The 70,275-nt window shown below is 54.9% G+C and overlaps 1 protein-coding gene across 2 annotated transcripts; it reads left to right on the top strand.

The window, feature by feature from the left end:
• The first annotated feature begins 35,118 nt into the window (after positions 1–35,118).
• On the top strand, positions 35,119–50,418 carry ATP6V1G3 (ATPase H+ transporting V1 subunit G3). 2 transcript variants are annotated; one of them, XM_028531421.2, is made up of 4 exons: positions 35,119–35,250; positions 44,811–44,911; positions 49,301–49,476; positions 50,206–50,418. In XM_028531421.2, exons 1-3 carry the CDS (start codon positions 35,169–35,171, stop codon positions 49,472–49,474), a joined length of 357 nt encoding a protein of 118 aa, XP_028387222.1. In that variant the 5' UTR covers positions 35,119–35,168; the 3' UTR covers positions 49,475–49,476; positions 50,206–50,418. The 2 variants fall into 2 exon arrangements, with proteins under 2 accessions (XP_028387222.1, XP_035871987.1); XM_036016094.1 differs by having other exon boundaries at positions 44,811–44,915; positions 49,305–49,476; positions 50,206–50,417.
• The last annotated feature ends 19,857 nt before the right edge of the window (positions 50,419–70,275 follow it).

The raw sequence follows: 70,275 nt of genomic DNA, 5'->3' as shown, positions 1-70,275 counted from the left end.
GGACGAGGGGCCTGCTGCTGGCAACTGTCACTGCCTCACCGGTGCGAGGGGTGGTACCTCATCTTCTAGAAGGTGCCACGTCTGTCGGCAAGAAAGAGAATGATCACGTACACGAACAAGTAGATGAGTAAATAAATAAATACATTAAGAAGTAAAGTTCTTTCTCCCATGTGATGGCATTTTATCACAAAAATAGTTTTGTTATTGTAGACAGAGGAACAGCATAATCTATACACACTTTTTTTCATCAGCATTCCTTCCTAAATGCTTGACTGCTGCCACGACGTTTTGAGACCTTGTAAAAAGTCACTTTGTTATCTACATACAGTAGCACCAGTTTTTGGCAGGTTTTACCAACATAAAGTGGTGGATACGACGGTACAGAATTAGGATCTGAACTAAGTGAAATGATGCATCAAGCATCTGGCGTAACGTCTGGCACAGGGAAAGGACTCAAGAAGTGTGAGCTCCTCAGAGAACACAGCCTGTGGCCCAGACGGTGGCCCAGACGGTGACCCCAGGACCAGGAGACCTTCTCCCACTTCCCGCTGCCCTGCTCTGTGACCACCTGGCCAAACCCCTTTTTTTTTTCCGAATTGAAAAAAATCCTCCGCCTTTTCTGGCCTACAGAATTGCCTCACACATTAACTTCCTCAGAGAATGACAGCACCATCCATCATTGTCGCCACTGGAAAAAGTTGTAGATCACTTCTTACCGAACCTTAGTAGCGGCAGAGGGGAAAGCATCAAAATGCTGTTTCCAAAGAAGATTCTAGTCCAATTTCCAGCACCGTTCAACCTGTCCTGTGCAGCCGCCTTTAAGCACGAGGCTTGAGGATCCACAAGCCCATCTTCCTTGACCTCCTGTGTGACCACCTAAGGACCGCGGGCAGGTCCTGGAGCATCACTGGGCTGGAGGGACCCGCATCATCCCTGTACAAGGCACCTGCGATTCGAGTCAATGAACTTGGCTTTTACCTGTGATCGGTTGGTTCAGACAGGCTATTAGGGGCTTTGGACCTTTGTTACTTTTGAAGGAGGCATGGCGTTTTGGGGAAGTGGTCCGAAGAGGCCACCCACACACACACTTCCCAGTGGGCACACGGGCCCAGCATGGCACCGAAACCTCATCCTCCAGTCTGAGCACCTGGAAGGGTCCCAAGCTGATGAAATTCCATTTCATTGTGATTTCTCGAAAACTAGGAAATCAAGGGGACTGCTGTTCAATCCCCAAAACCTCTTCATTAAAAAGGAGTCAATTCTCTTAGCTTGGAAACACCTGGATGGATAATAAATACGCTGTATGGTAGGATCAGAAACAAAAGCTTTTCAGGTTTTTTTTTTTTATCAACACTGTTTCTTTTTTTTTTTTAAAGATTTTATTTCTTTATGTTTAGAGAGGGAAGGGAGGGAGAAAGAGAGAGAGAGAGAAACATCAATGTGCGGTTGCTGGGGGTTATGGCCTGCAACCCAGGCATGTACCCTGGCTGGGAATCGAACCTGGGATACTTTGGTTCGCAGCCCGCACTCAATCCACTGAGCTACGCCAGCCAGGGCTTGCTTTCCAGGTTGTATTAGAGTGGGGTCAGTGCCCTAAGAGCTATTCCAATTCTAACTCCCCCTCCCCCCTCCCCCCACCGGTTCTACACGTGATCCTTGTTTCCCAACGAAAGGAGAAAGTTAAAACTGGCTTCTTCCTTTTCAAGTTTTACACCCAGGTGAAGAGATCGCCTTGGCAACTGTGAAACCGCTCACTGGCCTGGGGGGAACCACTCACCGAGGACCCCCTGCCCTCCCAACGCCCCCTCGTTGGGAACGGGGCTGCAGGCCACTTTTGAGAGGAGATCACAGACCCACACTTCCTCCGCCAGGACGGGGTCGGCAGACAGGTCTTCAGGGGACGGCCTCCAGCCCGGCTGGCGTGGTTCCGTGGATTGCCCACCTGCGAACCAAAAGGGCACCGGGTGGATCCCCACTCAGGGCACAGGCCTGGGCGGTGGGCCAGGTCCCCACTGAGGGGGCGTGCGGCTGATTGTTGTGTCTCTCACACACGGATGTTTCTCTCCCTCTCTTTCTCCCTCCCTTCCCCTCTGTCTAAAAATAAATAAATAAACTCTGAAAGAAAGAAAGAAAGAAAGAAAGAAAGAAAGAAAGAAAGAAAGAAAGAAAGGAATGACCTCTTGAACACTCACTCCTGGTGCCCAGAGCTACATGTCAAAGCCATTTGAAGGAGCGGCTGGCTCATTTTTTCTGAAAAGGGCGAGAGACTAAATATGCTAGGTTTTGCGGGATATTCAGAGCAGACAGTGTTTAATCAACTATGTGAGCCAATGTTCCCATAAAGCTTTGTGTATGGCTGCAACTTTGAACTTCACTGGAGTTTCAGACCGCACGGGGCATCACGCTTCTTTAGGTGCTTTTTAACCGTTAACAAGTTTGCAAAACTGTCTGAGCTCACGCTGTACGACGGGAGGCCAAGGGCTGGATTCGGCAGACAGGTAGTCCGGCCCTCCATCGTTCAAGCTCTCAGACGAGTTACCTGCCGAGGCCCCAGGGCAGGGTGCGCCACGTGACTGGGTCCGACCCAAGTTCTTGGTCCCCGGCATGTGAAATATGATAATAATATAAGTTTTAAGCCCTGGTGTGGGGGCACAGTTTGTCAGGCAGCAATAGGCGACTGAAATAATGTAATGAACACGACAGGGAAAAGCTACATTTAATTTTTTTGAAAACTCGGGCACTGTCTCACAAACGCCCTCTCCCCGTGGGCCCCCTGAGTCAACCAACAACTGTGGCTGTCCTGATCAAAACACCTACTTTTCTTGGTCCCATTATGAACGTGAGCGACGTTCCCACTTCCGAGGCATGGGGAGGGCACGAGCGACACCGAAATGGGACGGGAGGGGAGGTTTCTGGTTTCGTCTTCAGACACCAGGCAGCGGCTGAAGCCCCCGACCCCCCAAGTCCAGGTGCGCAGGGAGAGCGGGTGTCGTTGCTGCGCCCGCCACTGACCCGTGGTTTCTGCCACCTCCTTCCGTCCTTCCTCCCCCTGGGGACTCCTCCTGAGCCCGCGGCCCCCCTCCTCCCCGCTCGGCCCTGGGCTCTGGGAGGCTGCCTGCCCGGGTGGGGGGGGGGGCACGTGGCCCCGGCCTACGTCCATCCGGGCAGAGCCCTCCCTGCCCCCCAGGCCAGAGAAATGGGTTCCACGGTGGGTGCTCGACCCGGTCCGAGTCAGCTGGGCCAGGCAGCTTTAGCTGGCATTTCTGGGGAAGATTCTCTCTCTCTCTCTCTCTCCTTTTTCTCCTGCAGGACTGAAATTAAAGCAACAAACACGGCTGGAGTTTGAGCCGCTCTTGCCGCCAAAGCGATTCTACATCTAAAGCCCGAACCACTGGAATGCAGCCATGGGGTGCTGGGTGGGGGATGGATAGGGGGGCGCTGAGCGATGTGGGAACAGGCTGCTGTCGGCGCTCAGTCTGGCGGCAGCCCACCCAGTGCCCCCCTGCCCGGCCACGGTCTCGCTCCCGCCAGCCAACGACGTGTGACCTCTTTGCTGGCATCACGTGAAGTCGAGCCCTGAGTCACACCCACCATGCGGGGGGCTGCGGTGGAGTGAGCACCCGGCAGCGTACGCTTCAACGCGTGTTTTCGGGGTGGTGTCCAGCGCGGGCGCGGGTGACAAGACAGGGGACACCCACAGCGGTGGGGGCGAAGCCCACCCCGCCGGCAGCTCGCCACGCAGCAGCGTGACGCAGATGTGCGGACCAGGGGCCGAGACGCAGTACGAAGGGCGTCGCGTCCCGGGGGCCCAGAGGAAGAGGTGATCGGCTACGCCTGAGTGGCCCCCAGAGGGGCCGCCGGGCCGGGTGGCGGCGGGGTGGCAGGTAGGTCCCCCGGAGGTTCTCCCCAAACCACCTTGTCGGACGGAGGCGGGCAGGCGCTTCCGTTTTGCAGCCCCGCAGCGCGGAGGGGGCATTTGGGGAGAGAGATGGGCAGGCACCCTCGGGCCCGTGTGGCCTTGCACGGCACCCAGCCGGGGCGGAGTCCGGCCTGCGGGCCGAGTCCTGGGAGCACTGCGCCCCCGGGAGGGGGCTGCGACTTCAGCATCTTCTGCTTCCAGTCCCCCCGCCCCCCACCCCCCTCCCGTGAGAGCCATTCTGGGCGGGCCGTTCCGTGCGCAGCGTGGGGAGGGCTTGCGGAGTGGGGGGACGGCAGGCAGTCGTGACCCCACCGTGGAGGCCAGGACCGGAGGGAGGGGGGGCCGGGAGCAGAAGATGCTCAGGTCGCAGCCCCCTTGGGACAGTTGGGACTCCCGGTAGGAGGGGGTGACACGAACACCCCGGGGCTTGTCGCTGGGGAGCATTCTCACTCTGTTCCTGCTGCTCCTGCTCCCTGTCTTAGGACGCTCCCCTTTCCCCCTTCCCTGCCGCCCCCTCGTTTGCATTTTCCCTCAGAAACAATGAGCATGGAGACAAATGAGCACGCTGATGGGAACGGACCAGCAGAGGCAGAGAACTGCTGATGGTTGCCCGAGGGAAGGCGGTGGGAGGGTGGTGAAAAAAACAAGGTAATACATTTAGAAGAAGAGTAATAAAGAGAACACACAACTTGGTGACACCTCATTTTTTTACTGTCCTCTCCCCTCTGCCGTGCCCACTGAGGCAGCTCGGGGCTGATCTGTTCTCGTTCTCTCCCTCTGCCCCCCCCGCCCCCCCCCCCTGCCTCCCCCCTCCCGCGCCTCCAGGCACTCAGTAGGTGCTTAGCAGCTAAACTCCCGGGGGAGGGGCGTGGCTTTGTGCTGAAGCCCGGAGAGGAGAGCCAGGGTGCAGAAGGGCCGGGTCCCCTGCAGCCTGCCCACGTGGCCCCCCACCGCAGCCTGTAGGAAGTGGCACCTCGGCGGAGAGGCAGGCGAACAGCGCGAGGGGGAGGGCCCGAGGCGGTGCTTCACAGCTCCCGCGCTGCCTCTGATGTGGGCGGAGAGGGGCTCGGCCCCCAACGCTCCGCTGGTTCCCCTCCCCGCCGGGCCGCAGCTGCAGAGCCTGAGCTCTGGGCCCGGGCCCTGGGGAGCCACGGGGGTGGGGGGTGGCGAGGGCTGTGGCTGCCAGCCCGGAGCCCGTGACCCCGAGCGTGGGGTGCCCGTAACAAGGAGAGTGGCGCCCCATGTCACTGTGGAATGCCTTCCTGACCCACAGCTCGGGGCGGCTGGGAGCGGGTGCCCCTCCTTTCTGATGAAGAAAGACCTTCCACTCGGCGGAGCAAGGTGACACGGGAAGGCGCTCACAGGAAGTCCGTGGTTCCCCTTTGAACAAGCCCAGCTTGCAGCCCAGCCTCCCTGGCCGCCGTGCCTGAGTGCATGCGTGTCCACAGACGTGTGTACACAGAGGTGTGCACACACGGATGCCCAGGAGCTTGTCTCCCAGGAGGAAAACAGTGACCGTCTCCGAGGGTTAGAGGGGCAGGCCACACGCACTTCTTCGTGCATGCTCCTCTCCCTTGGTGCTTATAAGGAGGGCTGTATCACTTTAAAACCCAGAAGTCTGACACAGCGAATGCACGACACACGGACTCCCGCCCTGCCCTGGAAGACATGCGTGAACTCGGTGGCCAGAAACGTGCTGTGTGTGCACCGTCTACGAGGCTGATAAGAACGTTCTCAGGAAAAATGCGCAGCTATAAGCTCTTTTTACCCTGTCCTTACACCCTTCTCTCTTTCCCGCTTAGAATCGTCCTGGAGTGTGTGGTTTTTATTTTAAAGAATTTGAAATTCTAGGTAACTGCCCCCCGCACTGTCTTTTCCTCTGCGTCTAGGGAAAGAATTATTCACAGACCAGAGGAGGCAGGCCCACCCGTAAGAGACGTCGGGCTGTTCCAGTTTCAAAGAAAACCGCTCGCTGCTCCTGTAAAGTGTGGAGAGCAAGGAAGCCTGCTGTTGTTACCTGAGAGCTGTCTTTGGCCTTGTCCCGCACCTCGAGGGAGAGCGGATGGGTGGCCTGCTCGTGTGTCACTTCCACTCGGGTGTGCACGATTGGGAAGTGGGGTAGACTCAGCATCCCCTGTTACGACCTGCGTGTCCTGCTCCGTGGCCTTTCCCATGGTGGCCCCACGTCTTCCTCTCTCCCGACACCCCCCGCCAGGTTTGTGCAACGCCCACCGTGGCTGGACTGGGACCCCGCTCACAGAGTAGAGCAGTTGCGTGAACTTGTTCACAGGAGAAGGGAAGAGCGGGGTCGTGAGAGGACAGCAGTGACATCACCTGCCTCCTTCCTCGGGGATGGGGACGTGCCCCATGCCAACGCACGCGACCGTGTGCAGGGTCGCTCACACGCAGGACGGTGAAATGACACATTGACCAGTGCCCGTCTTCCCAGTGGGTCTCACCCCCTTTCTGAGCAAGCGGCTCTCGGGAGAGCATCGGAAGGACCCCTTCATGGTGACACTAGGGGCCGGGGGAGTCCTCAGCGCATACCCAGAGATCTGGAATCCGGTGTTACCGCTGCTGTGGGTTAGCCAGGCGGTTCCCACAGACCCTTTCACGTGCCTGGGCGTCGATTTCCCGACTGCCTACATGTCAGGGAAGAGATGGAGGCAGATGTTAGCACCTTGGCTTCCGAGTTCAGAAACGCAGGCGAACTTAGGCTGACAAGGATGCCTCGGGGCCCCTGGCTGCCTCCAGCCGCACCCCCCAGGCCCCAGGAAGGGTCTGCCAGGTCTTACGCTTTCGTGAGATGGACAAACGGGGAGGGGTGTCTCTGGGGTCCTCTGGATAGAGAGGATGCACCAGCCCGTAAAGCTTTTGTGTCCTGCAGTGAAAGCAAAGGGAGAGCAGGGGGCAAGGAGAGGCGGGAGACGAGGGGAATTTACTGGGGGGGGGGGAGGTGTACCAGGTAAGGCTTTCGTGAGCAAGAAGGCGTTTTTCAACAATAGCTACTATAATTTCTTTTCTTCTTTTCTTCTTTTTAAATGAGTTAAGTATTTTTTAAGATTTTATTTATTTATTTTTAGAGAGGGAAGGGAGGGAGAAAGAGAGAGAGACAGAAACATCAATGTGTGGTTGCTGGGGGTCATGGCCTGCAACCCAGGCATGTGCCCTGACTGGGAATCGAACCTGCGACGCTTTGGTTCGCAGCCCACGAGCTACTATAATTTCGTGGGGGAAAAATATATTTAAAAAAAATGTCTGCCCAGTAGTAGACAATGGCGTCACCCAGGAGACCCGAATCCCCGGCACCCGACTGACAAGGCTTCCAGAAAACAGGTCCCAGGCGGCGGCTTTCTGCCACACAGTGTGTCTTACACGTGTCAGTGCCGCCAGCTGGACAGTCACAGCGCGACCGTCAGAACAGCGCAATCCGCTGAAAACAGCGAGTTTTTGAAAGTGGCCTGTTTTAGGAGATTAAATGAGGAAAGCCCAGGTGATTATTCTTGCTGTTTTTAAACACTAAGAGAATTTTGGCAAAAATGCACTGATCACCCCATACGGGCGATTTGTTCGTGTTATCACAACTAAATTCGCCTATGTGGCAGAAGATAGTGACAGCCCTTCCCCAAACTTCCTCATTTCTGAGAGACTCTGAATTGTAACCGCAACAACACCCACCGGGCACAGCCCCTGTGGGCTGGGGGTGGGGACGCAGAAGGAGCCACCCGCCCACCGGTAAGGGCAGACTCAGGTGGTCTGGTCCTGCGCACACAGCTCCGGCACGAGCAGGAACCCCCCTCCAGGCTGCAGGAGTGGTGAAGGGTCTCAAGGCGGAGTGGTCCTCCCTCGTGGGGGCTCAGGTTTCCCTGAGAACAGAAGAGAGAGCAGGAGTCAGACACAGGGGCCCAGAGAGGGCCACTGAGACTCGGGAGCGCGTCTGGACAGGGTCCTGGGCTGGCTGTCTGCGGCCCCACTCACCCCCTCCCCAGGCCTCCAGCTCTTCGTTCCCAGAGACCCGTGGGGGTGTCGAGGTCGGCTAGAACTTTGCCCTTGGTCTTTCCTTCGCCGGAAAGACATTGAGTAAAAATACAACGTGTTACAGACAAAACCACAGGCCCAACATGGAGTCACTTGTGCTAAAGCCCCAAACACCAACCCCGTATGTGACACCTGACCTGGTTCTGGTTTCCAGCGCTCCCAGAAAGGTCACCTTGGTCCGCCCGTCTGGAGCGTCCTGTTTGATACCTGCTGAGGTCACGGGTCCACAGGTGGAACCTCTCCATTCCCCGTAGAGACAAGAAGCACTTTGCAGGATGGGGCTCCTTGTCAAGGAGGTGTCCTCGTCTTAAAACAGTCTTTTCTGGAGCTGGACCCGGCCAGAAACGGAGGGAGAGGACGAGGCAGAGGGAGCCACCAGGCCGGCAGCGGGAGCGGACCGGTGCAGCTGGAGAGAGGCCAAGGAAGAGGGGTGGCCAGAGAGGAAGTCAGGGAGGCCAAGGCCAAGTCTGGGGGCCTCCTGTGCTGGGCCAGGGACCTTGGCTTTGAACCGGTGTTCAGACTGGTAGCAAACGCCATCGGAGAGTGACCTGGGAGGGGTGGGGAGGGACCAGGCGGATGGGCAGCAAAGGGCTCGGGCTCCTGTCCCAGAGAGGGACCAGCTTCCAGCCCTCTGGCCTTCCGGCCCCTGAGATTGACTTGGGCAAATTGGCCTTCGGAGAGTCGGTCAAGGAATGGCCGAGAAAGTGGAATACTGCTCTGATCAGAGGAGGTAAGAGCATCGTTAGTCTCTCAGTTCCAAAACCTTACTGAGTTACATTTTAGTATGGCGTATTAAAAAAAATAAAAATTTTAAAAATGTAAAAACTAAAACTAATCTTGTTCTTCTTGTGGGTCAGTAGCTCCCTCCCCACCCTTCTGCCTGTAAAACCCTCCGGTCTGCACCCCCCCCCCCCGGACCCCTTCCGGCTGCCGGGCGGGCTGCTGCTGGACCTATGAGCCACTTAATAAAGCCAATTAGATCTTCACATTTAATCAGCTGAGTTTTGGTCTTTAACAAATGCACCTTAAAAGGCTTTCATAGCCAAGTCCATCAGTAAAGGCAATATTAAAAATAGCACTTCAAAACAAAAACACAAATCCCCACTCTTTTCTATGTAAAGGAAAATATGCATTGAACGAAATTTTTCTTTTCCCGAAACTGGGCCTCCTGGGCCATTGCTGAGGTGTGGTGGTCCACGTTTCATGTTCTTCACATCCTCTCCTGCTCATCAGACACACTTCTGCAGCATGGGTCACGCAGACGGGTGGCATTAAAGGAGCCTTCCGTGTTCACGGAAAGGGCTGTCACGTGTTTCGTGTGGCACGTGTGTTGGTTTGACAGACACGAGGATTTCAGACACCATCTCAGGTACCACGCTTCTACCTGCAAGAGTCTGAAGTTGCTCAGACAGAGCCTCTCCCGTGAGCACGGAGACTGTGTTTATAGGGTATAGCAGGAGCTGTTTTGGGGAGCTTGCTCGATTTGACAGGGGAAAACACGGCCCTTGCTTATTGTAGCATGTCCAAAGGTAAAAGAAAATGTAACCCCCTACAGGTAAGAAAAGGCGGACAGCTCAATGAGTCACGTAACACGAGGGTTCTGAACGCCGTGCCCTCGGAGCGGGCGGACCAGCTCAGCAGTGGCGGCAGAGCCACTTACCTAACTCCCGGGAATGCAGCCACGGAGGCCGGGCTCCGGGTTTTATGGGCTCACGACCTTCCCGTCGGCCCAAGAAAGCAGTGCGCGAACCTGAACTCGCAATGATTTACGGCGTACATTTTCCAAAGTGGTTTTCAAACCTTTCATTTTTCTACACTTCATCTCGAGATGTGAAAAAACAGGCGGACGAGCCAAAAGACAACAGCAGCAGGAACTCGGGATGCTCCGTTGTCTGTTTAAATTAGCTTCTATTCTTTTCGGTTTCGATCTAACGCTCCTGAACCGATACACGTCTAGTCACTTGGAAGCACGTGCGATGTCTAAACTTCACGCAATAACATGACGTGAAAGGGACTGAAACTCAACGGCGCAGACGTGACTGTCACCGCCGCCTCATCTGGGTCGCCAGCCTGACTCACTGGTTCAGGGGCTCCTGTGGTCGCTGGGTTTGCGTGCTGCCGTGGCTGGTACGCCAGGGGTTCCTTCGTTACTCACACCTTCACTATCCTTACACCGACTTTCCATTTTGGACAGAGAAGTGCCCTTGAAAGGCTGTGCCTGCGGAGGCGGAAGGTGGAGACAGTGCTGAACTCATTGCATGTTCACGATCTGGAACAGAATGACCTTGGAAAGGTCCGGAACTTTGGAAGCAAAGTCTTCTGACTCCCAGTGTTACTACGAAGCCTCGTTCAGTAGCTGGGCCACCGGCGGGGCAGACTCCTATCCCGTAGGCGGCAAACGCTGAGCTCCACCAAGTTCTGACATCGGGTGAGCCCGGGGTGGGGGGGCGTCTGGGGCCCAGCCCTGTGGACCTCCGTGAGGGGCGGATCATTCACCCTTTGTGCGGGGTCTGTCCTGAGCACGGCGGCGTCCCGGCCCCTTCGCAGACGGTGCCCCGCCTCTGGTGTGATGCGGACAGAGAAGGTAACATCTCCCCCATTAAAACCCCTGGGTTGGGCGTCAGGACCTTTTCCATCAGCAGATCACGGCAGGGACAGTGCCGTGCCCACCTAGCATGGGTTTAGAGCCATCTTGAACTCGGTCCACGACGGCATCGCTCCCTTCTCCGCCCCGTTGTCCCCAGAAGAGGGATGTCACGTGATCGGGGCAGGGGCGGAGCGGCTGAGCCTCACCACCTGGATGAACCGTGCGGGGAGGGCGCAGGCAGGGACTGGCGTGGGGTCCTGCGGCCCCTGGAAAACCTCCACCTCGTGCACACACACACACACGCACACACACACACGCACACACACACACACACAACGCACGCAGCCACGGGTAGCTTCTCGGAGGAAGACGATCAGTGATCCAAAGTGACTGGCAACAACACGGAGCATTGACTCTGGTCCCTGCCACTCTCCTGGGTGCGTCAGGACTGAGCCTTCCCTGCGTGGGGGTGGGGGGCCCCCACCCAGGCCCCATCCCCCCCGGCTGGCCGCCACTTGTCATCCAGACGCGGGCTGGCCAAGCCCGGCTGTCCGGGAGAGACGTCGCCCTGGGCAGCTCCTTCCAGAAACTTTAACGAGCGCAGGCTGCTCTGAGGCCCCAGCCGCTCCCTGCTGAGACGCTGACCCGGGGCTGCTGATTTGGAAGCGGCTTTATAGCTCCACCGCCTGCTTTCAATTTAGTCACCTGGAGACCCGCGTTCCTCGGACTTGCCCAAGGCCCACCGGCTCCCGTCCCCGGGCGCCCCGCCCCCAGCCCCAGAGGAAGTTTCTCTTGTAAAGAGTGGAGTCCGGCGGGCGGACTAATGAGCTCCACGCTGCTTGGCGGGCAGGTTTGGGGCTTTTCTCCTCCCAACGGCGCTTGGTGGTGTGCACGCCGCCCAAGTGACCACCACATCCCTTCCTCGGCCACCGCCACCAAATTCTCTCCTGTTCATCACAGGGGGTCGCTCTGAGTGGTGTGGAATCTGGATTTGACTGCCGAAACTTTAGACACACCACCCCCAAAGAAAAGACCAACTCTTAGAATTAGCTTTTTCTATAGAAATTTCACCTCCCGATGGCTGCAGAGAGGAGATTTTGTTCGATTTGAGACAGGTTTTCTCAGTATTGATGTGCTGGTTGGCTGATTGTTTGCTGTGGGTCTGTCCCGGGCACCGGGACGTTCAGCGAGACCCCGGGCCTCGGCCCACCAGGCGAGGGGGCGGGGAGAGCAACCCTGTCCCCCACCCCCAGTGCGACAGCAAAAATGCCCCCAGACGCTGCCGGCTCCCTGCATCTCGATGGGGGGGGGCACTGTTGTCCCTCGGGGCCAGCACTGGCTCCGACTACGGTGCTTGTCCTTGGCCACGTGCTGCACCTCTGGGTGGTCAGACAGTTATGGCCAGCCACAGTCAGAGCCACAGCATCACACGGCCTTTCTTCTTCCCGGAAGGAAAATGCTTATAGACTTTATTTCTACATGTTTCCAAATATATTGGTATGAAATGGAGAGACACCCGTTCGGCAGGAAGTCATGGTTTCTCATTTTTGTGTGTGGGTAGTAGTTTCAGTGATAAGATAAGCGGTGGCGTTTTTTCATAGTCAACGGGAACGTGCCTGTTCTCTCTGGTGGGTACGCACTCCCTGCACGTAACCCCCCATTTTTCCTGGTCGAGTCCGGGGCCTCCTCGCTGCACGGTGGTCACGGGGAGGCGGGGCCAGGAGATAGGGTGACTTCCTGTCAATCGTCACCTGTGGTCAAATAACAGAGACCCGAGTGACTTCAGATTTTAGTGATGAAATATTGTCCAGGCAACAACTGACAAATGCTACTGCCTAGAATTCTCCGAAGTTATATGAATGAATGTGGCCTTCACACCATTAGGACATAGGGCGCATCTTAAAAATATTTTAAATTGCATTTTAATTTTACAAAATGGTATAGATGTCAGTGCAACAATTTCTGATTTAATGCAAGTAGGAAAATTTAAAATAGAACTTACCTGTTACACTTTGTGAGTGTCATCCTTGACGCACGAACTTGAAACAAGGGCCGTTTCCGGTGGTCCGTAAGAGAAACTGTGGTGGAGAGAACGGGGTTGATAGGCAGGAACAAATGGAATCATCAGCAAAAAGGAAGAATAAAGAACCAAAGGAAAGAGGGACAGGTTCCTTGTGACAAGTTCGAGTACGCCCATCACACATCCAGCAGAGAGGGCGTGGTCCGTCAGCGTGCATCGCTCCGTCTCCAGGGCGGTAACCATGGCAAACTCACCATGGGGATGCTAAGGGACGCGGAGGGAGGGCGTCTGCACAGGTGACCACAGGTGGCCGTGAAAGCGCATAGTTGGGTGAAATGTCTGTTTTTACGGTATGGTCGAATAACTTGAAAAGCATCAGAATACACTCAGTTGGAAGTTTTGGGAGGTCAGGAATTGAGCCTAGTGAGGGGTCATGACAAACTAGACATTCTTGCACAGGAATTAACATTCGAATGAGTATCAGGTGGGAAAGGAGACCCCTGGCAAGGGTCTAGATACCCATTCGGCGGGTCCAGCAAGGCTCCACCCTCTGCCTCGCCATCCATTCTGCTGCAGCTGGGAGGCTTGAACTTGGCCCAGCGAAGTCACACGTGGGGTTTGCCCTCATTAGCGAACCTCCCAGACCTGGGCTCCTGGCTTTGGATCATTAACCCTGGAGCTGGTCGCGTCCCAGGCACTGGCGGCTGTGTCTCTAACCACGGCCCGGTAACCCGGCTGTGAACCCCGAGAACCCCCCTCTGGCTTAACGATGCGGTTTTGTGTGCTACGTGGGCCCCCACCGTTCCACCCTTACTCGCGGGGCCCGATCAAACGTGAGCGACGTGTGACTTCTGGGTGGCATTCCCGAGCAGCCGGCGTAGGATTCGTGGGGCTGCCTTTTGCCGCCCCGTGGCCCGGGAGGCAGACCCGGAGCTGATCCGTGCGTCGCTGCAGCCGCGGGGGCGAGAGAGCGCCCCCCTGCGGCCCCCGGAGCAGGAGCCCGACACAGAGCCGCGCGCTGCCAAGTCTCTGCCGAGCTGAGGCTGCTGGCTTATGCTGCGCGCTCTGCGCGTCCCAGACAAATCCGCGCTCGCGGACGCTCTTCGCTAATTAAAGAGCTCGGAAATCCAGGCCAGGGCCGGCCATCCCGGGCGTGATCAGCGGGGAGCCCTCCGGGAACTCAGGGTGTCCAGTAATGCAGGGTGTCTGCCAGGGCCAGCCGAAGGGGCCGTGAACCAAAGGAGCCTCATTCTGGGAGTATTTGAATGCGAGGACCCGGTGAAACGGATGTTCCCAGGCTCCGCCAGAGAACGAACCAATAGGGTGCGGGGCGCAGACCAGAGCCGGCTTCCAGCTGTCTTTTGCTTCGAAATCAAGTGGAATGTGGCTAACTTTTCATCTTTTCCTGTAATACGTTATGCAACATTGCTATTTAACATCAATTTCATCATTTTTTCTATCGACTAAACCTATTTCCTCTTATCGCCACTCGGAAACAGTGACCCACAACTCTGAACACGAGCATGGTCGCTCGGTCATTTCTCCAGACAATAGCTTTGCTCTTTTTAACTCGGTGAAAGAGAATGTATTCCATCCACTCTTTCTCTCTCTGATTAATCGGCCTACGTCTTAAAAATAAGTAATGCATTTGTAAAGTAGCTGAATTTTTAAAAAACCAACCATTTTACTTTACCTTTGGGGATAAAGAGTAAACCAACAAATTCAAAAATATTAGCTGGAGGAAGGAATGGATGACGTAGGGCTCCTTCAAGGAGCTCGGAAGCCTCGGAGAGCTGGAGACGAGAGTGGTCTGGGCGCCACTGGGTGTGGACAGAGGGTGGCGCCCTGTGCGGGCCCTCCCCGTGGGGCAGCGCGGCGTCGGCCACCTCCAGTTACAGGTTTCCTTTACCTGAGGGAAGATAGAGGTGAACAATTTTAAGACAAATAAAAACCATTTTTAGCAGTTTCATGAGGCCATATTTTATAAGCAAACTAAGGATACTTAAGAAAATACTTCAGGAGCCTAAATTGACTCCTGGATGCCATCGTTCTGTGGAAGAGGCGTGGGGGAGAAACCATGTATCTACACTCAGAACAACGCATACACTGGTTTTTTAGGTCTGGCTGAAGGCCCTGAGTTTTCCAAATTAATTACTCATTGATGCTTTGGTGACTGGGGTGTCGAGAGACACCCCAGATGCTGAAGAAAGGGGGAGACAGTGGACACAGCTCCGGAGTCACTCCTCCTGGACCGCAGTCCTCTGAGCAAAGGGCCTGGATGCCCTCAGGCCCTGCAGGCGACCTCCTGGGTCACCAGGGCTTCCCTGGACGACGGACCTGTGCACTCCGCTTGCAACGTGAGTCACTGGTAAGTTTCCACCAGCTCGGTGGTGACCAAAACCACCCAGAGAAAATGAAAAGAAAGAAAAAAGAAGGGAAAAGAAAGCAAAGACCCAAACAAACAATGAACATAACAAACCTCCTATTGTTTGTTCTCTTTCTGAGACCATGAACCCCTCTCCCAGGTTCATCCCCCCTCTCTCCCTCGGCCCAGTCCTGTTCAGTCCTAAGGGACGAAATGGCAATGCCAATGCCAATTATGCTGGCCTTGTCATTGACAGTCTAGTCCCAGCACCCCGTCCACCTACAACACTCATCTTCGAAGTCTCGGCTTCTTTGTTGCTTCTTCTGTGAAAGCATCCATTACGACCTAGAATATTTTATGCAACACTCTCTCGTCGGTCATCACCACGATGTTTCAAACACTGTCTTTGCAGCTAGAATATGAGCGCTACAAGGCAAGACACACACCTTACTTATTTCCAAGGGCCCAGTGTGTCGAACGGGCCAGCTCAACACTGATAAATGTCTAACAAATTCAGGGAGGGAAGGCAGGCAGGAAGGAAAGAAGGAAGAAAGGAAGGACAGGAAGAAGGGAGGAAGGAATGAAGGAGGGAAGAAAGACAGGCAGGAAGGAAGGGGAGAGAAAAGGGTTAATTAAGTTAATGAGTAAATGAACACACAGATATTCAGAGGTGACATGGGATGTGTCACAAATCCTCATCAGTCGCAGAAAGAATCGGACACATTTCTCGTTTAATGTCCCCTGTTAGGTGAGCAGCCGACCCCGCCCGGAGCCTGCGCGGAGGGAAAGCTCAGGAGTGTGGCATCGGAGCCAGAGTGTAGGCGGCAATAAAAAGTCTGCTCTAAATCAAAGCGAGGCAGATCATTAAAATAGAGCTGTCAATTCAAAGAGCCCGAGCGAAAAGTCAGAGCCCTGGAATGGCAACGAGGAACGGGAGATGAAAGAGGAGAAGCAGGATGAGAGAAATCCCGAAGGCAGAGAGAGTCATTACTGGCAGCCCTGCGAGCGCCGGTAATGGCCTTGGCCTTGCACGCCGGCTGCGCGGCGGGTTCCGGAATAGGCAGCCTGAATTCCAGGGTGGGCCCCAGGGCTTACCGGACCCCTCGCTTTTAGGGCAACATTTCCTGGGGTGAGACCCAGGGATGGTGATATTGCCTGCCTCGCAGGGTCGGGGTGAGGAGGAGAGAAAACGTGTCTGCAAAGAATTTAGCTCGGCTCCTGACACATCGCTCTCATGATTGGGAGGTCCGCTCTCAGTCTGGGCAGAGGAGATGAAGTAAAGATTTTAAACAGAGGGTGGGGCCTGAGTGGGGTGGCGGTATTTGTTAGTTTGTTTAGGCCCGTCCTGGTTTATGCTCGTCGTCTTGGTATCTTAATTCATTCGTGCGTTCTTTCACTGTTGTAGACACTTGAAAAGAACAAAATGTGTTAGAATGTCTTTAGGGTGTCAGGAGAGGGCATTTCAATGAAATATGAAATAGAAGCTACAAATGATAGAGAGAAAAGATGGTATACTGGACTTTGTCAGGATTAAAAAATTCTGAACAAAAGACAAACATCCCCCCCAAATGGAACATTGCACTGGGAATCGAGAAAATGTGGATAAAATGTAATGATGATTTTGCTACCCTAATAGCACAGAGGTGGTTTGCAGGAAAAACCCCCAGGGACCAATCAGGAAGGCAGAGGACTTAAATTAGGCAGCATGGTCTTTGGTTACCGTGACAAAATAGAAATCAACAGCAAAAAAACAAAAACAAAAAAACCAAACTAGAGAATACCCCAATTTTTAGGAGTTAGATAATATATTTCTAACTAGAGAGGGTGGGGCAAAAGGAGGTTTACAGTTGCTCATCTGGAAAATAATACAATAATTAATAAATAATAATACAAAAATAAAGTCTGTATTTCCCACCCTCACAACTATAAACTTACTTTTGCCTCACCCTGTATATATTCAAATAATTAAATAAAATATAGATGATATCAATGAGAATTAAAGTATGGTATATCAAAACATTGGGAAATATCTAAAGCTATGCTTGAAGGAAAATTTATAACATTAATGAATATGTTAGGAAAGAAGAAAGCCTAAAAAGCAATGAATAATTTTCATTGATGTAAGAATCCACTTTAAGAGACTTGAAAAAGAACAGCGAATTAAACCCAAAATTTAAAAAGGGAACTAATAAATATAACAGCAGAAAGAAATGAAATAAAAATGCATTGGAGAACAAATTAACACATCCAAATGTGGTTTCTTTAAAAAAGGCTTATAAAAGTGATAAACCTGTGTTGACTGACAAATTTTTCAAAAGGTAAAAATAACTAAAACCTGGAACGAAACGGACATATCACTACACATGTTCATCCCAGGCATTTACACTCCGAGACAAAGCAATTCGCCATATTAGTGCCACAAATGACAAATACGTGCCATTATTTCAATAGATACAGACAAGCATTGAGTAAAAGTCAACATCTATTCAATACCACTCTTACTGAACTGGGAATAAAAAGGAGTTTCATTAATGTGATTTTAAAAACACAGAGCAAGGCCTATATTTCACGGTGAGGCCTTAAAACCTTCCCTCCTTGGATCCCCAAAGAGACAAGGATGCTATAGTATTTTCCCCAAACCAGAGTAAGAAAATCAGAATCTCATTTAGGTTGAAAAAAAAAAAAAGGCAAGAATCTGAACGTGCTGTCTGTCTGGGGCTGGAGGGTTGCAGAGAGAGAGAGAGAGGAAAAGGCAGGAGGTGATTAAATCTCTCTCACCCTTTTTTATTTTTCCTTTTTGAAAAAAAAAAAAAAAACTATGAAAAGACATTTAAAAGACAGAAGCACGGAAGCCGGCGCAAAGGCAGGGGCTGCTGGGGCAAGCAGAGGGCGGACTGGGCGGAAAGCCGGAAAGCCGGCCGGCGCCCTCGACCTCCGGGGACGCAGGGGGACGAAGCACTTCTGGGCGAAGGAGTAGGTCTGGGCCACACCCTTGTGCTTTGGGCGTTGCTTCCATTTCAATGTCTGTGGTGGTGCAAAGAGTGCTCCTACATCCCGGTGCAAATTAGGCCATGTGCTGTTCCCTGAGTCGGAAGGAGCCGTTGTCTCTTTTGATGAGGGTGGAGAGTGATCCAAGGGAAGAAACCAAATGGCTTAAGATGATTCTAAGTTCTTTCAGAACCTCCCCAAATGAAAACCAGCTGCTCTGTGCCTCGCCACCCTAACAGACAGACAGTCAGCTGCACTCTCAATTTCATACAAATACTAAATCTCTATGGAAATAAATGGCAAAAGCTAAAGAAGTAGAAAAAGCCTAACACTCAGTGAAAACACAAAAATTGATCTTTTCCACGATCATCACCCAGGTACCACAATAACAGTTAACAAATCTGCTCACACCACCTGAATTTAACGTCTGGATTTTAAGTAAGCGAGGTGAATGCTACTGTTCATTGTAGATCATACACGTTGACATGGTAAGCAATTTCCCCCCGCGTCGCTGTGGAAAAAGAACCACACACAGGGACCCCCGCTGCAGAATTCCACGTGGACCTCATGTCTGTCTGTGCTCCCTCCCTACTGGTGTTCAACTGGTTAAAAATAACATCAGAATTGTCACATGGCCCAAACAGCCAGCACATGGCATTTTTCATCTGGTGATGCTGGTGTCGTGTGGACGCAGTCAGAAATCCTTAGCGAAACCGAGGGCTCCTAGCTGCCACAGGTGTTAGTGGTACACACCATGCAGCTCTGGACGCAATCACAGATGGGCCTGTAACCTCAAACTGTGTAAAAAGTAAAACAAATCACCGAAGCCACCCACCTGGTGGCTGAGTTAAAACAGGGCATCGAGAACTGAACCCCGCCCACCCGTCCGCTCCACTCACGACTGGAAACGGCTGGTTGTTAAAGTGTTTTTCCTGGGGGAAGCCAACAAAGGTACACTGACATCATGCAGGTGACAGCCCGAACCGCCTGTTCATTCCCCGGACTTTCTGGAGCCAAATTTTGCGTGGCCAATCAACACAGAGCCACACAGCTGTTTGCAAACGTCCTGCCCCAGGGACGGGCTCTCGGCCACCGAACAGGGTGGCACCAAAGAAGCTGACAGTGGAGAAAGGGGGGAGTACTTTTGGCCCCCCCCAGAGTCTGTGTATTTGTATATGTCACTATACAACCAGTATTTTCAAGGAAAGCTATACACCAAGATTTCCCAAATCAGAACTCTTAGAAAATGGCTTTAGTGTAGAGGGGAAAATTTCTGCACAAAACTCTCCCTTCAAATCTTCAGTCCCTCCCGTGTCCACCCAACCCTTAAACAACCAGAGACCCAGATAGTGACTGATTAAATGTTAAACATTTCCTGTGCTGGTTTACATGTTTATTGTATTCTGTAATTTTGGGATTCTGTGCAGCCTCGTAAAGTAGCGGCAGGTGTGGTATCTCCAGCAGAAGGGGATGCAGTTTTGGGGCATGAACATCCAAGGAAACCAAAAGTGATTAAAAGGAAGATGAGTTCCAAAGAACTCAAGTACGTGATTCCCGAGCTCAGCCTCTGCAGCTCACCACCTTGCCACGTGTCCTGCCCGCTCACGCCCTCCCCGTGATGCAGTAGTCTTGCCATTGCACAACGATTTTTTCAGGAAATTAATCAGAACAGGTTGTTCAGACTTTTTGGTGACAGAAGAAAAAAAATTACCATAAAGTCCATTCTGAGAAGCAATAGGAAGTGGAGTGCTCGTGTATGGGTATTGTGTTTGGAGATGATTTCATAAAGCAGAAAGCCAGCATGTTGAGAATTCTGTCCCTTATAAATAATCTTCCATTAATAATAGGAAAATTTCCTGTCTTTTTCTGCTCTGTAGAATGAAATTCATCGGGAATGCAATAAAAATCTGCACCGATGTTTCTCATATTGCCATTTTGATCCTTGGACTGCGGCGCAGGTCTCTGGAGGGTTGAGCAGGTGCGTCGAGGGGTCAAATGACACGCAACTTTCTCTTCCCTCGTTGCCTGTGTTCATTCGGACACGCACACGTTGATTAACGCCTTCTCTCTGGGGAACAGTGTATGCCCCCAGCACGGGTCACCAGCGCCACCGTTTTCCACAGGAGGCCCATTGGTCATTGGGACGGGGCAGCGCGGCATGGGGTGAGATATCCAGGAGCGTCAGGGAGAGCTTCCTTCGATGTAGCTGGTGAAACACCCTGGAACCTGTGCAGACATCTCAGATGACCTTGGAGCTGGGACCCTGCTCGGCGAACTTGGCTGGAGACAGGAGTCGGTGCTCCTCGTCCCACCTGCAGACGGGCAGGGGACGGCTCCAGGTAGCCCTGGCTTCCGCCGACAGTGCGACCCCACCTGTTGCTTCTGCGGTTGGGTGAGTGCAGCCCCTCCCAGACGCTGGGGGCGCAACAAGGCTGCGGGCGTCTCAAGGTGAACAGCAGGCATTTTCTGGGGTGCCGGCTTCCCTTGAGAGAAGGGGACATGGTGGAGAGTCAGATAATTTATAGAATATTGACCGGCACGCTGTTGAGAAAGGTAATAGAGAAGCAGACAGGTAATGGAGCAAAGCGCTCAATCTGCACAGGGTTTGAGATGGTTTCGTGATCAATTTTGGAGACTTGATAGGAATGCCGTGTTTCCACGGGACATGTTCGGCCACAGACTCCCAGGGCATCTGGGGTGACAGCGCCTTCTGCTCTTAGAACTGTGTTGGTGGCCAGTATGAGACACACACGGGCCAGGGGGGTCACACTGAGCCTCAGTTTCCCCTGCCCCAGGGTTGCTGAAAGCATACATAAAATGGCCGAAATACTGTCACCAACCACCATCGCAGGGACGCTCTAAAAGAATCAAATATGACAATGTGGGTGGAAGACCTCTGTGAGCTGGAGAAGAGGGGAAAGTAGAGTTTTTTCATTTATGTATTCTTTCATTGGGAAGGTATTTACTGAGCACTTACTATGTGACGAAACCCTACGGGCTGAAAGAAAAGAGAGGCGAATGTGTCTATCACTCCTGCGTGGGGCATGCAGGCCAATGAGAGACGTTTTCACTGAGTTCTGACGGAGGAGCTGACAGTCAAGGGCAGGAGACAGCTCAGGACACAGATTTTGGGGCAGTGGGTCACCAAGAGGCCCAGGGTAGGGGCCCCTCCCACTTGTCCTGGGATGCTCTGTTGGAGGAGCCGGCTCTGCGGCCAGTTGTCCCCCAGCAAGGTTTCTGTTGGGATGGGAAGGCAGTGTCACTGTTTGGGGTTTCAGCCCTTCCCGGGCAGTTACTACAAGGGCTCCGGATTGGATGAGCAAAGGGGGTGGCTTTATGCGAGGTTCGGGGGTGTCTGAAGAGGACGCAGGGGCTGGCTGGGAGACAGCACGTGATGCACCGAGTTGGCCCGGGAGGACGGAGACCAGGCCCGAGGAGGTCCGAGAGCAACACGGGGCTGGCGGACGGGGCCGTCCTGTGAGAATGTGAGCTGAGCGGTGCCCGGGAGAGCAGGTGCCCCACCAGGGAAGCGCATTGCCCAGGCCTGTCCAACTGTCTGCTCGGAAGGGCTCGCGACAGGGTGCTGATCGCAGTCATGGTAGGCGACAGAACCCTAGGCTGGTTTTTGTTTTATTTTCCAATTTTCTCTCATGGGGCCCTGCGGTGCTTTCCTGATGGAGAGAAAACTGAAGACAGAAATATGGGGGTGAAACCAAACAGGCAATTAACATCCATCACCCCCAGGCCCGAGGGACGGTGACAGAGTGACAGAGGCACCGTGGAGGAGGAGTCACAGGCTGGTTCCCCGAGGACCGGCGGGCACCCGCCCTCCCCTCTCGCAGCCGGAAACACGGCCCAGAACTCACACACACTCAGTGGGGAACTCACACGCGCACACTCACTCGGCTCTTCCTTTTTCTGAACGAGACAGGAAGCCCGGGCCGCGCCGGCCCAGCAGACCACGCCCAGGGCGGCCCTGCACGCTCCTGCGGGGCGGGGGGTGGCAGGTCCCGCCTGTGCCCTCTGGTGTCACAGGGAAGGCTCCGGCACAAGTCACCGCGTCAGGAAGACTAACTTCAGCCAAGAAACTTCCCTGTTGAGTCACCCGAGTCCACCCTCCCGCCTCCACCCCTCCACTCCCATCTCCACTTGCAGTGAAACACAGCGACACAGAGAAATGCTGTGGGTCCCGCCCTGGAGCTGTGGGTGGGGACAGACGGTGGCCCTCTAACCAGCAGCATCCCTGGGGTCTCTGCGGAAGTTATCCAGGCCGCTGCCCCGGCCAGGGGAAGGTCGTCTCCCCCAGCCCAGCCTCCTGCAGCTCAGACTATTACTCCCCACACGCCCGGTTCGGTGTCCACCCCACACGGCACCACGAGACCGGCGGAAACAAGTCTTAACTTAAACTCCCCTCAAAGAGGCAGTGAGAGGTGCCCACCAGGCCCCTCCCAACTCGGTCATGCGTATGGACTGCGATTCAGCCCTAACCCTGGTCGGACCTGGCTCCGCGGAGTCCCGCCCCGCGGTGGCTGGTGAGTCCACAGTTGTTCCCTCTCAGCTGCGGGTCCCAAGGTCACTGTCAGGTCGGGCGGGGGCGGATCCCACTCTGGAAGGGAGTGGGATCGCCTGGCTTCCTGCCTCAGACGTTCTTCTCACGTGGCTTCGGAGCCGCTTTGCGAACTCCTCCCGCTTTAATTCCAGGTGGCTGGACACGGTGCATTTCTGGGAAACGCAGTGCACTCGGCTCAAACGCACCTCACCCCTAGAGGGGGACCGAGGCTGTGTGTGCGGGGGTCCGACGGGCCGGAGGGGGGTGTCGGCGTGAACCGGGCGCCAGTCCCCACCCGAGTTCGGGCAGCGAGGCGCTGTGTTCACATTCCTCGAGGGCCAGCGTGTAGCTGGATCAGGTTTAGGAGACGACTCATTTGAGCCCTGATCCCTTAATGAAGAAGGGGTCACAGTCGCCGAGGGCGGTGGGTTTGGAGTCCTCACGGGCGCACGGCCCCCCCCAGCACGGGGGCGGGTGGTGCGGGCGGTACTTCCGTCGGTCCCTCTGTGAGCGCGGTCTCACCTGTGAGATGCCAGCCGGAGTGTTAGTGCACCCCCACCCCAGGTTAGAAGGGGCAACCTCAAGGCTGAGGGTGTTTGGGAGAGAGACACTGTCCTAGGGGTTCAGATGACAGAGGTCGAGGGTGCTCCAGCATCCCGGTCCCCCCAGAATCCTTGGGAGTAAGCGGAGGCCAACTGAGGGCAGATTTAAATACCCAACGTGTCCTGGAATTCAACCTGACTTTCTTGGATGAAAAGGTCCTTTGTGGGCCCGGCCTGGAGCTGAACTTCAGGGGGAAAGCTTACAATAGGAAGACAAGGAAAAGAAAGAGAGAGAGAGAAGAGAAGAGAGGAGGTGATTGGAGAGAGAGAACTAGTTGAATTCCTTGAAAGAGAGAAAAACCTCATGTGTTAATGTTCACCTTACAACACTGCATTAACCTCTAGAGACACAAATCTCTCCAACACAGTTAATTAATTCGCTGCTTAATTTAGACTTTAATATCTTTCAAGGTTTATCACAACTGAAAACTTGCTAATTGAGCCCAGACGCCCGCCCCTGCCTTTGATCCTAGTTTTTTCATGGAACATGCTCTGCGATCATTTCTTTCTTCCGCTTTTCTTTTCCTGAAACGGAGGACCGACACTTCCACGGATGAAAACCGGCCCACAGAGCTGGCCCCGGGGCTGACTCCCGTGCACACAGAAGCCGGGAGGACACGGGAGACCAACTGAGGGAGGGCGGCCGCGCCTCCTGGGGATGCGCTGCTTCCCCTGCCTTGCTGCTTCGGGCACGCCTCGCGCCTCCCGGAACTGGCTCTGAGTCCGGGCGCGCTGAGTTTTCCACATCGGGTGCTGGGGGCTGTCACAGGCCCCCGTGTGGCCTCCTTGTCACCACCGAGGTGACAGTAAGAGAGGAGAGGCACAAAAGGGACAAAGAACGCAGGTCATTCTGCCACCCAGCCCAGACGTTGCGAAGGACCCAGGGTCGTGAAAGTGAGACCCCCACGAGTGGACAACCAGCAGGAAGCACTGGAGCAGAGGTCAGCCTTTATGACACGGGCCGCCTCCCTTCACGCACCCGGGGTCTGGGAGCAGCGGCAGCCCAAGGAAGGGCGAGAGGAGGTCCCCGGAGTGTTCTGTGTGCCAGATCTATGCTTGTCATTTCAGGAGGAGGCATCGGAACTGTTCGGGTTCGGGCTGGATTCTGGTGAGAATCCGTGGAAGCCCAGGGCCAACGAGAGAATTCTGAAGCCAGGGATTGAACCCCGAGTTGGCCCGGAGCCCACGCTGCTCTCGGAATACCCCTCAGACTCCAGGTTGGGGGACAGCTCACCTACACCCCAGCCTTCTACCTAGACGGGTGCTGACTCACCCATAAGAGCAGCCCCAGCCATTGGCCTCCGGGGAAGGAAAGAAAGGGCACGTGGACAGTACTTTACCTGAAGCCTCCAGAACTCTCAGTAACCAACAGCGACCTACTCACTGGTGCGTCCCTAGCCCCCAGAACAGAGCCCCCACGCAATGCTAGGTACCTGTGAATGAGTGAAGCGCGTACTTTGTGAGATACACTTCACTACCTTGTATACATCGCTGTGCTTCATTTACAGGCTTACAGGCGCCCTGGAGGGCACCTGTCTGTTACCCTCCCCCATTTTAAATATAAGGAGATAAGCACCAGGAAGGCTCCCCAACCTGCCCGAGCTAGAGACGGGAGCTGTTGGTTCTGAAACTCCTTCAGCCACGCCGGGTTCTGGGATGGTGGAGATGGAGACTTGGGCTCCCGTCCCTCGAGGTCTGGAGAGGCCCAACGGGCGAGTGGGAACCAACGCAGAGGGCAGACAACATCTGAGAGAGAGGTGAGCGCAGGGAGCTGCGGGCATGCCAAAGAGGGCAGCATAGCCCCCTTCCTCCAAAAGCGCCCAGCAGGGGATGTGAAACCAAGACAGCCCCAGGCTGGCGGCGGTCTGCCGGGGACTCAGACGGAGGCTCAGTGGAGACAGTACCCTGCTGCTGTCCGCCTTCAGGGCCACTGCCACCGTCCCATCCCTTGTGGCCAGTTTGTGGCCAATGCCCACTCACCCCCTTTCCAGCTTAAACACTCTGGGGGGGGGTGTTTCTTAAGGGGTAAAAACGGTGTTAAAATTCCCTGTCCTCGGATATTTCACTTTCTGATCTTTTGAGCATTTTTGCTGTTCTTTCCTGGGAGATCATGCAGACAAAGGTGCGAATCAGTCCCCTAATGAGGCCCTGGGACAGCAGCACAGGTCACCCCCAGGAGGACTTCTCCGGCGGTGCCACGGCTTGCAACCCACCCTGGTCACGTGGCCCGATGCCGGCTTGCGCAAGCCTCTCTTGAAGGACACATCACGCCCTGATGTCCCTTAGATTACGCCGGGGGCGTCCTTCTCCTCCCCTTTCCTTTTTCTCGCGCCAGCTTCTGGGACTTCCCCCGCCTTCGAAACTGGGTACTCGGTCGGTCTTTTAGCCTCACGCATGAGCAGTTTAAAACACACGTGCAGAGGGGAGTGGAGAGGCCAACACACACACACACACACACACGCTGCAGATTCTCCTTGAACAAGTCACTGGTGCACTGGTGTTTCTCGTGTACAGTCAACACTCGTCTGGTACACCAAAACGCCTCCCCCTCTTCCGGCTTGTCACTACACAAGGGTGCTTCAGGGGAGTTTGCGTTTTTAAAGGATTGTGAGGCTCTTTTGAAAAATAACTGAATTGTTATGATTCCGACTACCAGCAAAATACTTTAGCTGCTTTTGTGGCGATGACTGTTGGCTGGAAATTCAGAAACGCATCCCCGTTTAACTCTTCTCTGAGGGTTTAACTCTGATGTGTAACTGTACCTCACTGGAACTCTCCAACTGAGAAAGACAGAAAGAAGGGAGAAAGAGAGAAAGAGAGAAAGAGAGAAAGAAAGAAAGAAAGAAAGAAAGAAAAAGAAGAAAGAAAAGAAGAAAGAAAGAAAGAAAGGAGGAAAGAAGGGAGGGAGAGGGGAGGGAGGAAGGAAGGAAGGAAGAAAGGAAGGAGGAAGGAAGGAAGGAGGAAGGAAGGAGGAAGGCTACGATAAAAGCACTCTGTAACTGTCAGCACCTTGGTATGTAATTGGGTGCTGCTCACACAACAACAGGGATTGGTACAGCTGGCAGATGAGGGTGAAGACGGACAGACGGGCAGATAGGATAGATGCACAGATGATCATGGCTAAAGTTTCTATATCCAAGATATTCTCTGAGTGCTTTCCATGTATTGTTTCATCTTCACACCTGGGTTCATTTGAAGTTGGGGAGTCAGAGACGGAAAGAGGTCATTTAACTCCCCCAAGGATGCACAGCACACCAGTGGCAGAATTAGACTCGAGAGCAGCGCTGTCCGAGCAACTGTATCAGCAGCCACGCATCCTCTGAACTTCTCCTCCCCTCTCGCTGTCCCAATGGTCACCACACTCTTCATTTTCTCTCCAACAGCAGGAACCCTGGTAGCGTTGAGCTTCCTAACAGTCACCTTCAAAACAGTAAGGAGGAGGATTACATGAATTCCCACACATTTTATTTCACCCACTATATCCAAAATACGATTTCAACATGCAATCAATACAAAATAATGCACATGCTATGTTTACGTTTCTTGCGCACACCACATTTCCAAAATCTGGTGTGGGCACGCGTGTGCAGCCCGTCCCACCGTGGACCAGGCAGCCACGGGTCACAACCTCAGCCGACAGCCGGGGCAAGTGGCCACCACCTGGCACAAGGCGGCTCTCCAGTCCGGGCACTCTTCTTTGATGGCCGACATCACTCAGTGTCGGGCTTTAAGATGACGCCCCTCTCCGACGGGGTCAGTGGGTCTAACCTACACACGTGTCTCGGTTCTAAATAATGACGCAGGCGTGCCGTCTGGGCTGACGTCAGAAGGACCTGAGAGCCCAAGCTGAGACGCTCTGCCTGCGTCAGAGGACCCTGTGTCACGCCGGAAAGCTCAGCCCCCTGGCCTCTCCCCTCTGCCCCGCCCCATATCCACTTTCTCTGGGCCGCTCTGCAACAGCAGCCCCTCGTGCCCCACTCCTGAGCACTCCCTCCACTTGGGGGTCTAGCCCCTGCTGCCCGGGACCATCTTCCCACCGACTCGTCTGATGGGGAGACCTTCTTGAGCTTTGGGTGGTTCTCGCAGGCTCTGCAGTATCTCCGGTCACTCTGTTGTACCAATGCTCAACTACGTCCCCTGCGGGTGGCTGCTTCTCTGATCGGGGGAAGATGGTGCCTTTGCAGCCGAAGTGCGGGGCCAAGCATGTCCCAGCACCCAGAAAGGGGGCCTGGGGACAGGACCGGCCCCCCCGCCCCCCGGGGCAGAGGCTGTGCGAGGCAGCGCTTCCTCTAGGTCTGGTTCCCAGTGCTGCCCCTGGCACCTCGCCTCCCTTTCGCTGAGGTTCCCGGGGTCACCGGTGGGTGGCTATTCCTTTTCTCCCTCTCCCATATACCCACAAAGGAGGAACTAGGTCAAAGGAGCACTTGGGGCAGTCTAGAAGGTTTTAGAAATCTCATCAAGGAGCAGCCTGGGGGAAGGGTGACGGAAAAGAGGAACAGGGACCCCGCCTTGCTCCCCAGCCCGAGCCTCTAGTGAAAGAGGCTATGGGCGTGTGGCGTGCAGAGCACTCTCGGTTCTCTATAAGACGGGCTGGGAAACACCCTCTGTTCCCCGGTCTGGTGATGGCCTGAGTCCCCCAGGGGCAAGCCCTGCCCCGGCCGGGCACACGGGGCCCCAGGGACAGCCTCCCCAAGGTGGTGCCAGCCCTTGGGCACCCCGACCCCATTGGCCTGAAGGGGTCACCACAGAGGCCCCCCCACGCATGCTCCGTGTCTCAGGCTCCCGCCCTGCTCTCTCTGGCGGGGTGCTGGTGGGCAGGAGAGGGGCGCCCCAGTGGCTGCCGAGGGTGCCAGCGGCGGCTGCAGGAAGGTTCGGACACGCTGACCTTCTCCAACCACCCGCTGCCGAGTGCAAGAACCCAGCTCACCTGCAGGGTGCTCAGCCTCCCCCTGCCAGTCCCGGAATGATCTCCTCCTACACCCCCTAACAGGGGCTGGAATGTGACTCAGACGGATGTCGAGAGTTAGAGGACGTGTTCAGGCCCGGTCCCAGCCCGGCCTTTCGGGAGCCACTCGGCCTGCACTTTCCGCAGCCCAGTGCCCTCCTCTCTGAAACCGGCAAACCGTGCTTGTCCCGCCCCGTTCTCGGCGTGCCGGTGGGAGTCGAAGGAAGGCACGCTCACGAGAGTGCTAGCACCGTGTCCAGTGCGATGCACGTGTGAGCACGGCGTCCAGGGCTACGTGTCACCACTAGCATCCCGTGAGCGCTTGGCCTCCGCTGCCGCCCAGACTACACGGGCGCTTACAGGGCTCAGGGCGGCTGCTCTGCCCCACAAAGCACCGGGTGGGTGGAACAACTCCCCAGAACCCGTCACCCCGAGTCTGGGCTAAAACCTGTCAAATAAAAATTGCACTTCTATGCCATTTATTTTCCCTTGGTGGGAAAAGTCAGGGGGGTTGTTTCAAGACACATCTACAACACTGACATTAAAATCGAACTCAGAAAACTAACGATGGACCTGCCTTATGACCCAGCGATTCCAGTTCCGGGGATATATCCAAAGACGCCCGAAACACGGATGGGAAGGGTTATGAAGAGTACATGCAGCCTTATGTTCATTGCAGCATTATTTACAGTCGCCAAGGTCTGGGAGCAGCCCAGTGCCCAGCGCTATCTGAGGGGGTAAAAAGCCGTGGCACATGTCCACGGTGGAACACTACCCAGCCGTCATGGAGAAGGCAGTGTTCCCTGTGCGACAGCAGGGAGGGGCCCGGAGGATGTTGCACTAAGTGGGGGAAGCCATCAGAGAAAGACAAGGACGGCACGATCCCACTTACACGTGGGATCTAATGAACACAATAAACTTACAAACAACGTAGGCACGGACCCACAGACATGGAAGACGGACTGACAGCTGTGAGAGCGGAGGGGCACTGGGGGCTGCGAGAACAGGGTGGGGGGTGTTCAGCGAGGGGATATGCACAGAGAGACGACAGGACGGTGACACTGGAGGGAAGGGGGAGGGGCAGGCAGGAGAGGGTGAGGGGGCATCCGCGGTGACGGAGGGAGCCCTGGTCGGGGTGGCGGACGCACAGTACACCATACAGATGGTGTGTTCTGGAATGACACACCTGAAACCTGTGTAATTAATTATATTAACTATGTCACCCGAGACATTTTAAGAAGAAGAAATTCTAAAAAAATTTTAAAAACCCCGAAAATCGTATTCCGAGTGACCATGCTGCTCTGCGAATCTTCCCAGAACCAGGTGAGTCCCACGGCCCATGCTATGCTCTCAGAGTGAAAGGGACACAGGACAGGGCCGACCTTCCAGGTGACCGGGGACACTGCCCAGTGTCCCCGCACCCTGTTCACCGTCAGTGTCCCTGAGAGCCAGAACCGCTGCGCACCGAGTCCCTTTCCTCCTGCCCCTCCGGTCCACGCCGGTGGCTCCCAGGATTCAGGGGTGGGAGTCCGTGTACACGGTTTGTTCTAAACAAGCACATCTGAGCAAACCACACTTCTCGGCGCACTAAGGGTTTTTGCGCATAAATGACTCTCTGTAAGCTGCGAGCAGACCCCGGGGCGACTGGCACAGGGACTTACTGCGGCCACCATTATCTCCCTCGCCGTCACCACCTGACAGCTGGCACTGCTAACCACTGTTTCTGAGGAACATCCTACGTGACCGTCCTTGCGAAAGGCCCCTGCCCCGTCTCGCCTCCGACGCCAGAACTACAGCAGACGAAGGTGGCAGGGACTTCAGTGGATCCGGAACAATACGGTTGAACTGGTCTCCTTAGTCACACTCCATTTTCTCTAGCGTATTGCTCGCATGCATCTGTGTGTCATACATGTCACATACAGGCGAGGCGCTGACTATAGGCCTCTCGTCAACAGTGCGCTACGAGCAGTTGAGTTTGGGGGGGTTGACAGTTACACGCAGGCTCTTGCCTGAGTGGGGGTCAGTGCCCCCAGCCCCCGTGTTGTTCACGGGTCCACTGCACCGCCATTTAAAGAAGAATCAAGAGAAAAGCAACACTTTGGGGGGTACACGGCTAGAAAACGGGGTAGTGGAAACCTCAGCCCAGCGGGGGCCCCGTGATGCCGCGATGGACCACCAGGTTTTGTCGTGGTTCCCTGATAAAACCTTCCAGAAAAATGGCTCTCTCAGGGCCAGCAGGCCCGCCGGGGTCACGTGGCCCGTGGCCCTGGTTAGAGCGGTCGTGGGCCTGGAAGCTCGGGGTCACTGGGACCGCACCCTCAACTGAGCTGACGCTGACAAAGGAAGGAGATGGAGCCTCTGGAGGTTTCCCTGCGGGGTGGTGCGAAGCACAGGGACTCGGCCCCCCGGTCAGTGCGGTGTGCACACGTGGGGTTGAACCCGCATGGCGTTCACCGGCGCAGCCGGAGTGCTGGTCTGCACGACCAAGTCCACACCCACGAGTCTGGACGCCGTGGAGTTGAAACGGGAGGAAGAGACCGCGGCGCAGAGGGGAAGCGGCAGTCCCCGCACTTCCCGGTGCGTGTGCAAGTCCAGCGGGTCCCACGCTCTTCGGGGCGAGGAGCTCCGCGTTACCCAAAGGCTCGTAATCGTCACCAGCATCCACCACGTGACCTGCGTTTTCCACACCTGATCCAATGGAACCTTCAGGTGCACCCCTGACTCAGGCGCCGTTCCACCCACAGCGCCTGACAGCCGAGGCCGAGTAGCTCGCCCCAGGCCACCCCGCTCCCAGTGACAGGAGTCTGGCCCCAGTCTCACGGTCCTTGCGGCCCAGGGCCGAGCCGCGCTGCACCCTCGCACGGCGGGAGTCACCAGGGAGTGGCTGCAGATAGAAGTGAGAAGCAGTGTGGAGACTGAGTCCTGGGCTACTCCAGAGTGTGCACGGAGAGAAAATAGGAAGGGACCCAGAAGCAGAGGGGCGGGAGCCACTAGACAGGGGGAGGGGGATCGAGGATGGTGGTGTCCTTCGAGGTAGGCGACGGGAGTAGACAGGCCACCTGGCAGGCCCCGTGGGGTGCTGACAACCATCTTCCGTCCTTTTGGATAAACACCCACATCCTCAGTTCAGGGGACCCTACTGCTCCAAGCTGTCACAGAACGGGGAGCAGAGGGGCCTGAGCAATTACACGACCACCTCGGGACAACGTCCTAGGACGAGAACTACCCAGACGTGCCCCGGGACCCATCCCGAGGGGCAGCGTCACCTGCACCAGGGATGGGTGTTTAACACGCTGCAGAAGAGACGCAGAGCCGAGACCCCGAGTGGCAGCGTCCTGTCACTGTCGTGGAAATAAGGAGGAAATACCGCAGTTCACAGGGCATCTGTTGTCCCTCGTACAGACCAGTATCTCTCCGACACTCAGACCTGCGCCCGTGGGTGGCCCCTGTACCTTCTGTCACAGCGGGTCCTCTGAGGCCCCACGTGGAAGGCAGGCAGGGATGGGGAGCCTTGCTCGGCGGCCACCGGTGACCACGGCGTGGTCCCTGGAACTATGTGTTGGGTGTGTAACTGAACGTCAGGGCCTGCCCAAACACAAGACAGGAGGCAGACGTGGCGCTCTCCAGGAAAGCGAAACTGAAGGTGGAAGGTCTGCCGGACCCACTGGGGAGCAGACAGTGGGGGGCTCTGTCTGGGACGCAATGCTGCGTGACGTCTCCAGAGCTAGGGCTGTCTTCTCTCCGCTCTAAGCAACGGCCGTCCTCAATGAAAACACTTTCACCTTCACTGCCTTTTCGTCACAATAATTGCTAAACACACACTTGCTCCTTCGAGGGAAGAAGCCCCGCTCCCCACAACCACAGTCTGAAACACTGCAGAATCCCCACTGAAGCTTCTCACAGGGAGTAGAGTCTGTTCGTTGTACACTTCGTCTGAAAGTGTCGTCGTAAGTTTTCAAAAAAATGCTCGGTGTCCCCGTGGGCAGAGCCCTGCTCCAGAGACCCTGTCAACGCAGCGCCATCTCAGCCCTCAAAGAGCTCACGGCGCGTGAGTGACAGAGTACGTGGGGCTCGGGACATGCCCCCCGGCGTACTGGTGTGCACAAGGAGTTAGAAGGTGATTGGTGGAGGAGAATCAGTGAGGTAGAGGAGGGTTTAGCAAGTTCCATCCTTGAGAGCAGTCACCATTTTGCAGGCAGAAGGAGGAAGGTTTTTGGTGTTGGAGAGAAAAGGAACAGTGTGGTGACCACTGGGACAGAGAGAGGGGAGGAGAAATTCCGAGGATGCTAGGCAGGAATAAGGAAGTCACATCCCTGTACCTAGTGACACAGGTAACAAAGCAGAGGATAGATGTGACCGGCACGGTAAAACACCTACAAGCTCCGGGCCTTCGGGAAGCCAGGGATCAATATCCCGTTCGTTGCTGTTCAGATTCAAGGGCTAAAGCAACGCGGGCAAAAGAGGAAGAATCGTGGGGTGTGCTGAACCATGCAGCGGTGATGACGGCATGAACGAGAAGAGGAAGTCTGAGGAGAAACGAAACTTCAAAAGAGAGAAACCAAAAAAGTATACAGTGAGCACTGACTGAATGTATAATTATAGCTATTCAAAACAGCCAACGTTACATTTTTTCTCAAGTTAAGAACAAGCAGAAGTCAGAGGCATCTCTGTATAATCCTTCACCACTCAACGCTTGGACCCTTTTCCGAAGGGCATCGGTTTTGTTTTTAAGATTTGTCCCTTTTAGTAGCTTTTTTTTTTTTTGGATTTTGCAGTAATCGACAAGAAATCTGAAAGTATTTAGGAAAGAGAATCAAAGAGCAGGGACCAGAATGCATGCTACATCGACTCTGGCACTTCCGTTTTTCACAGTTGCTGTGAGTGACAGGTCCGTGGCTCCACCTCATCCGACAAACCAAACCCCTTGTCCTCCTGGGAACTTTTATCAGACTGCGCAACTGAATACTCAATCTATCACTGGAAATTATAATTAGTAATCATGACAACATCGTATGATGATAAATATTGGTTAATCATGTGTCTTACATACTGCCACAGAAATGATCAACATTAACACCATCAAAATAGAAACCAAAATGACTTATGCCACTGCCATGAAGGACAAGTGTCATGTGGTTTCATTTCTAGGCAGTAGGAAAACCTCTTTGATTAAATAAATCAAGGTAAATCTCTTTTAAAAGAGATATTAAAGCCCTGGCTGGCGTAGCTCAGTGGATTGAGCACGGGCTGCAAACCAAAGCATCGCAGGTTCGATTCCCAGTCAGGGCACATGCCTGGGTTGCAGGCCACAGCCCCCAGCAACCGCACATTAATGTTTCTCTCTCTCTCTCTTTCTCCCTCCCTTCCCTCTCTAAGAATAAATAAATATTTTAAAAAGGAGATATTAATATTAACCTTAATATTAACCTCTGTCTTAACATTAATAGGAAAGTGGGAGGTTTCAGAGGAAATACGGCTAAAATCACCTGCCACCCGTAAGCTCACAGGAATCTGCAGATGCCTGGAAGCAGCCCACCCACACCCTACGTTAGTGACTGATGACCACTTACCGAGCGCCTGCCCCCGCACTCCTGTCCGGGAAGCATGCTCCCCCTGACTCACCCGCCCTCTCCGGTTCAAGGCCAAGCCCCACTCAGGGCCATGCTCGTGGGAGGTGCCCTGGAAGTACTGCTGGTACGAAATTAGAGCAAGTGCCGCTTACCGATCTCCACTTCCCCACTCACAGACATCACGGTGCTGTCCGTCCTCTGAGTTAGTGAAAAAGTACGAACCAAAGCCTAAGTCGGGCTGAACTTGAACTTGAAGAACCTCTCCCTGACTTACCTGCACTTCAGCTTTTACGAGTTAAAATGTGTATTTCCCAAGAGTCTATTCCACGTGTCTATTCCAGTTGTACGGATTGTTGTGATGATGCAGTAAAAATGAAATGTTATCAACTGATTCAGTGGTAATGAAAAAAGATAGGAAAGATGTTCCATTGAGGGGAAAGGAAGGCTGCTCCTCTCGGAGAGATTTGCTCAAGGTCATGCGCACGTCACGTGACACCGGGCCAGGCTGTCCGACAGCTCCGTGATCAGACAGCCAACTGTTAGGGGAAATCATCATGAAAGTCTCTAAAAGTGCGGCTGTCAGATTGCTTTATAACTGAAGCTCGTTGCTATGGGCAACTCCACGATGGAGGTGCAGTTTAGGAACTCGGTAATCCAGGAAAACCCGACCTGCAGACCGTTTCGGGAAAGAAATGTCTTGGCCGTAAGTCAGACCAGCTTCTCATTGCAAATAAAAACTTTAGGTATGTATAAATAGCGTTTGATCATTCTCCACGGTGACCCGCTTTCTTATTTGTCTACTCGGGTCAAATCGAATTGGGCAAGATGACTTGTTTCCCTGTCCTGTCCTAGGGCAGCGCCGAAGGCAAGCACGGAGTCACGTGAAGTGCGTGTTCAGAGGGTGTTAGTTCAACCTCACAGCCTACAGTTATGAGCTCCCTTCCTGCTGCCTTGGCCACCACGCTCAAGTCTCCCCGGGGCCCGTGCACACAGCGCGCTCAGAGAGCCGGGCCGTGCCGGAATCTGTTCCTTCCTGCCGCCCGAGCTCTGGGGAGAAAGGAGAATCGCTCCCCGGCCGTGTCTGTACAAGGGTGGGTAATCTCCTTCCTAGCAGATAGTAGGCAAAGTTGTCCCAGTGATAACTGAACCACTAGGAACAAAGAGAAAGCCCTAAGGCTAGAACCACATGGACTAAGAACAAAGAAAGACCTTGGAACCTGAAAGAAAAGTTCAGTGAGCAGGTCACTATTTGTTGAAAGGAGAGGGAAGACACTTCATCATATTTAATAAATAGACTCAGCATTCCAGGAAAAAAGGTCCTTATTTCCTGTAGAAGAACTGACGTTCCCAGCATTGAGAGGTTCTCAGCTTCCTTGCACTGACTTAACCTGAATGTCTGGATTCTACCCTTGGGCTCTCCTTGGGGCCCAGCTATCTGGTCTACCAGGCTGTTTGGGCATGAACAGCTGTGCGCAGAACACACTGTTGACACCACAAACTGACGTGCGTGGTGGTTTCTGCCAGGATAAACAGAGCTGCCCCGTCCCCGAGCTCACAGAAGCCATTTGACTCGACGGGCACGGCCATGACCAGCCAGTCCCAGGGGATCCACCAGCTCCTTCAGGCAGAAAAAAGAGCCAAGGACAAGCTGGAGGAGGCCAAGAAGAGTGAGTGCCCTGCTGTGTGGCTGTGAGGGACCCCGTCACCCAAAGGACAGGGTGGTGGGTGGGCGGTGGGGACAGCATGGGCCCCAGCAGCATGCTCAGTTCCAACCCTGGTTCTGAGTCTGTCCCTGCCAGACTTTGGCCAGTCCTGGCTTCCCCATTGTGCAATGGGAACATAGATCTCTCACACAGATCCTTCTGAGGGGCTGGGAAAGGATCATGGACGTGGAAGTCACCGAGACAGGGGCTTGCCCCGTCCCTGCCACTTCCCTAATGCTGTGCAACTCAGTGTCACAATGGTGTGACCGGACTGAGAGGCAGACTGTGTCCAGACTGGAGCCACGGGCTGGTGAGGGAACGAGGGTATGTTACTGATGCACGGTCAGCGTCCGCGCCTGCTTCTATGGGACAGTGTGGTCCATGGCCCCCTCTCGTCCTGTTCTGGGGGGCTTGGAACCTCTAAGGGTTTAAAGTACTTCCATTTGGTTCTCACTTTCTGTGTATTTAGTCGTGCACCTGTGTCCTGGCTCTCAGAACTTTCTCCAAAAGCTTCAGCCCCTTCCTACTCTCTTTGACCTTCACAACAATGGCACGAATCAGGAATTACCATTGTTCCCATTGCATGGGTATAGAAACCGAGGGGCCATCGTTTGCAAAAAGTCATAATGTTTCTAAGAAATAGAAAACACTGTGCCAGGCACCGTGCTCAGTGCGCATCTTATCTAATCGTCCGGAGAACCCTTTTCACAAAAGGGGGAGGGGTGCCCACAGGAATTATGCAGGCCGCCCAGGTCCACACAGAGGGTCCACGGTAGAGGCGGGGTCCGGACGGGGCCTGATTTCCCAGCCGAGGGTGTGACGACCACACTACCGGAAACGCACATGGTCTCTGTGCTGAGTAATCTTTTTATTTTTAAATATTTTATTTATTTATTTTTAGAGAGGGAAGGGAGGGAGAAAGAGAGGAACATCAATGTGCGGTTGCTGGGGGTCATGGCCTGCAACCCATGCATGTGGCCTGACTGGGAATCGAACCTGCGACATTTTGCTTCACAGCCCGCGCTCAATCCACTGAGCTACACCAGCCAGGGCTTTGTGCTGAGTAATCTAACGCCACGGATCTGCAGCTCAAACTCAGGCTGCCCAGGCCAGTGCCTACCTTTGTCCCACTGCCCCCTTCATCTTTCTACTTAAGGCCACTTACACCCAAGGTCCGGCGTCCCCCTCCTGCTTAGAGTCAAGGTCCTGCAAGGCAGAGGCCACGGGTAAAGCTGGGGCTCACGTCATTCTTCTCGTGAGGGTGGGGACAGGAGCAGCAGGGACTGAGGCACCCCTTCAGCCCAACGGGGCAGGGACCTCAGGCCAACATTTTTCCTTTCCAAAGGCAAAAGGATTTTGGGGAGCACTCGGCCATCTGGGCGCCAACCACAAAAGGGAACAGTCCCTTGCAGGGGAGGGGAGGGGCTGTGCTCAGAGGGGAGAGGAAGGAGAAAGATATAAGGGAGGCCAACTTGGCATACTTCACAATTTCTTTTTCTACAAGGAACCATGCAAATGATTGCAAAACGGCAGGGTGCAGAGCGCTTCCACAGAAAACAAGGCTGGCTGGCCGGCACCTGCTGGTGACTCAGGGGAGAAAACTCCCTCATTGTGCATTCAAATGTCCCCGACCGCAGTCAGAACGTCCAGCACAGAAGGACTTATTTTAGGACGCGATCATGATGTCACCTTTGCTTGTTGTGGAAGAGAAGGAATGACCATCTTTGTCACTGGGACCCTGTAGGCAATCGGTGAGCATATATGTTATCAATATCATCGTAGGATTCCAGTGATTTTGACGGATCACGCCTTCTTTTTCAAAGTCGTTTGAGCAGAAGAGTTCTGCAAGTCATGTACGTCAGTGGGAGGTGGGAACCACCCTGAACAGCCCAGCCTCAGGGTCAAGGACAAAAGCCACACGGCCCTTCCTGTCTTCAGGATCAGAAAATGCGTTGTATTATTTGTATACGGATGTTTCTTGTATCTGCCAGTGACTTGAGAGTCCTTGGGGACCGATTTCTCAGTCTCCTTTGATGGATATGCAAGCAAATATTCAACCAGTCAGAGAAATACCCAGGCCTCGAAAACATTCTGGAAACTGTTTTGACTTTCAACAAGTAACCTCTGCACTCAGTGTTCCGGGGAATGCCAGTCTGTCCTCTTTGCCTCTAAAACATAGGCTTAGAGCACAGTTGTCCCCGGGCGGAGGCTGCTATCTTAGGTAGCCATCAGCCAGTGGGAGTTTGTAGTGTCAACTCCACTGGCCACACCCACCACGCAAGGTTTTCATGCTTCTAAGGCAAAGCGAGCATTCCTTTTCGTGCCTGGGATCTTGCAGCGTCTCTCCTATTTCGCTAGTTTTAATTTCCTTCACTCACTTAATTGAACAAGTATTCGCGGGCTGCCTATCCCCAAGCCACGATGGTGTAGATGCTCCTGGACAGGTGTAGGTGCTTCCTGGAAGGGTCCCCAGTGAGACAGACGCATCAATGAGCCTGAAGGGAGGGGAGGGGTGACCTCGTGAGAGGTTCAGGCCGCCTCCACTTTTGTAAACGCCCGTGCTTCTCTGCATTTGTTTTTCCGGTAGCGGGATTCATTTGCAATCTGGCCTCCATGAAGGCCAAATGGGGGCTCAGCGGGAAGACCCTTGCATCACGACCGTGAACACCACTTAGAAGACCCAAGGTCACTTTCTCGTTCTGGAAGGCATTTATTCCATAGCCTCTCAGAAGCCTGCGTGGAGTACTCGCTGGAGTGGACTCCTAAATATACAGTCGAAGAAGAGAGAGAGGGAGGGAGCGAGGGAGAGAGGGAGGGAGGGAGAAGGAGAGAGAGCGAAAACAGGGCAATTCACACGCTGATCATTCTAGAACAACACAAGGTTAAGGAGGTGGCGGTGTTTCTGTGTTTTGCTGCAGAAGTACTAATGCGTTCCATTATGGCGCACTGCCTCCGATCCCTGAGAAGCTGCTACATAACACAGTGTGTGGTGTAAACGTTTGGCCCTGAGGGGCACCGGCCTGACGCTCCGGGAACTCCCCTGGAGGCTGGGGGTCTGTGGGAAGGGGCTACACTGCTCCTTGCCCTCTGGGCGGTCCCCGGCTGCTGAGACAATCTGGGGGTGGGCGCGGGTGGGTAGGGGCAGACAGCAAGCAGGCTGGAGAAAGGCCGGGATGTGAGGTCGCAGTGCACAAAAAGCATTGGCTTTTTTTTTTTATGTTTCTTTATACGAACTCCTGTTTCTTTGCATACGTTATTTAGCATCTCTGAGCTTCAATCTTTCCTTTTTGTAAAATGAAAGTATAGCTAAGATGTCTCAAGGATTGGAAAACTGTACCTAAGATCATAAAATACAGACTACAGAGTTACTTTTTAATATACCAAACATATACTTACATATTGCTATAAGTAGAACAGAACAATCTAGTATCTTTTTTTTTTTTTAAACAACTGCCACAAGTTCTGAGTCAACTTTTCCTGTAATTGGAGGGAGCTGGATGGCTTCTGGTTGGATGATTAAAATAGCTGAGATATTTGCTTCCATTCACTGACTACGGAATAAATTACATTTATTAGTTAAGACACTCACACAGGTTTTTATGTGCAAAAGAGCCCTCCTGTTTGGTTGGCTTTAGATGAAAACACAGCAGGTTGGCACGATTTTCAATTCTCTTACTCCAAGCCAGCACCTTTTGCCTAAAGAGTGGTTCATTGACCCAAACCTAAGAGTGGGTGTGTCGGTCCCGGACCGGTGACGTTTCCGCCGCTGAGCCGAGTGGGTTCGGAGCGGGCCCGGACTTCCGGTCTGGAGGTTGCCCTGCATCTTCGGTCAGGATTAGATCAGAAGTCCAGGGTCCCCTCCGCAGGAGAAACGCAGAGCCTGGTTCCCCCGAAATCCGCGAGCCCCCACTGCTAGCGACGCCCCGGTGGGAGAGCGCGCTCCCTCGCAGTTGCAGCCCCAGCAAACCCCGACGGCCCCACAGCGCCGCCCTGGCGGCGGCGTCCCCGGACGCTCCAATGCGCGCCACGCAGCATCGCCCAGAGAGCCCGTGCTGTACCTGCCCCACACGGGCACGCGGCCTCTCCTGCAAGTACACAACCCGTCCCCTCTGCCAGCTGCAGGGCAGAGCGTTTCTGCTCAACACAAACCTGCAAGGTGCACCACGGGCTGTAGAGGGAGGGACGGGGTGAGCGAGGCGCATGCTCAGTCAGGATCCCGAGCAACCCGAACCGGCAGGCAGGCGCGCTCTGAAAAGCAGGGGAGTCCCCCAGTCGTCTCTTGAGCACGGCCTTCTATGAGGGGCTCTGCACTTAGCCTTCGGTGCAAAATGAACACGCAGGAAAACGTTTCCACTTTCATCGCACCGAGACCTCACATGGGCTCTTACAGTAACGTGGATGAGCTCTGCCGGCCTCTAGGATGCCAGCCACGTGTACTTTTTAAAATCCGCTAATTGCCTATTTGTCCCCAAATACGCAGATATCCTGAATTAGTGAAGCTAGCCCCCTGATTTAATAAGCTCTTCGCTGTGCACGTGGATGTTTTGGTCCAGGAAGACACGCCGTGGAATAAACTAATAAAACAGAAGCGGCTCTATTAGGCCTTCCCGGCCCTGCGCTGAGCGTTTTGTGGGCCCGTAAATCCTTCCTCTTTTCTTTATGGTGCCCAGACTAATGGGCTCCTCCGGGGTATATTGGACTGCCACTGCTTCGAGTGGGTCGCATTAAAATAATAACCACATTTTCATCTACACATACCGTTCGGTTATATGCAACCAGGAGCCACAGAAAGCGCCTTATGATATTTTTTAATAAGGAAAGTGCAAGTCAAGGAGAATTAAAGACCCAAAAAAGCAGATTCATGAAATAACATCAGTTTGGGTCGGCACTGGGACGCGGTAACAATCTCAGGCGCCAGACGGAGGTTCGTTTTCCTGGGGACATTTACCTCTTCTAGTGTTTGTAAAACGAGAGCAAAACGGGGCGTTCTCCACACGAGGCTGGTGTTGTCCTGACATTGACGGCACCCAGCAAGGTGTCGTGGGTTTGTGTGTTGTGCCGTCGGGGTTGGAGCAGAACGGAGACGGTTCTCAGGAACGGGTGAGAGCCTCCCAAGTGCCCCGGGGGGCCTCGTTCTCACGGCCAGCGAGGCCATGCGGTTGGGTGCGTGTCTGTCTGGTGAGACCTCCGTGCGGACACCTGCTCTTGCCTCGCGCTCGGGTGCCTGGCTTTGCCTCCGGCACTCAGCGGGCAGGTTGTCTTTCTGTCGCCGAGTGACTGTGTTGGATTGCGAGGGTTGCCGGCACAGGTCACCGCCGAGAACCGGGGCCTCCAAACCAGATGTCCAGATGCACGGCACCGACAGGGCTGGTGCCGCCCAGAGCCGGGGAGGAGTGAGCACGGTGCTCTCTTCCAGCTTCCGGTGGGCCCGCGGTCCTCCGAGTGGAGCCGCATTGTGCTGTCCTCTGCCTCCGCGACCTTGCCACCTGCTTCCCTGTGTGCCCGCTCTGGGTCCCCACAGCCTTCTCACCCCCTGGGTGAGCGCGTCCCCCCCGGTGGAGCCCTCAGCCCTCTCTGCTGCTCCTTCCGCTCAGTCCCCCTCGACTTCAGTCCCTGCCCCGTGGCTGTGACCCGCACCCAGGGGACATGTCTGCAAATCCCTGCCGCCACCCGAGACCCCTCTCCGGGACCCCGGACCGGCCTGTCCAGCCGCCTCCTGAACACCGGCCCCTGGGCGTCCCCCGGAGAGTGACAAACGCTCCTTTGCTGACTGACAATCGGGGGGGGGGCTTCTCCTCAGACTCACGCTTCACCTGCTTGCTGCCTTGTTTCCTGGCCCCAGGCCCCAGGCCCCAGCAAAGGCGCCTATTTTCCCAATAATGGACACAAGTTATGGAATGTTCTTCGTCAGGCACCTCGGACACATTTTCCCTAATCCTTCCAGGGACTTCTTGCAGCACTTCCATCTGTTCGGTAGCTGAGAAAGCTCGGGCTCAGGAACCCCAACTCGCCCCAGGTTGCGCAGCTCCTCCTGCTTCTCTGTAGCAGGGACCAGAGTGCAGTTTTGCTCTGTCCGAAACGGTCCATGAAACCCCATCTCCCTCATGAGAAAAAGGTTCCACGACCAACCCAAGCCACGGGGTGCAGTTCTCTGTGCTCACGGGCGTGCGGGCACCTTGGGACGCATCGCCCTCGGCCTCTCCTAACCGAGACGCCAGGGAGAGTCCGTCTTCGAGCATTTCCCTCGGTCTCCCACGGAGTCCAGCGTTACCCTGCTCCAAACTGATTTTTAACACTTTCCCCACAAACCACCCAAAAAATCCATCCGAACGTTCTCCTCTCCTTTCAGTTTCCTCCCACAGAACGTCCTGGGGGACAGGTCCCTGAGGTGGCCGGTGGAATGCAGGACGCATCCCCCCTGGGTCTCAGGCCACATGCCTGAAAATGGACGGTTTCATTAAGGGGCACCCACTCACAAAGAGTCCCCAGACGTAGCTCAGGATCCTCCTGCCTCCTCCCTCCGTCCCCACCGTGTCCCGGCCGCAAGCCCAGCCACTCAGTGCAGTGGCCCCCTGCGCAGACACCCCCCCCCCCGACTGTGCACAGCTTCTCGTTCACATGTTTGACTTCCTCTGTTACCGTAAGGCGTGCCCACTGGGGAGGGGGGGAGCGGAGGTGCCCGAGAGTTTCAGAAGTTTCCTTAAAGGCGGCGAGTTTTAAAGGTCACAGAGCAAACAGAACCAAGACAGGTTCGTGTTCCACCGCGTTCACGGTCGGCGTCGTACATGTCTCACAGCTTCGGGCACTGAGAGGTTTTTCTCCTGGAAGCCGTGGCAGCAGGCACGTGGTTGCCACATGCTCCGTATCCGTGTCGTGGGTGCTTCTGGGTCCTCGGCTCCCAGCCCGGCGGCGTGCGCAGCGGGCGCTCGGGAAACGCCGGAAGAGGGACGGCGGGTGGGTGAGCGAACCCGTCCCCAGCGGCCGGCTGTGGTGTGAACTACGATGCACGGGACACGGGCAGTTCCTAGACCAGAAAGCAGAGCGTTTGGCCCAATGTAGGCACTTTGGGACCGAACATTTGACTGTCACACGTGAACTCTGATCCCTACGGGTGACGCAGAAAGAAGAGTAGGGGTTCCTTTTGGTGTTCATGCTTAACAAGAAAGGTCTAACTTCAAAATCTGGAAATCCTCATCTTCCCGCAGCGCCGCAAACTCGAGGCTGACATGTGACGCGTACATGTGACTCAGACGTGTGTTTCGCCGCCAGGGGGGCAGCCGGCTGGGGGCCCCGGTTCTCCCTCTGGATTATCACGGCAGGTCCCCCCCACCCCACCCCCGCAGAGGCAGCGCTGAGCCCGGCCAGGAAACCTCCGGCCAGCAGCGAGGTCCCGGTGTCTCTCCTGTTTAATGGAATAAGACCCAGCGGGTGACCGGTGCCAGGACAGGAAGGGGGTCGCAGGCCCTCGGAGCCCGTCTCTGAGGAGCGGAGCTAATATTCGGCTCCCGCGTGGAGCACCGGGGGGTGGGGGGGGGGGCTGGAGCATTTTCTGTCACTATTATTTTCCTTTGTATGGGCTAGAGTCCGGACTTCGGAACCAAAGTTTTACATATTACGGAATTAAGGTGCAGAGGAATGCTGTTTGCTGGGACTGATCTTATAAAATAGTCACAGATCCTACAACCCATTACCACTAAGGAAATGTTACTGCATCTTAAATACATCTTTGCCCTAATGTAATGACAAGCGGTGGTAAGAACGTGGGCTGGGATCAAGGAATCGTGTTTCCTATCGACACTTCATCTGGCTCTGCTGTGAGTGAAACAGCATGTGTCTGGTTGCCACGGAAGGGCTAGACCGGCAGAGAATAAAGAATCCTACGTACGCAAGACGGTAATGAGCCTTGGTGAGGAAGGAGAAAGATCTGTTAATGCTCCTTCAGCCTCCAGCACCAGAAGGACACCAATTTTCACCAGACTCCGGGTTTTAAAGGGAATAAAGACGGGTAGGCGTCTGCTCTGGAGGAGAATGCCATTCAGAGCTGATGCACATGAAGAGCCACATTTCAACATATAACTTGACGAGTCCTCGGTCCGTATATTATAGGGTGATTAGTACGGCAATGCAGACCTAGCAGGGGGAGAAATTTAAAAACTCTCCAGACACGAATGCTACAGATGTTCTTAAAAGCAAAGACATATGAAAACATGCACCTATGTAACAGATAAAAAGTTGGGTCAAGATTTTCTTTTACACTACTTCACCAGAAAACAGTTACGTAGTTTGAAATCTTTCACACTGTAACCAGCCTTTGCTAAAAATGCTCCACAAAAGCTTAGGAGACGCTGTCGGAGAAGAGAAACTGTGTTGCATGAGCAAAACAAGGGAGGCATTGAACTGAAACAGAAAGACAGTAGATGAGAGGAAAAAGCATGTTAATACAGTTCAGAGTTGCTTTAAAGTTTTAATGATCAGAAAGCATTAGTACCTAACCCCCCGAAGGTGGGGGGGGGGCGCACAGCAGCAGTTAATACCGGTCTAGCACGCCCCGCCCCCACTTCCTCGGGGTCGTCAGAAATCGGTCCTGTGTGTCGCTAATGACCCCGCAACGCAGCGTCTGCCCGGCCTCCGTCCCCACCGCCTGCGCCCCGGCTCAGGGCTTACACCTCCTCCCCTAATCAAAGCAAGGAGGGCTGCTTCCCCAAACTCCCACCCATTAAAAACAATCGGGTTTACAACCACTTTCAAGTCCCCCTCAGAGAAAGCTACCAGAAAAAAGAAGAAAAAAAAAAGATTGACTTTGATGTGCCATGGGGCTTAATCAGACAGGCTCAAGTCGCGGAATGGCAAGAAGAAAAAAGTCCCCATAAAATGCTCTTAAACACGGGAAGCGGGTTTGATAGAGTGTGAGCAGCGTGGCCGTGGGGCGCTGGCGCGCCGCCAGCCCTAAATAGGATCCAGTTGGCGGGGGCCGAAGGGCTCCTGGCGGCGAACCAGGACAGAAAATTGGACCCGATGATGTCTTTCCGAGGAAGTGACAGCGGAAATCTGTTCTCTGGCCGTTGCTGCTGTCGGCAGAGGGGCAGACGCGACGTCTAAACAGGGAAGGGTGAGTGGCCGTGGTCCCTCCCACGGTCTTGCTCCCAGAGAAAGATAAGGAGTTTCTCAATATCGTTGTTCTGTGCGGTTGGCTGTTCTAAAAAAAAAAATCACCAAAAAATAATGCTGACTTCACTTTGTACGTTTAAAAATCAAGCTTGACCTGGCTGGCATAGCTCAGTGGATTGAGCGCGGGCTGGGAACCAAAGTGTCACAGGTTCGATTCCCAGCCAGGGTACATGCCTGGGTTGCAGGCCATAACCCCCAGCAACTGCACATTGATGTTTCTCTCTCTCTCTCTTTCTCCCTCCCTTCCCTCTCTAAAAATAAATAAATAAATAAAATCTTTATAAAAATCAAGCTTGAAATCCCATGTGTACGAAAAAGAAACAATCATTCCGTCTGCGCCCCTGTTAACTTTCCAGGGAAAGCAAAGCGGATAAAGCAAGCGAAGGACGAGGCGATGGTGGAGATTGACCAGTACCGGATGCAGAAGGACAAGGAGTTTCGGATGAAGCAGTCGAAGGTGAGTGAGAGGGTCAGCACCGATGTCCAGGCGATGCAGAGCGCAGGGCACTCACGATCGTACGCTGTCACAGGGCAGTCACGCTGGACGGAGCGGCCCCACTCAGCCGAGGCTGAGCAACAGGCTGAGTCTGCAACCCTGACCAATGGGTGGGTTTTCATGTTGATTTTTCATTTTCCGTTTCAAGGCTTTTTGATTTGCCATCGAAAGTGTCGGTCAGTAGTTATTGTTTCAGACATGGTACATATGAAAAATGATCTTCTCGAACACAAAATCCAAGGGGTTGCTTCAAGTGTGATTCCAGGCTACAGATTATTGACTAAAGCACACTTTTTGTAAGAAAAAAAACTTCAGAAAATATATTTTTGGCTACTAGTGTTTACGAGTGGAATCAATAATTAGTATTCTGCAATGTTGGGTTAACTTTCCTTGAGTGGATTCAAGATACACAAACTACCAAAGTGGATATTGTTGCAAATTTCCTTATGATTGGCTTTCCAAATGGCCTGGGTCATTCAACAAAATTTTCCTCTGACTATGAAGGAATGCTTTCCCCTACACTAGCATTTTAGAAGTGCCTGCAGTTTACAATAAAAAAATAAGCACATGCAACTGTCAGAGCTGACATCCTCCTTTCCAGTTGCACATGGACTAGAAGAAATGATTCGATCTCATGTGCCGTAACTAGAGTTTATCTGGTACTTTCTCTCGGCCTCAGTAAAAGGTCAAAGAAAGGTCCGTTCCAAAGCCCGACTTTGCAAGATGTACTGCGAGCCGTTTGAAGAATCCGTCTGTTTACAACTTCGATGTTAGTGGGAATAGGTGTGGGTTTGTGTCGGAACAGGTACTTTGCATCCCGGGTTAGGAGATACTTTTCCAATGGGCTGTTCTTAAAATAGAGAGTTCTTCCTAGGATAAAGTGGGCCACTTGACAAAAAAAGAAATTCTTTTTTTATCAATATTTGTACCGAGGAATCTTAAGCCCATCCACGCGTACAGGGCCCACCACAGCTGGCCCTTGCCTGCCTCTCTCACCTGTCGGCAGGAGGTCATTTCATGTCCTTACCTTTTACCATACACTGATGATCTTTTTTAAAAGTTGGTGTAGGAAAAAGCATGTCCTTATGCTTTCATGAAAGAGTTCCTGAATGAACCCAGCCAGTGGAAAAGAAAATCATGCAGAAACAGAAGACTTTCAGTCATCTGCAACAATGTCTTCTTCGGTCTTTTGTACCATATTATGTGTCCGTGTCTCCACTTGGTCTGTTCCCGTCCCATCTGTCTTCCTGTTCTTCCTCCGAAGGCCTGAGCAGGCCCCTGCCACAGGACCTTTGCACACGCTGTCTCTGCCCCTTGGAGTCCTCTTCTTCTAAACCCATTGACCTTCCTCTGAACTCTGTTCGATTCCTAGCTCCTCGCCCTCCGCACCTCACCCAAACGTGCGTGTGTCATTACAAAGGAACCGAGCCCTCCATGAGAGCACCGTATTTATCACTGCTCTGTATACGAAAGACTGACAATTTCTGTTGATTTTCCGCTTTTCCTTCTGGACTGTAAGCGCCGAAAAGGCAGGCCCGCGGCCTGGGGCGTCCTCCGTTTTCCTGGGCGTCGGCAGAGTGTCGGCCGGGAGGAAGCACACAGTAGATATTCACCGAGAAACGAAAAACTACGCATTTCTTCTCCGCCTTCATCTTTCCTGCTGAGCCCTGTACTCACACGACAGTCGGACCGAGAAAGTCGGCACCCCCAGAGCCCACCAGCTTCAGTATCTCGTGGGGGACCTGTCTGACACAGGTGCCCACTCTTGTCCAATAGTAACAAAACTGGCCTCAGTTTTAGAAAGGGGTTGCGTGACATCTCGCGACAGTGTGTCTCCGGAAGAATCTCCTAAGACGTACATCTGGTCTAAGATCTTCCTTCTCGCCCTGGGAGAACAATGAAAGCTCCTCTCTGCCCGCCTCACTGCAGCTCTAAGCCGGTCCTACAGCGGGTCCATCAGAAGCTCGCGGAGGGAGCCCCGTGTACTCCAGCCTGGCTGCCTCCGCGTCCGGTGGTCAGACTGCGGGTGCCCAGCGCCCTCCTTGGCCGCGACCTCTGTGTGTCGGGGCCCCTGCTGCCCCATCTCATCGTCATCCACCCGGGCTGGTGGGCCTGGGGGAGACGCCGGAAGCCAGGTTTCCGCCAGTTACCGGTACTGCCGCACCTGGACGTTGCTGTTCTCGCTCCTTTTCAGTCTGGTTATCACGTGCATTTTGTTGAGCCCCCCGACATGCCGACAGAATCAGGTGTCCCAACGTGGGCCGGAGGTCGGCGGATATTTTGGGTCAAAGATTCACTCATCTCGCACGTACCAGGTCTGCCCCACGCAGGGAAGGTAGAACATCGCTAAAGAGAAATCCAGACTTGGGTGGGAAAACGAAATCTGGTGTCGATGCAGTAAAAGTTAGGTGAACCTAAGCAGGCCTGACAATGGTCTCCCTGGGGATGTTGAAGATTTCCTACATCTTTGTGCTTTCTGAATTTATGTCATGGGCGCGCTTGGTTTCTCCGGAACACCCCTGCCTGGAGAATGCGAAATGGTGCGTGGGACCCAAGCCTCCACTTTCTCTCAAACCGGGACGTTTGAACAACTGACGAGGAAACTCGGGGGCCAGGGGAAGGCTTCCCGGCACCGCCAGCCCGTCCGTACGGTGGAGAGCCCCACACACCAGCCTTGGCATCTGAAGATTGGAAAATGGACACGGAGAAGTCCTTTCCTGGCCCCCTTGGGCCAAACGTACCATGACCCGCCACCTGATTATCAGCTTCTCCTTTATTTCTGGTCCCAAACGCTCAGGCCGTGGGCTTCTGCCAACCAGAGCAACAGACACGGGTGACACGTTCTCAGTGACACCTGGGGACCCGCTCCTCCCGCTCCGTGTGACACACGGGTGCTGAGCACCTGCTGCGCCCCTGGCAGTGAGGGACGGGGCCTCGTGGAGCCTGCGGTCACTCGTCTCCTCTCTCCCGTGGCTGAAGCCACACTACCTGTGGGCACTACAAGGGTCCGGGACGCCACCCCAGGAAGGGCACCCCGTAGTGGGGCACACAGTGGGTGCTGCCGGGAAGTGCCATGGAAACACACAGCTGTGCATCGGCTAAACTCAGAAACGACACTCGGGTTAACTGTGCAGATGCGACATAACACGACAGGCTGCTTACAAGGGCGCCCCCGTGTGGGCTGACCCCGGGAACGGATGATAAAAATCCAAATGCACCAGCAACACAGGCAGAAGTCACAATTTTCCCGACCACCGGCCGATCCCTCGCCCGGGGCCGAGTTTCCGTGCCGAGCGCCGTCTCCGTGGTGAATATCCTCAGAGAAGAACCACGTTGTCCTAACGCAGCGTGCTGACGCTGTGACGAGCACCAGCAGCTGGCATCTGCCGCCCGGACCTGCTCCGTCAGAACGCGGGGCCGCTTCCCCTGTGGCTGCCGGAGGCTGGCAGTGCCGCCGACCCCGATGAAGACATCCTGTCACTGTCACTGCAAACCACGGGCTCGGCCACAGAGACTCGGTGTGGTGCGTGTATAAGAATGCAGTGGTTTCCAGACTGATGTGTGAGGAGCCGTATCTCCTCGGATGGTTGTCTTTGCCTGGGGAGCCCCTAGTTCCTGGGATAGACACAGAAAACAACCTGAACCCCACAGTCTTTATCGCATTCGATGTCACTCGAGGACCCGGAGGGCTGATGTGGGCTCTGGGATTGATTTACTCGAGTGCAACGGCCCGGAAGCGGGTGGCAGGCAGGAGCGGATCTCTTGGGTTAAACTCCACGCGTGCCTCCCCTAAACACTCACGGCGGAAAGACGGCGGCACCCCAGAAAGTAACTGCGTCACCTGAACCAGCCGTGTTGAAGGCAGGCCGAGTGCACGCGGGAGGCAAATCCGAAGGGGGCCGTTGGCTCTGGCAAAGAGCAAGTTTGCAGAGGGCTCCCCGCAGAATCCTCTGAAACGCGCAACTCCCCCGGTGTTACCAACAACGGGGAAGACGCGAAGACTGAGCGGAGACTGTTGTGAACACACAGAAAACGTGGAGGAACCCCGTCCCAGCACGGGGCGAAGGCTGCGGAGCCGACCGTCACCTGGACTGTTGGGGGGGTCCCCTTGTAGCAGCAGCAGCGGCCTGCTAAGACCGGCCCCCCTTTTCAGGAAAGTGTACCCCTCCCCCCTCCCCCGAGACAGATGACCTTCTCCGTGTTTCCAGAAGAGCCTGGAAAAGTCACACATACTGTGTGCACCAGAGAACAGTCACAGAGACGGGAGGAAAAAAAAATGTCCACCTGTCGAACCAGGCCAGTTTGACGGGACGTGTCGCGTGGTGAGTGAGTTCTGTTCTCTCTCGGCAGGCGCTGGGCTCCCAGGGCAGCACCTCGGAGGAGATGGAGGAGCAGACGCGGGAGGCGATCAGGGGCCTGCGGGGGAGCTACAGCCGGTGCGCGGAGGGCGTGCTCACGCAGGTCCTGAGCATGGTGTGCGACGTGCAGCCCGAACTCCACGCCAACTACAGAGCCGCCGACTGAAGGTGCGACCCACTGTCCCCCTAAGTTGCCGGGGCACGCGCCCGGGTGCTTGTGGCGGTGGCGGCGTGCTGCCATTGAGAAATTTGGGAGGTAAATCTCCCGTCGGCTCGACATTCACAGATGTCAGTGTGCCGTAACGTACACACTAGCACCGACTCCATTTAAAGGCAAACACACAAAAAGGTGTCACCTCTCTTCTGGGGACCGGCACGGGCTTGTCACTGAATGTGGGGGAAGTCAGGAAAGGAAGAGAAATATATTTTTGACACTTGACAAAACCATGGGGCTGAGTACGTTTTGTGGGTGTGAGGTGGTTTTTCTTTTTTAAGCGTTTGCTCCTCTTTACCAAGTTAGAAAAATGTGTTCTTGGCTGCAGCTGTTCAGAGATCATTTTTAAAGGAGGGTATAACCACAACTCTCAGGCAGATAGAAAGTGAGCAGATGTCGATTGTATTTAACTCATTAATCCCTGAGAAAACCAGGAAGATGCCACCACCAGTTCAAAGAAGTGCGCTAAGAACTCCATAGACAGAAGGAGAGAGCATGGGTGAATGGGTGAATGGATGGGTGGGTGACAGATGAGGAAGGAAGGGAGGAAGGGAGGAAGGAAGGAAGGAAGGGGCCTTCCCACGTTCCGGAGATGACCCCCCCATGCCAGCTGTCCCGGTCACTGAAAGGAGGACTGTTTTTGCACACGCACTTTTCTTAAAACGTGTTTTCTGTTCACACAGGCCTTCCCCCAGCAACGGAACAACCTGAGGACGTGAGGGCCCTGCTCCCTCCCCATCTGGACCCTGTGCCTGACCAGAAACCCCTCCGTGGACCGCCTGCTCATCCCGATGGCACCTGAACACACAGCCAGGCGCTCCACAGAAATGCGGATGGGCCCTGGCTGGTGCTGCTCAGTGGTTAGAGTGCTGGCCTGAGAACCAAAGGGTCGCTGGTTCGATTCCCAGCCAGGGCACATGCCTGGGTTGCAGGCCAGGTTCCCCGGTAGGGGGCGCTCGAGAGGCAACCACACATCGATGTTTCTCTCCCTCTCTTTCTCCCTTCCTTCTCCTCTCTCTAAAAAACAAATAAATAAAATCTCTAAAAATAAAAAAGAAATGCAGAGGGATGAACAGGTTTCAGGGTTTTTCCCCCCTCTATGTTAGCGCCCAAGTGCAGTCAGGAAGTGCCCACAGTGAGCCGACACCACCACTTTCTTGGTGGACAGCACATGCAAAGGGGCCCCAGTTGTCACTTCAGTGTACGGTGAGGGACGCCTCGAGGGCATGGGGTCCCTGTGCCCTCCAATCAGACCCCTGTTAGGACACTGTGACCAGAAAGCTCCTGTGCTGGGCCGGCTGTGAAAAAGGGGACAGAGCAAGGAAGGGGACCGTCCCCACAGCGGGGCATCCCTCCCCCAGAACCGTCGGGTACCCTGGCCCTGAGCTCCTTCCTAACTAGCGCCTGTGGCCTCCCTCCCTCATGCAAGCCCAAGAGGGCGGTGTTGCCGCAGAGCTGGCGCACGCATAACCGTGGCCACGCACTCGCACGGAGACGCTCGGAGTGTCCCTGGCCCTGAGTGCGAGGTGTGGGCGAGTTTACAGCACGCACGGCATCAGTGTTGCTGTGGCCGAGACGGAGCTGCGGCCAGAGGAGCTGGGCTGAGGGGGCAGGAAGGGTCTGGGGGTGACGAGGCAGGGAGGGGGCAGTCACTGCGAGTCGCTCCTCGGCAGGTGCACACGGACCCTGATGGATGTCTCGCCTGCTAAGACAACCGTTGCTCTTGGCGAAGAAGCACGCCAAGGAACAGAAGGTGGACAGGACCTGTTATTTTATCATGTTAGCACGTTCACCGGAAACGCAGCTACCACTGTTGACTTGTTACCACTCTCGTTAACGTGTCACCTGTAGGAATGCACGGGCTCCCCAGACACGCCAGCCCCTACGGCATTCCGGCAGAGCCCCCCGAGAACCCGAGGGCCTCGCCGACCTCCCGAAGAGCTGTCCCTGGTGAATTCACAGTTTGCCGTCACCGTTCAGAAAGGTGCTTTCCTCCAAACAAATGTAGACGCGTCCAAACACCCCAAATACGACCGCCGCACCGAGCGCCCCGCTGATGTCAGTCCACACCACAGGCAGGTCCCCACGGCGGCAAGGCCGGGTCTGGCAGAGGGGGCAGAGCTGGGACTTTGCGGGTGGAAACAGGGATAAGCCACCACCTCTGAAAGGACTGTCAGAGTGGCCTGTGGCCGCAGGGACAGGAAGGAGAAGCCCCGGGCCCTGGACGGACAGGACCCCGCAACACTGCTCTCCCGGAGAGAGGGCTGCGCCCCGAAGCCAGCGGGCGTAGAGATCAGCATCCCCCCGCCCCACCCCTCTCGGTAGCGGTAGCGGGGAGGAAGCCCGGGCAGCAGCGTGAGCGGTGGCAGCAGAACGAAAGGACACCAAGGCCAGTTATGGCAGCCAGGGGCTCTCCCCCTCGCCCACAGTTCCTCTTCTTCCCCCCGCCCGCGCCCCCCCCCCCCCCCCGCCCTGGCAAACCCGACTCGTGTTTCCAGGCCGAGTTCAAAGCTTTGTCTGATGTTTGAAGACTCACCCAGCCAGCCTCGGAAAAGCGGCCCTTGGCTCCTGCCGGCCCCCCACCCCCGTGGCCGTCACGACTCTACTATGACACTTTCCGTGTCCAGCAGCACTTGGTCACACGTGTCCCCCCGTGGACTCTGGCTCCTCAGGGGCAGAGCTCAGGGCTTGGCACACGGTATCACTTAGGGACTAATCAATGAGTTTAACATCCGAGGTCATCGGTCGTTCGTAACGACAGGAGAACAGCTTCTCCTGAAGTTGGCAACAGCAGTTTGGCAGGATTCGAACTTAAAACGTGTCTTGGGGTTCCCTGTGGGTCTGCCAGAAAGACAAAGACGCCGCAGACCAGGAGGCTGATTAGGAGCTGGGCTGGTGAAAGTGGGGGCTGGGGGCGGGGGTGCCCCCTAGAGGGGCAGAGAGCAAGGTGCAGGTGCAGGGAGGAACACACCCTGGCCGGCGCCTGCTGGACAGACACACAGACAGACTCGGCCTGGCCCCGGGTTCCTGGTGGACGGTCCTTGGCCCCTCACTCACGCTCACAGTGCTCGCCCTTCGCAGGAACCAGGGGTCAGTGGAGGTCACACCCGTGGAACTCTGTGACTTCCGGGTCGTCTCTGCGTCCGGCTGCCCCAGCCACCAGCCCCCCTCCCCCCCGAACCCCGACCCCAGGCTCAGTCCGCCCCCTCCCTCTCCACTGCCACGCACCCTCCCCCCCACCGCCAGTGGCACTGTGAGACCAGGGCAGGCAGCCCGGGGTCCGGGAGGGTGGCCAGAGAGACGGAGTTGACAAGGGGACACAGAGAGTTCGGGGCGCAGCCAGGACCAGACCCGTCCTCGGGGGACGCCCCGACTTCATCCCGCCTCCTGGCCCTGGCAGCCGCTTCGTGCCAAGGAAAGCCCGAGTGTGCTGACCTGAGTGTGCTCACTGGGATGCAGGGCACCTGAGTGTGCTCACTAGTACGTGGGGCACGTGAGATGCCCTCAGAGGCCCACACACGCGGCATTCCACCATGCGTGTGCGCGGGTGGTCTCCGCTCTGACCCGGGATACCCTGCGGCCCTGCACACCGTCGCCCGCTCTCTCAGGAGCGCTCATTTCTCCACACGTGTTGCCAGCCCCACGCCTCTCCCAAGTACGGCCGGGGCCGGGGAGATTGTTGGTGCCCCCGCGTGCAGCGCCCACTCGTGAGAGGTTCCTCTGACCCCTGCCCGTGCCCGCCAGTCCTCTGGGTTACGCCACGGAGCAGCGGGAACACTGCCTTGGAACGCTGCCTCCTCCAGAACGCGGGCTGGGGGACACCACCCCCAGAGACTTAACTCGGTGGGTCTGCTGCGCGTCCCCGCGTGACCCGATGCGGGAGACCATGCCGGAGAAACACAGGCCGTCTGCTGGACGTGCACGCTGGGTGTGAGGGCACGCACAGGCCGGACGTGGGAGGGCAGGCAGGAGGTACTCCATGCCAACAGCAACCAGAGGGCGCAGGGGGGCGGCCGCACTTACATCAGACCGGATAGACTTTAGGTCAACTCTGTGACAAGGGACAAAGAGGACATTATATGACGACAAATGAGCCAGTGTGCCAGGAAGACGTGGTGAGTATGAATACGCGTGCCCCAGCGTCAGAGCGCCCCCTGCAGGAAGCGGACACGGACGGAGTGCGGGGGAGAAGGAAGCAGCAAAACAAACACTGGAGATCTCTGCACCCCTCTTCCCACGTTGCCCGGAGCGCCCAGAAGGACCGGCAAGAAAACAGGGGGCTGGGGCGACGCCATGCAGAGACCGAGCGGATGTAAGGGCACGGGCGGAACCTTCCACCCACGGCGGCAGGGCGGCCCTCCTCTCCAGCGCACGCAGAACACCCGTCCTGCCGGCTCCGTGTGTTGGCCTGAACACGCGCGGTGCACCCCGGCCGACCGAGAAACCTGCCGGGAACATCCCACTGAAAAGTCGGCGAAGAGCCCGGTCCAGAGCCGGCTGACCTCGGTGGCCATCTGTGGCAGGGATTTCACAAGACGTTTCCCCGAGCTCAGCGTCTGCAAGCCCCTCGGGGGTGGGCCTCCCACCTGTCCTCGCCCCCGAGCCCCGCGTGCGTGTATTCTGAAAGCGCCGAGTCCCTGGCCCCGTCCCTCGCTGACACCCAGGGTCCCCTTCCCCTCTGGCTCTCCCCTGCCGTGCCCTTTTCCATTGGTGCCACCCAGCCCTGCCCTTTCCCGGTCATTCTTTGGCGCCGAGTGCCCTGCTGCCGCTGGTCTCAGCAGCTGACGGGCAGAGTGAACTTGACCCCTGTCGTTCTGAACGCCGGATCCCACCGCTTTATAAACAATTGTACACATGTCCTACTCAGGCCTCCTGCCAGGCGTGCGGCCTGTCTTCTAAGACGCGCCGTCAGCTCTCTGGGGGCCACCAAAACGCCCCCCCACCGCACCACACAGAACGGCAGTAGGAGCCAGATGCCCAGAAAGGCACAGGGAAACTGGCTTTAGAGACGAAAAAGCGATCTCACTGCGGTTTTACGTTTCGACGGTCGAATGAAATTCCGTGCTGTCGGGTTTACCTCCTTTCCTTCCCCGCGGGACCGACCCCGCACCGACCCTGCACCGCTCCTAGCCCCTGGGTGGGGGGGCGGCGTGCTCCCCCGGGGCTCCAGCTCCTCGTTCCCCGGCGCCTCCTACTCCCCTCCGGCTCGCACAGTGGAGGGTCTCACTCAAGCCCCACCGGCGCCTGGAATCACAACTCCACTCCTTCCCGTGTGACGGCTTTGATTGTGCGCCGTGTGACTCCACTAGCCAAGTGCCGCTTCAAGTGTTTGTTCCTCTGTGGGCATTCATTTGGGCGTTACCCTTGCACCCGACTTCCTGTATCCCTTTAGGAGCATGGCGGGCCTGTGCGCATCCCCCGTTTGCTGCAGGAGCGCTGCCCTGGACCCGGGGAGCCCTCCGTCTCTCCTTCGCGCACGGCTCGCACCAGGCGGCCTGGCTCTCGCCCTTGCAGAGCCGGAATTGAAAGGCACGGTTCTGGATCCCAGGACCCGGTGCTTGTCCCGCTGGGCAGCGTCAGACCCGAGCCCCCCCCCCCCCGCCCCCGAAAGTGAGTCTGGGGCTCAGGGAGCCAGGGAGCTGCTCCCAGGGGCTGCCCGAGGCTCCGGGAGGACAAGCGTCATCTCATCTCTCCTCTGTGGCCCCTCCCCGTGCGCCAGCCGGCCCAGCCGCCCCCTGTGGACAGACGTGATGAGCCCCCACAGTGGGGGAAACACAGCAAGACCGAGTTACCCAACCAACAGGCCTCCCCGGAGGGTGAGCGCTGGGCGACACCCGAGGAAGGGGAGCAGGTCGGTCAGGGTGACCTTGGGAGTGAGGGACCCCGAGCCCACTCTGACTGACAGTCCTCTCCCACTTTCAGTGGCAGGCACTCCCTCGGCATCAGCTGGCCGTTTCCCCGTCAGCGCCGGCCCCCAGGTACGGGTACCTGCTGTGAAAGCAGGTGTTCAGGGCTGGGGCCCGACCCATGTGGGGGACAGGCCCCGCCTTGTGCCCCAGAACACACCTGCTGGGTCCCATGGAGGCTTCGGGGGGTGGGGGGGGTGACAGGAAGTCTGTCCACGCCGGCAGACACGCGCCCCTCCCTGCAGACGCCTCCCTCCAGAGGCCGGTGCCTTTCAGAGCTGCTCCCCAGAGACCCGCGTCCTTCTTTCTTTGTACAGATTGTATCTGTTTATTTATTTTTGGAGAGAGGGGAAAGGAGGGAGAAAGAGAGGGAGAGGTACATCAATGTGTGGTTGCTTTTTGTGCAGCTACTCCTGGGGACCTGGCCCGCAACCCAGGCACGTGCCCTGACTGGGAATCGAACCTGCGACCCTTTGGTTCGCAGCCTGCGCTCAATCCACTGAACCACACCAACCAGGGATTGTTTCCTTATTGTAGGTTTTGTGCAGGGCAAATCAACTCATGATTTCTCATTGTTTATTTTTTAAAGACAATTTTTTTTAAAAAAAAAACCTCTTTCCCCAATCTCCCTCAAAACACCCCCAGGAACCTTCCCAGCGGAAGGGCCTGGAACAAGGCTCGTTCTCTGGAAGCCAGCAGGGGAGGCCCCAGGGGAGGCCCCCAGCCCCCCGCGTCCGAGCCACCGCAGAAACACGCGGAGCCTGGCGCACTGGGGGCACCGGGCGGGTTACAGCGATACGCATTATTGTTCCTGGGCGAAGTCCCTGGCCAAGGGCGAGGTGCCCTGCAGTCGGCCGGCCTCAGCGGCCAGCACACACCTCCCCGGGCCAGCGTTGCCCGTAGGAGCTGAGAGGCAGCCCGGCTGCTTACCAGTGAGTCGTGAGGAGCTGCTAATGCAGGTGGACAGAGCCATAAATATTTTAGCATTTTGGCATGTTTTTCATCCGCAGTGACACAACACTGCAGTGGCAAAGAGTTCCCCCCGGGACGGGTAATTAGGAAGAGGTGGGGACGGTTAGAATTCGCAGGACAAGGAGATCTGTGGGCCAAGTACATTCGAGGGCTCATCTGCAGGAGCTAATACAAAGCACTAGTTACAATTAGGCACATTTAAAACAATCTATGCTTCCTAAGTATTTTTCACTGTGAAACAGTTATAAAATATAACTGCCTGCTTCGCTGGCAATGTTAAAACAAACAGTGAGTCCTCCCAAACGAGCCAGAACGGGTGAGAAAAAGTCGAACCACCACAGAAACACCGTGGTTGCATGTGATTAGCTGCAATTAATACGATGATCTCCATATGGTAACAAGCTCCCTATTGAGTTTCCATCCCTTCTGTACCTCCGCAATTCGTATCAAGTGTTTGGTAATGATTACTGGTCTATGTGGGGAGGGGTCACCGAAATCGGATTGTTTATAATGTTCGTGAGCGATCGTGGTTCCAGCCTTCCGCCAGCGGGATGGGAAGGGCCACACGGCCGTGAATGAAATGCCGCGAAGATTTCACAGCTCGACCCTCTGGCACCCTCGGAGCCGCCCTTTCTTGCCACCGTCCAGGACACTTACTCCTTCCTCCCGGCCCCTCCCCAGCGGGCAGGCCCCCATGGGGAAAGGCACTCAGGCGCAGGTAGCTGGGGCCGGGCCGGGGACCGAGGGTCCGAATGCCACCCCCCTGCTCACACAGGGGCCGAGGCTTCTGCACGCTGCTTGAGGAAGATGAGGTTACACGGACAGCGCTCCTGAAACAGTACCACGTTTCAACTCCACAGAACACCCGGATACACGCCGCGTGGTGCACCCTGACCGGCGTCTCCACCTCAGGAGCCTACACACCGTGCTTGTTGCCCTCCTGATTTTATTTTATTTTATTTTATTTTATTTTTAAGAAGATTTTATTTATTTATTTTAGAGAGAGGGGAAGGGAGGGAGAAAGAGAGGGAGAGAAACATCAGTGTGTGGTTGCCTCCCACACGCCCCCTACTGGGGACCTGGCCTGTAACCCCGGCATGTGCCCCGGCTGGGAATCGAACCAGCGACCCTTTGGTTCGCGCCCACACTCAACCCACTGCACTGAGCCACGCCAGCCAGGGTTGCCCTTCTCATTTTAAATAAGGTTCTGGAACGTGGCCCCATGTTCAAGGGGGTGGGAAGGCCCTGAGCAGGAACCACGGGGTGAAAAGAGGTTTGCCGGTGTACTCGAACTACGAACACGAAACTCCTCCTCGTGCCCGTTGTCCTGTGTGCCCAGTGGACATTCTCCTCTTCTCCTCTCTGCGCTCAGCCCCTAACACACTCGGAGAACATAGGCTTTCTGAAGTACACGGGGCCCAATGCCGCCTGTCCTTGGGCCCCCCTTCGGGAGGGAAGAGACCTAGTTTATCGAAAGCTGGGGTTTCCATTCACCCTCTTCCGGTGGGAAGAGACCTAGTTTATCGAAAGCTGGGGTTTCCATCCTTGATCGTGCCGCCGCTTGGTCTCATTTGTGGGTTCATTTCACGCGAACCCTCTAAAAAGAAAAGGGGCGTGTGTTTCTGCTGATGGTTGGGGGTTCTTTTCAAGCAGGACTTGCACGGAAGATTTCTCACACCCGTGAGCGCGAGGACCCGTCACCGCCCGAACAATGGGACCGCTAAACCCGAACCCCAAAACGCAGCGCTGGCTCAGCCACGCGACAGGTGGGGAGGAGCAGGGAGGTGCCTCACCCACCGCCAACTCGGGACCTGCAATCGCTCCAGCCGCGCCGATCACCGTGTTGAACACTAGGTGGCGCTGCGAACTCGCTGAACTTGGAACCCAAGCCGCCGCGGGTCCTGCATTTCAAAGAGAAAAAAAGATGAGCATTTTCCCGAACGGATTTGATAGCCTGACACATACTCTTAGGGAAATGCATTTATATGATGTAACCGTTATTTCATTAAGCTTCCATGGGGGGAAAGAGCATTCTCTTTTGGCAAGGAAAATGTGACTGTTTCGACAAGCACGAACCAGTCCGATCGCCACTCAAAGTCCAGGCAGGAAAAAAAAGTTAGACGCGCTGGTCGGCTGACTGGTCTGTCTTCCGACTGACGAATATTTTCTTGACGGCGCGGCACAGTCCAATCCGCCTGCTTTGTGTGCAGCCGTAACAGGCTGCAAATTTCCCGTTACAAAGCGGGCCGTGTGGGTGAGACTCCTTTCCTGCCGGCTTTGTAGTCTGGCCGGCGGCTGAGTTCGTTAGGGCACCCGCTAATGAGGCCAAGGTCGCGCGGATTCCGCTCCGGCCCGGGGCTGCGTTCCGCTCGCAGAGCCAGAGGCCCTTCCTCGTCTAAACCGCGACCTTGACCCTGACCAGCTCTCCCAGAGACGCCGGTCTTGGAAAGATCCCTGCACCCAGAAACCTGCATCATCGCGGACGGGAGATAAAAACAACCCAGAGCGTCCACCCTACTGACGGCGGGTCGGCCGTGTCATCTTTCTCGAAAGAAGAAGGCCTCTAGCATCCGCTCCGTTAGCTGGTGAGGCAGCGTTTCCTGTCTGTTTGTTCGAGTTCACTGTGCAGAGCCCAGGCTGTGCCAGGCAGGGAGCCAGCTACCGAGGGGCACAGAGGACGTGGCCGTCTCGTGTTACAAAGACACACAGGAAAGTGAACATTAGCTAAGACAGCAAATGCCGTCGCCGGTGCCGACATAAACCGCCGAGGAAGCGAAGAGAGGGCCCAAGTTCCGGGGAACTGCTGTGGCCCGATCTCCCAGGACGGACCGGCCTTCCGCTGCGGACGGGGGGCCAGGGCACCCTGGGGTCCCCGGGAAAGGACACGCATGAAGACCGGGCGGTGTTTGGGGCAGAGGCGTGTGTGGTTTGGGCACCAGCGCGTTTCCTGGGGCCAGGATCTGGGGGTCTGCATTGAATCGGACAAGTCGTGCACATTCTAAAAAATTTGTGCATAAATACCCGTGAGTCTTCTTTAACATGAACAAACCATGAATAAATGAGTAAACGGGGCGATGAAACAAATCTCCTTCTAGAAAAATCCCAAGTCACTTACGCAGGTTCTCTCTGCCTCAAGGAGGGGGATGTCGCTCCTCCCTCCTCTGTGTGGCTTCAGGACGGTGACCTCCTTCCGAACAGCTCAGGAAAGAGGGGACAGCAGAGTCACCTCACCACGGGGAGACCTGGCCAGCACACCTGGGTCAGGTGGTCAAGGTCAATGTTAACAGCACCTGATGCTGATGGCGCTTGGTCACCGTGGCCTTCCTCCCCAAACCCTCCAATCTAACTCGGATCTTGGACAAATCCCACTTTGGACACAATGTGCAAAATATCTGGCCAGCACTCCTCAAAACTGTCACAGTTGCCAGAGCAAGGACATGGTCACCACAAGAAAAGTGTAAGGAGACATGACAGCTAAGCAATATCACTGAAGGGAAATATTCATAAAGTATGGACTCGGCTTACTAGCATAACAATGTGGGTTCATCAGCAGCGGGAAGTGCGTCATACTGTCACGTGATGTCAACAACAGGGGACACTGGGTGCAGGGCAGGTGAGAATCCCTGCCATTTCCCTGTGACATAAAGCTGTGCCAAGAGAACGTGCTTTACAATCGGAATCATAAATTATCCTTTTGAGCAAAACTGACGTGTTGTATTTTTTTTACAAAAACATTTTGTAAATGTGGTAACATTCTCTACCTTAGTTACCTTCTAAAAAGGAAGGGAGGGAGGGAGGGAGAAGGGAGAGAGAGAAACTGACCAGGACTCTGGCTTCAAAAACGCCTCCACATCGTAAGTGGCATCGAACACCCACACAACTCAATAAAGTGACAGTAAAATGACTGGGGAAGAGAGCCATTGTCAAGTTCGTGGTCAGTGGACAAAGAGGTGTGTAGACACACAGTCTTTACCTCGGAGTGTAGACTGTGGTTCTCCGGGTTCCGCTTTGGTGGCATGACTCAAGGCTCCCGGTAGAACCCACGTGAGACATTTACGTTCTCTGAAGTCACCCTCCAACATAAGCAACCGGGGGACACCACCTGAGGTCATTACCGCAGGTGCCTGCCACTGGGGGCCCCCCCAAGAATGATGGGGGCACGTAATAAGGACATAGCAATCAGCTTGAAGAGTTTCCCATGGGCAAACTCTCAGATAACTTGGGCACCAAAACGTGACAGAATCGATCATTCCGCCCACAGAATAAAACAGCAAACCTCACACTCACACCGATATTAATGAACCAAATGGAAAGATTGTTGAGGAACAGGATACATACGGTCTCAGATTTCTGCCCCACAAAATCCTCTTTAGTAACGAAGGGAAGAGCGTGGCGTCCCTGGGAAGACGTCTGAGAGCCGCGCTCTGTCCGGGTGATCGAAGGTGACGTCACCGCCCATGAGAGGGGCTGCCCTTGTGCGCCCCAGAGAGGACGCAGGGGGGACCGCTCAGTGTCGTTTCTGTTCCGTCCCCCCCGAAGACGCAGAGGTCGAACACAGTCAGTGCAGACACCAGAGTCTGTTATGCTCAGCGCCCCCACACGTGACCCGTCTCCCGCCCAAGCCATGGGACCCGGGGGCCTGCCCGAGATCCTCCCGTGACCAGCAGCACATGTGTACCTGCGGGTACTTGCGACGATTTCCTTACGATGTGAAATTTCTGGAACCAAAAAATGTGTATTCGTAGAATCTTGCTACTCATTAAAAATGCCCCCTAGATGGGTCGTGGGCACTCTCACGCTTCCCGGCCCACTGCGAGGGTCTGTCCCCCAGCTTTTCACGCCTGAGCTACTACGAGTGTTCAAGTGTCCTTAATCGGTACTTTTTTTTTTTGTTAAAACAATCACACTTTCCTGAGAGCAAGCATTTTAAAACATACTCACTGGCTCCTGGTATTTTTCTTTCAGGAATTATCTGGAACCTTCCTAAGCATTCTTTGGGAACCGTCTCTCTTGAAAATGTCTATTCATGTTCTGAGCTTCCTCACCCTGACGAGACCCTGTCTTCGGGCGCTGCAGTTCCTGTACCTCAACGTTGTCACTTCGCCGTCCGGGTGACCATCCCTGTCCCCGAGGAGCCTGTGGGGTGGGGTAGGGGGACGACAGAGATGTGGAGGCTGTGACACAGATTAAAGGCGTCTGTCAGACACATGTACACGTGTGTGGGGGGATGTCCGTGGAGGTCGGCAAAGGCTTCGGAGAGCAAACTGACCTTGAGCTGCACTTGGAGGGAAACGAAAGCCCCCCAGGAGGACTGTGACCAAAGCGAACCGTGGTCACCCACGGGACTCCCCGGAAGTGAAGGACACATTCTCGAATTGCAAGAGTCCAGCATGACTGGACTTTGGGATGTATACCCGGCCCAACACGCTCACACATGTATGAACGTGTATGTATGTGTGTGTAGATTATGTACTTTGAACTTTCCACTTTTGGAACCGCATATATTTCCATATAGAAATGTGAGATGGCCACATCTCATTTTATTGATCAAAAACTGTATAAAAACAATTAATTTAAAGGAAACATCCCCTTTTCGGATTTCCACTAAAGTAAACATTTTCAACTGAGCTGTTCATTTTTACTGATCAGCCAAAGCCTTATCATCGGGGATCATTCCTTTGAGGTCCTTGGCACCAGTCCATTCATCCTTCCGTATTTCTAAGGTGTCTGAGGTGTTACCGTGTGCGAGCAAGCGATTTGTACATTCCGAGTCGCTCTACATTGTGTGTAAAGCGCGTGTGTGAGATTCCTATGGGTCCGTCGCCAGCCCACTGGTATTAAGGGACACTTTTCAGAATGAAACGATAAGTGGCCTCTTCACTCCTGGCAAAGACCTGACACGGGAACAAACATAATTCTGCAGGTGAAAGTCACTGTTTCGTGGCCACGCGCACACGGGATTTCAGTTTTAGTCAAACACGAAGGTGTGTTCTCACACGGAGAGCTCAAGCACCTCGCCTCGCGTGTGCTCCTTACCGCCCTACTCCCGAGCGAGTGTGAAACACCCCCGTTCCAGTGCCGCACTGTGTGGCTGTGCGTTCACAAACGTATTTTCATTAAATCCGACGAGAGCCCCGTACAAAAGCGTCAAATCACCAGATAAAGAGACTCACCTGACTGCCCGTCCTGGGATGGCCCATCCTGGGAGGGTGATGGGGGAACGGAGTCGGGGACGGAGCCTGACCACTCCAGCCACCCGCCAACCAGGCACAGAGGCAAACTCCGCACGGGGGATGGACAGTTAAATGGCAGCACAGAGGTCGGGTCATAATTGTGGCAGCTCCTCGCGGTCTGAAACAAAGCAATATATACGGCTAACTGCCGCGTGGGCTGCAGCGCCACGATGCGTTAAAATCTCCCAGAACGGCCTTGGAAGGTGTCTTCTCCTTAATTCCCAGAAAACAAAGCCACTGGGATGGGACTCGTCACCATCTATTAAGCCTCTGTCCCCACCCTGTAGAAGCCTTCCATCCACTCACTGTGTCTTGTTCCCCGTCTCCACAGCGATCTGCATGCACAACGACAGTGAAGTCTCCAGTGGCCTTGGACACACACCCCTGCCACGCTGCTCACCGTCGCTGACCACGCAACTGAGTGCGCCGTTCTGGCTGAGCCGGCAGCTTCTCCGCTGATTCGGACGGTGGAATTGCTTGCCATCGTCAGTCCACTGGAGGGGACTCGGGCTCGGTCCTCTGAACTCTGCCCCCAGGGGCCCACCGACGGCCACACCGCTGCACTCGCTGAGCCCTGCCGGCCGCCTGGCCCGGGCCCGCCGGCTCAGGAGGCCGAGGGGAGCTCTGGGTGTCCGAGTCGCATGCTGCGGCCAGAGGTCATTCCCACGTGCTCCTGCCTCCGGCGACCCCAGCCTTGGCGTCTGTGCTCACAATGACACCCAGGTTCATTTTCACCTCCAGATTAACGTTGTACCGAGAGAAAAAGATCGTAATAACACTGTGATTTGAAAATGAAGAGTCTTGAAGAAATCTTAGAGCGATAATGGCATTCGGGAGAAATGTTACCGGTTGTAGAGTAGCAGACCTTCAACCCACAGATAACATTTATTTCCCCTCTGAACGGCATCATTCCGTATTGTCTGTGGTGCACTGGGTGACGTTCAGGGTTCTACAACATCACACGGCGTAGCCTCAATAGACACACTGTTAGAAAATAAATAATAAAAACTGCCAGTTCCATTTCTACACATTTCTGTATTTTTTTCATTCATCTGTAAGCAAAAGTACCAAGAGCATCAAGCAGAACCAAACACTAAAGATCCTCTTAATAACATCGGTGCCGTGGCACAGAAGTCACAAACAACGCGTGGACAGCCGGGCAGCCATGACTGCCAATTTCTGAGTCCCCGAGGTCAGTGACGCCCCACTGGACAGAAACGTCAGAGAAGTCGTCACTCTTGGTGTCCTCAAATATTTTACAAGACGGCTCATCTTCTGTTGGCAAACCACAGAGAAAGGAAAAGTCCTTCCGTCTCTGGAGCAGTGCCCGTCTCCTGCCGGAAAGAATGTCATCGACCGAACCGCTCATCCTGCCCCACACCACTAGCCCCGAGGGTGTGTCTGGGCCAGGTTTGCGGCGGGAAGGGATTGGGGAGCATTCTCCTACGGATCCACGTGGTTTTTTTTTTTTGTTTTGGTGGCTTTTTTTTTAGACAAGTAACAAGCGTCAGAATCGAGATAGCTGGGCCTTCCGCCCGTGCGCCCGTGCGCCCGTGCATGTGGTGACGGGTGTGCTGTTCGCGGAGCGAACGTTCGCAGCTCGCTCAGCTGCGGCCCCTTGAGCTGGGCACGGCGGGCGGACAGCGTGCAGCCTTGCCCCCTGGGTCCCTCGTCCCCTGGCCTCCTGGGACCCGGCGCATCCTGTGACGATGGTCCCCAGCAAGGGCAGGCCTCCCCGGCTGGCCTGGAAGGTTGGGGTGTGGCTCCGTTCTGCTCACGCACCGGGAGATTCCGGAAAGCACTGGGACGTGTGAGCGTCCCTTTGGCTGCATGGAGCGGGAACAATCCCTGTTGGTCCCGCCGAGAAGCGCCCCAGCGATGCTGAACTTGGACGAACTATGTCATCAGTTACTGTGACCATGATAAGGTGCCTCACCTCTGGCCTCTCCCTCTGTTCATTTTCCTCTTTTTTAGTAGATGTTTTCGGGTTTCCATTTTTGTGGTATTTGGGGACTCCCTGCAGGGCATATTCAAGCTTGAAGGGGAGCTGCCGTGCCCCAGATGGAATCGTTGGCCTCAGCCGGCAGGGCACACGGGAGGGCACAGACACGCCCCTGCGCCTCATTACTGAGGACCACATGTGGTCCCGGGGTGTGACGGATGAGAGTAAGTGCAGACCCCGAGCGACCACAGCACACACGCATGTCCGGGTCCTCCCGCGGTTCTGCGTTAGCAGGTGCTTCCAACAAGCGTGTCCTGGGGAGAGACTGAAAACTGGACATTCTACATGTTGTGTGGCAAATACGCTATCTTAGATTCTTAGACAGGACAGCTTTCTAGTTTCGTCAGATTTTTCTTGGGTGGAGCTCGGTTAATTTCATTCCTACTGTCCTAACTTCCTTCACAACTTGTCTGTGCAACCACCCTGAACTTTTTCCTGAAATGAAAACAGCGCGTTAGAACCCAGGAGACACATAAATCTGGGTTTGGAAGACTGAGTGCATTTCCCCAGAAGCTTCTGTTTGGGGCTTTTGAATAAAGAAGGTTTCAAGAGGAGCCGTAAACATCAAACATATTCACTTGCTCGTTCGGGAAACATGGTTGCCATGCAGCACACCGACCTATTTTGGCATAAAAATCTGTTATAGTGACTCAGTTTTTTATTAAAAAAATGGAAGACAGTTATTTATTGTGTTAATAAGTCGATGAACACTTCACATTAAGGGCAGGGATGTTGAAATAAGGCCGACCTGGGTATGAATGGTGGCCTGTCCATCACTAGTCACGCCGTCTACAGCGAGCACGGAACTAGGGGGCTCCCGGCTGCTCTGCGCCACGGTTTCCCTTCTGAGTGCACACGGCAGCTGCTTCCTAGGGTCGCTCCCAACATCAGTGAGATGCTCCATGAAAGGAAGTGGCACGGTTTTGGGCTTTGGTACGTGCTCGGTGGCGGGGCCTCGGGGGCCCCATACCAGCCCCCCCCCCCCCCCGGGAAGGTTCTTTCAGACAATGGTTCTGCCTGGGGCCCTTCGATGCCATGTGACAGCGCTCAGCTGCAGTTTCTGCGGTTCTGTGTCGAATGACCGCCCCCACTGTCCTTGTCCCCTACGACCGTCCCCAGTCACTGTCTTGGGGTTCCAGCCAGCACCGCAAACCAGCGAGCGGGTTCTCAGCCTTACCCGAGGTGTTCGATGTTCACCCGGAGCCATTGGGTTCTGCACGATGGAGCCTTTCGCACCTAAAACTCCCCAACAGTCCCCAGAAAAGCAGCCGGCAACCAATTAAGAAATCACGCAAGTTGTTACACTGGATGGGCCGGTATTTACAACCAGCTACGACCGTCACCGTCTCCTTCTGAATGAACAGGGCTGTGTCTGGCCGGGCGTGGTTCCTGGGTAGGCCTGGCCCAGTCGCCCAAGGGGTGGGTAGGCGACCTCTGCCACTGAGCGGCCCCAGAGATCCAAACAGAACAAAGCACAGCGTGCCACGGAACAGGCCCCTGGCATCCACAACTCTAAGGGTCAAGGCTGTGGTTCTCTGGAACCCCTACAGGTTCTGACCGGAAGCCCTCTGGGGTTGTTCAGAGGCACGCACTTGACCCCTCTTACAAACGGGGAGACCGGAGCAGCCCTCCACGGGAGTGGGAACAGGAGAGGGCAGAGCTGAGACACGCAGCGAGAACGGAAGCAAGGGCGGGTGACTCACTGGCCACACAGCTGGAAGGCGGCACAGCCCGGGGCGCTGCTGGGCTCGGTTCCTCCCACCCAGCGGAGGCCTCGACGCATGAGTCACCGGAAAAGAGAGAGCGAACGCGGCAAAGTGATATTTATTCACATGCACCTCGACTCTAAAAATCTCTTCCTTTCTCCGCTCCTTGCCCCAGAAACATTTCTGGAAAAGATTTGAGGAGGCTTGAAGAAACAGGTTAAAAAAAATGCATGTGAAGAAAGTTTCAAGCAAAGTGTTAGAAAATGAGCACAGCAGAACCGAAATATTTAAGTTTTAAGGGCAACGGAAAGGACAGTCACGTAGACCCGGGACGAACATGAGTCACAGCTGTGCAAAGCCCTGGCCAGGCTCCGGGGGCAAACCGGTCCCATGAAGACGCTCTGCACAAGCGAATTCAGCCACGGCCCTTTGCCGGATTCCCCTCGAACTTAGCGTCCGGCACTGGGGCTGCTAGTCAACATTACAGGTGCTACTGCTCATGTCTAACAGAAAGGTTAAACCCTACCCACTTGGTCCAACAAAAACAGCGAAAGCCATTGTTAGAAGGCGAGAAAGAGCCTTTATACACACCCATTCTCTCTCTCTCTCTCTATCTCTCTCTCTCTCTCTCTCACTCTTTCTCTGGGTAAACAGGATGCTGTAAAATCAGAGAATGTTTAGTAATAATTGTCATTCAGACTCATAGGGCATGGTCAGTTTCTTTGTACCAGAAGTCAATTTTTATGTTTGTGCAACTTTCTTTAGAGCAGAAGAGAAAGAGTTGATGGTGCAGGGAAGGGCTGGTCCCCTTGCCTCATTCCTTTCCCATGAACAAGGCAGATTTGATAAGATGTGACTTCACTTCCCAGGTGGGACAAGGTGTGGTGCATGGCCCGTTTGACACGATTTTACTATGGCTTTTTTTTTGTACTTCCTGAAACCTATCCAAATGATCCTAGGAGAACATTTCACAACATCTAACTTATTTCTTGCCTGAGTGTATGCGGCTTCTTGAATGGTACAGTGATATATACATGGGTCTTATTGTAACAGGGTGCAGCCAAGAGGGGGGCCCCAAATAGGGATTAGGAATGGGGTCCAGAACTCAAGGTGTCCAGGAAATATTAGAAAGATATAAAGGATGTCCTCACCCCTTCCCCACAGAGGTTGTGGGTTGGGGGAAGGGACACATGGAGCAGGAACATGCAGGGCTGTTTTGCATAGCAACAGCTTTGCAGCTAACCTCTGGTGTGGTCATTTAACACATCTATAACCTTTAACTGGTTGCACAGACATGTTAAATAGCTGTGGCCATGCTCTGAACCAGGGAGAAGGGAGTGACTTCCACCGAAGATGTAACTGGGAGGCAACGCCCCCTGGTTACAGTGCCTACGTGACAGCTTGGAGGTGATTGGCTCCACGCCATGGGGCCACACCTGCCCAGGCTTACCATGGCAGCCCAGGGAAGCTGGAAGGATAGGGGAGTGCTGGCAGGTGTAGCTGATTGTAGGAGGAGTCGGAAATGCGGCTGCAGGGGGAGATTGGTGCAGAGATTTAAACCGAGAGGAGGCAGCCATTGGGGGGAGAACCACGTGGTCTTGGCAGAGTGGAGACCCCCACAGCTTTGCAGAGGACCACGAACCACGGGGCTGGATCCTGGCTGACAGCACAGCTGATGGTGTCAGGAGCCTGAATCTACTTCTTTTCCTGAGATGCGGTGCCCACATTAGGGCAGAGGGAGAAAGAAGGACTGTGTGCGTCTGTAGGCATCTCAAAGGACCATGATATTTTAATGAAGACATGAGGTCACTACTTCAAGTCTGTACAGCTTTAAATACACATTTCCCTTCCTTTTCATGAATCTCTGGCATTGAGAGACGTCTTTCCTCTGGCGGCGGACAAGCGAACCTAGTGGGGGGTCCTTTTGGTAACAGTGTGTCGTACCCCCTTGGCCCTGTTCTGTAACAGCTTTTGGTGACCCAGATGGGACAATATTGCCCGTGGCAGACCGACCTACTGACCCCTCGGGTGCAGGAGAGTGAGACGTCAGAGTTTTCCCGTCTCGAGAATCTCTCTGCACTCCTCCTGAGGGCATCGGCCGCCTATCACACCTGGAGAGGAGAAAAGGTGGAAAGGAAACGAAACGGGGAGGGAGCAGAGACGTGGAAATGGTTTGGTTGAACACTGGTTTCTGAACACCGTTTTGGACTAATGGAGCTGTGGGTAATGGTTGGTTAGTGTGCTGCTCCCAGGTGGCCCCCGTCTGCTCACTCACAGTTTCGGGGAGCCCCGGGGGCACCAAGGGGACCTGTCCCCAGGTGTGGGGAGGAAGCAAAGCCCTGGGCTCTGTGAGCCGAGCCTGCAGGTGTGTTGGGGATCAGAGAGCAAACCATGGGGGTGCGCCACCATTTTGTGTAAAATGGAAGATGATCCATGTGAGTGCCCCGCCCCCCCCCCCCCCCCCCCCCCCCCCCCCCCCGCCACCCAGGGAGGGTGGGTTGTGCATGGGCACCGCCATCTTGTATGACTCAGCGGGCATGGGTGCCGCCATCTTGGATGACTCAGCATGCATGGGTGCCGCCATCATTGATGATTCAGCATGCATGGGTGCCGCCATCTTGGATGACTCAGCGGGCATGGGTGCCGCCATCTTGGATGACTCAGCGGGCATGGGTGCTGCCATCTTGGATCTGGGCAAGGTGGTGGCTAAGGGTTCTCTTCAGATCACGGGCTGTGTGTGGCTGCTGTGTGGGCACTGCACCAGTCAGGTTCTCTGTGCAACTGGTTCTGACAGGGATGGCTCTGGTTCTGAAGGTCATGAACTGAGGTCCAAGGGTGACCACCTGATTTACAGGGTGTTTGCAAGGTCTGAGCTTCAGAAAGCTGCAGGATGTCCCTGTGAATCTAGGGACTTCTAGTGGAAGGTGCCTGTGGTGCTGGGGACCTTTGGCTGCCACACGCTGAGTTTGAGTACTGAGTTTAAGTACAGTCCTTCCCCGTGTGGGAAAGGAGCCAGGGTTAAAAGAGATTGATGGTTAAATCTGGATGAGCAGAAATATGTATAAAGAATCTGAAAGTTTTAAACCTGGAGTAAAGGAAATCTCAACTACTTGTTTTCTGGTTTCATGGGAAAGGAGCAAGTCTCTGTATTTTGGTTCTGTTTCTGGTCAGAAACCTGTATTAGGACCTGTGAAAGGTCACCTGCAACCGGTTGGGGAGCCTGCCTATGCCACTCGGGACCCAGGAAGGGTCATTCAGGGCTGACGAGTGCTTCAGCCAGAGGCAAAGGGGGCATGTCTCTGCCAAGAGACCGGACCTGGAGGAGCATGTCTCTGCGAGGCACCAGTGACGCACTGCTGCAAGAGAATGCCCCTACCTGTGTATTGTTCTGGAACTCTGTGTTTTGGATTTTGCTCTGTATCTGCTCTGAAAGGGCAGAGATTGAAGATTCCAGAAAAGGTTGAAACTTCATACTCTGTAGGAAAGTGAACAAGGAAAAAGATTTTCCTTCACACTTTGTGTTTTTCTCCCTACCTGATCCCTCCAGAATTTGGCATTCGGAAGGAGTGAGTGATGACATAAGGTTTCTTTGCATAAATCCAATAAGACCAGTCCTTAATAGTGGTTTTGTTAACCAGGACTTTGACTGGAATGTCACACCTGAAGGAGGCATGTATGGGTGCTGGTCATCACCAGAAAGCCCTGAGGAACTGGGATTGACTTGTGAAGCTAGTGTAAGCCAATGAGAAAGAGCCTGGTACCTTGGTTGGTTGTGCAGTTCATGGCAATCTTTCCAGGGAAGGGCGAAGGTTGCTTTCCTGAAAGATGGCCAAACAGGAACCTGTAGGCACAATGGAAGCCTCAAGGATTTGAGTGAAACAACTGGTACAGGCGAAGCCAGATGGTAGATGTGTGGCTCTGCTTCTGTGCCATG

Source organism: Phyllostomus discolor, chromosome 15 (genome assembly GCF_004126475.2).
Source record: "Phyllostomus discolor isolate MPI-MPIP mPhyDis1 chromosome 15, mPhyDis1.pri.v3, whole genome shotgun sequence".
Classification (NCBI taxonomy): Eukaryota; Metazoa; Chordata; class Mammalia; order Chiroptera; family Phyllostomidae; genus Phyllostomus; species Phyllostomus discolor.
Note: the sequence above shows the minus strand (reverse complement) of the source record. Positions and strands in the feature narration are given on the sequence as shown.

Excerpts from the sequence above, each read along its gene's own strand:
- ATP6V1G3 (XM_028531421.2), top strand. The coding sequence starts at position 35,169 with ATGACCAGCCAGTCCCAGGGGATCCACCAGCTCCTTCAGGCAGAAAAA. Across the intron at positions 35,251-44,810 it reads GCTGGAGGAGGCCAAGAAGA|GGAAAGCAAAGCGGATAAAG; the intron begins GTGAGTGCCCTG and ends TTAACTTTCCAG. Across the intron at positions 44,912-49,300 it reads TTCGGATGAAGCAGTCGAAG|GCGCTGGGCTCCCAGGGCAG; the intron begins GTGAGTGAGAGG and ends CTCTCTCGGCAG.